The sequence below is a fragment of the Carex rostrata genome, chromosome 30, assembly GCF_964058835.1.
Source record: "Carex rostrata chromosome 30, lpCarRost1.2, whole genome shotgun sequence".
Classification (NCBI taxonomy): Eukaryota; Viridiplantae; Streptophyta; class Magnoliopsida; order Poales; family Cyperaceae; genus Carex; species Carex rostrata.
In genome coordinates, this window is record NC_135947.1 from 697074 (window position 1) to 749608 (window position 52535).

The 52535-nt window shown below is 33.7% G+C and overlaps 3 protein-coding genes and 1 pseudogene across 4 annotated transcripts; 3 read left to right on the plus strand and 1 right to left on the minus strand.

Annotated features, from left to right (window-relative positions):
* Positions 1 to 8507: 8507 nt before the first annotated feature.
* On the plus strand, positions 8508 to 12340 carry LOC144546741 (tubby-like F-box protein 1). Of its 2 annotated transcripts, none has more exons than XM_078295286.1 (5): positions 8508 to 8970; positions 9603 to 9690; positions 10116 to 10245; positions 11078 to 11385; positions 11913 to 12340. In XM_078295286.1, exons 1-5 carry the CDS (start codon positions 8617 to 8619, stop codon positions 12173 to 12175), a joined length of 1143 nt encoding a protein of 380 aa, XP_078151412.1. In that variant the 5' UTR covers positions 8508 to 8616; the 3' UTR covers positions 12176 to 12340. The 2 variants fall into 2 exon arrangements, with proteins under 2 accessions (XP_078151412.1, XP_078151413.1); XM_078295287.1 differs by having other exon boundaries at positions 11919 to 12340.
* Positions 12341 to 18873: 6533 nt separating this feature from the next.
* LOC144546742 (putative cinnamyl alcohol dehydrogenase 5) lies at positions 18874 to 30384 on the plus strand. Its single transcript, XM_078295288.1, has 5 exons — positions 18874 to 19084; positions 28731 to 28844; positions 28949 to 29465; positions 29621 to 29774; positions 29956 to 30384. Exons 1-5 carry the CDS (start codon positions 18972 to 18974, stop codon positions 30159 to 30161), a joined length of 1104 nt encoding a protein of 367 aa, XP_078151414.1. The 5' UTR covers positions 18874 to 18971; the 3' UTR covers positions 30162 to 30384.
* A 3839-nt stretch (positions 30385 to 34223) lies between these two features.
* LOC144546600 (putative ATP-dependent helicase C29A10.10c) lies at positions 34224 to 42013 on the plus strand. Its single transcript, XM_078295143.1, has 10 exons — positions 34224 to 34381; positions 36508 to 37053; positions 37323 to 38453; positions 38911 to 39238; positions 39414 to 39666; positions 40176 to 40392; positions 40668 to 40835; positions 40955 to 41046; positions 41549 to 41599; positions 41758 to 42013. The coding sequence occupies exons 1-10, from the start codon at positions 34265 to 34267 to the stop codon at positions 41870 to 41872; spliced, it is 3018 nt and encodes a 1005-aa protein (XP_078151269.1). The 5' UTR covers positions 34224 to 34264; the 3' UTR covers positions 41873 to 42013.
* Positions 42014 to 44265: 2252 nt separating this feature from the next.
* LOC144546900 (flavonol 4'-sulfotransferase-like) lies at positions 44266 to 45712 on the minus strand (annotated as a pseudogene).
* Between the last annotated feature and the right edge of the window lie 6823 nt (positions 45713 to 52535).

Consider the following 52535-nt stretch of genomic DNA (forward strand, 5'->3'; position numbering starts at 1 on the left):
ATATGGATCGAAGTTCGGACCCGAACACTTTTAGGATTCGGGTCCAAATATAAGAGTACCCGGATCCGATCCGACCCGATAGCACCTCTAGCCATGCTAATCATGCGCAGGGACACAACATAATATATGGAAAAGGGTGCTAAGCACCCCTCCCCACCCCCCATAAATCAAATTTTTGTATATTTATCCTTTGAAGTATGTAATTTTTGCAAAAATTTATTACAAATAACCACTCTCATAAATTGAAATTACATGACACTGATTCATCCGGTCCTCCATCTCAATTTTCTAATTTTATTCCTGATCATGCGTTATTGTTAATTTGTTATTAGGTAATCAATATATTTATTGATTTGTAAGTTCTAATCTCCATCTTATAGTAAAGCATTACAATTAATTATGTGGTAGTATATATTTTCTTACGCACACTTTAGACTTTTTTTTTATTTAACTACTAATCGCGTTATTATGTAATCAATATAATTCCGTTTTGATCAATGCAAAATTATAAATTCATGTCGAAATATTCCCTTTGTAAGGGGCGATTGGCCAGTATCTCACAATCGGAAGTGTGCTGCTTTGAGATTCGTGAGGATGTGAATTCCGATTTGACTAAGAGCGGAAACAAGGAGGAAAATCACAAAGATTCCTCTTTGACTGCGCAATAAATTTAAAAGAAATTTCAGGGGTCAAAAGCAAAACAGGAGGAAAAGGAAAGCACATCCTAAATTGCAAGTCAAATCTAAGATTCTAAGGCCAGGAATTGAGAAGCTCAAATAAATTTTAATTTCGCATTAAAAAATAATTAAAAAAAAAACTAAATCCATACTACAAGCTGTTCAATAACGAGTTGGAAAGCTTTTATGTTTTTTTAGGCCTTGGAAATTTTCCAAAAAAATCAACTTGATCTTTGGATTTTTTTTTTTTAAACCTTTATTTTAAGTCAAGTTGGTCCTTAAATTTTTAAACAACGTCAAATTAGTCCCTGAAATTTTATTTGCACTAGATCAGTCATGTTAGCGTTAAAAAATCAAATTGATATTTAAACTTCTTCTACAATAACCATGTTAGTCCTCCAAAAAGGATTAATAGAAGGACTAATTAGATAATTTTGAGCGAAGTTAGAGGACTAATTTGTATTTTTGAAAAGTTCCAAGGACCAAAACTTGAATTCTTCACTCTATATTTTTGTTGCATATATTAATCGCTCGAAGAAGAAAAAAAAAAGAGATCAATTGTTTGTCAAAGGTTTGAATTATTTTATATATTTGTACACTTGGGGATAATGAAAATAAAGGAGGATCAAATATTGATATTTTTTTTCATCCCGTCATATCACCTATTATATCATTATTTCGGTAAGCAATTAACAGTTTTTAAGGGAAAGAAACTAAAATATCCTCAGAACAGCTTCCCCCAAGATAGCATCAAATCATATTTGAGAATAACCTTAATCTTTTCTTAAAAAAATAAAAGAAACGAGAACCAGTAATTTAGAAAGAATATAGCTGGGCAAAATTAATACCCTGCTTGTTCTATTCTATTACAATTTACAAAACAGTCCGAAATTTTTATTTTTACCATTTCTAAATAAATAAATAAACCAAATAACTCTAAATTTTTTAAAATTCAATTTTTATCAATTTTGGGTGTCTGCAGTTTGAAACCGCGGACCAATTCTTTTATTTTATTTTTCTTACAGCAGTCAACACTTTGATAGAAACAAGAATTGGTTTGCAGTTTGAAACTGCAGAAAGATACAAGTAGAATTTTCAGAAAAAATCATTATTTGGTTTATTTTTTGTTTAAGATGGTAAAAATAAAAATTTCAGTTAGACAGTACTATCCATTTTTTAAGGACTGGTTCTTATATTTTGAATTCTTTTTTAAAAGTTATAAAATTAATTATTTATGATGTAATTGAAAAGCTTACATGAAGTGTTAGTTTAGTGTTAAGGGATTGATCTAAGCAAGACGTGAATCTTGCGCCTTGAAATAAATGTAAAAAATTTCTAACTTATCAGTTGGGAATTAATTGTCTGGTTTTGTAGATTGTTTTGAATCGGTTCCGGAAAGGGATGAAGGTATGTTTAATGAATGAGATCAATTCATTTTTATTTATTTTACAAAATATATATTTATATACGATGTTCTTTTTTTAAGTAAAATGTTACTAGATTTTTTTTATAGATGATCACGTAACAAATTAATAAATTTTGTGGAATGAATTAGTATACACTACAAAGTACAAACAGAAAAACATTCATTATTAAAACAATATTAATTTTAGCCATAAAATTAAATTTGATTTTTATTACAGTAGTCAATGTATTCGAGGTTGGCCGCGGCGAGTAGTGGTAGTTTCTTTCCGACGTAATTAAAGTGGAAAAAAGCTTTTGCTCTTTTACCCCTTTTATTTTTTTTTTATTTTTTTTGAAAAATTGGTAGTGATTACTAGTGAATTGATTTTACCCCAGTCGGGTATACCCGCCCGTACCCGCCGCCCGGGGTACCCGTGCCCGAGCTCGGGTATGGGTCGGGTACTCGGGTACGCGGGTACGGGCAAAAACCGGACCGGACCCGTTATTTTGAACCAATACCCGACCATACCCTACCCGAGTTTACCCGTACCCAACTAAACACGTACCCGACTACCCGAATACCCGTACCCGTATACCCGACCACTGTTCATCCCATTTCAAAATTCAAAAAATCTGATTTTTTTTTCCCCCCAAACCAACAAAAAAAACCAGAAAAAAATAGAAAAAAACCAAAAAAAAACCAACAAAAAAACAAAAACAAAAAAACCAGAAAAAAAAAACCAACAAAAAAAAAACAACAAAAAAAAAAAAAAAAAACAGCAAAAAAAAAAAAAATACCCGTACCCGCCTTACCCGTCAAGGGTACACGGGTAAGGGTATAGGACGGGTAGGGTATGGGTTTTGAAAATTATACCCGCCATACCCGTACCCGAATACCCTTGTACCCGAGTATACCCGTACCCGAGACGGATATACGTACCCGTACCCGCCCGAGTTGCAAACCACTAGTGACTACCAATGAAGGTACAAAGAAGGAGATTTGGTCTACTGGTCTAAGCGGATTTGAAGATAATAATCAATGATTGATTTAATAATTGAAAATGCTTAGTGATTTAGCATGCTGTAAAGGTCTTGAAACACAATCATCTTTACAGAGTATCAATGTATTTGCATCTCCAAAAAAATTATGAAAGAGTCTCAATCACTTTAAGATGCTTCTTTTAACAATTTTGATAATTTAAAAAAAAAATAACAAAGTTATAATTTTACAATCTAACATTATATCCATGATATGTATTATCTACATATTATATTTATAATATATCATGAGATTATTGTATGTTTTACTATATATCAAGCGACTTAAAATTTCAGCAATCCGAAATTAACAATACTTTGTATGAAATTTAATTGTCATATTGTTTATATGTCTAATAACAAACATATATATATATATATATATATATATAGGATTTGGCTAATATGCTATGGGTAGCTAAGAGGCCTCTCATGCTACGGCTCAATATTTGACTTTTCAAAATCCTAACGGTCGATCCGAACCATTCATCTTGTTCTCCATATTAATATGTGCTTGGAGACCAAATTTTACATTTTTTGGAAATTTTTTACTATTTTTTTAGATTTATTGAATATCGTTGTTTTTTATGGTCCAGATTTGTCTGAAAAACAGCGATTTTCAATAAATCTAAAAAAATAGTAAAAAAATTTCAAAAAATGTAAAATTTGGTCTCCAAGCACATATTAATATGGAGAACAAAATGAATGGTTCGGATCGACCGTTAGGATTTTGAAAAGTCGAATATTGAACCGTAGCACAGGAGGCCTCTTAGCTACCCATAGCACCGTTGCCAAGTCCTATATATATATATATACATATATACACACACACTTTCCGATTATCAGTTTGATTTAATTTTTAAAAAACTCATTGTTATTATTATCAAAATAACCCTTTTTATGATTTCAAAATTTATATTTTTCATTTTAAACTCTATTTCACTTGAGTTTCCCGAATTGATGAAAGACATGAATTATTAATTGTTGTTTTAAGACAATTTCAAACTCTATTTCCCTTGTTGTTTTTCATCTCTAAACCTTAATCCAAAAAACAACTTAAGGAAAATGTTTTTTTGTTTGTTGTTTTTCACATGCTCTTCAATTCTTCTGAAATATTATCTTAATTAATTTACTAACAATTTTTGTTTGTAAACTCTCTGGACATAATATTGTTTCCTAATGATCAATTAATCATAGTCAAAACATATTGGTCGTAATTAAAAAAATGATTAAGAAGACAAATGAAACTGCTGTTCGTAATCAAACAGATCAATCACTGTTTATTATATTGTTGTCAAATATAAATCACAAAATTATGAAGTTTTATACAAAGAAGATAAAACTCAAATTTGAAAGGATAGATCACATTTTATAAATAAAACTAGTTGAGCATAAGTTCGTAAACAAAAATATGATTTAAACTCAATTATTATTGGTTGATTTCAAATAACGTCCTCTAAATGTTGATCTACTTTACAATTTAAGTCATGAACAATCAAAATTTCATTTTCTCCAGTTAGTTTTGTATAAACGAAGATGTTGAAAACCAACTATATTTTAAGCGTTTATTTTTTCGACCTTATTTCTATTTTTACAAAACAAACTTCAATTTGTGGTTTAAAATCAAAATATTTTGTTTATCATCTAACAAATAAAAATTAAATATTTAAATCTGTCATTTAAAATAAATTCAATAATTCTTTTGTGCAATGCTCTTATGTATGAGGATTCACCCCGATCAAATGTAAAAAAAGTTTGTAATCTCTACAACCTGGCTAATAATCGAAAGGCAAATTCAACTGGCATTGCACAAAACCATCTTTGCTATATTCGATCACAGCTTAAAAGTAGTTCCATATATCTGAGATGAATAGAGCAAAGATGGTTTTGTGCAGTTTTAGTTTGACTTCATACAGTGTATGATTATTTGAGATTTTGTGCAGTGTTAGTTTAACTTCATACAGCGTATGATTATTTGAGACAAAAAAAATATATGATTGACTTGGGTAAGACTACGGTGCTACGGCTCAATATTTGAGTTTTTAAAATACTAACGGTCGATCCGAACCGTTCATCTTATTTTTTATATTAACATGTATTTGGAGACCAAATTTTACATTTTTTGGAAAAATTTTACTATTTTTTTGGATAGATAGAAAATCAAATATCTGAATGGTGCAGAATTTTTTAAATCAAGTGATTTTCTACCTATCTAAAAAAATATTAAACAATTTCCAAAAAATGTAAAATTTGGTCTCTAAACACATATTAATATGGAGAACAAGATGAGCGATTTAGATTGACCGTTAGAATTTTGAAAACTCGAATATTAAGCTGTAGCACCGTAACCCTCTATGCAACCCATAGCACCGTAGCCTTACCCTTTTATCTTTCATTGCTTTTGTTTAATATTTGTATTTAAATTAGTCTTTTATGACCTTTGTGTACTCAAGTTAGGGGTGAAAACCAAGTGGATAATATCTTATACATATTCTATCTGTATTTGAGAAATTAGATGTAAATATCACATATTTAAATATTTGTGTAGATATGGATACAAATAAGCTTTTACGTTTTAACTATTCAAATCTGAATGATATATAATATGAGAAGGGATCAAGTTACCACAACTATTTTCTACATTTTCAAAATCCAAATCGTTAGATGTGATCTCTACAATAAAATATGCTTGGAGAACAAATTTTATATTTTTTTGCAATTTTTTTACTATTTATTAAGATGGGTGCAAAAACTAGTCAAATTCAGACCATTGAATTTTGTACCCATCTTAATAAATAGTAAAAAAAATTCCAAAAAATGTAAAATTTGGTCTCCAAGCACATTTTATTGTAGAGATCACATCTAACGGTTTGGATCGACGATTTGGACTTTGAAAATGTAGAACATGGTTGTGGTAACTTGTTGTAACTCAAAAATTGTTGTAACTTGATCCCTCCTCATATAATATATATATATATAGAGTAAAGCTAGGGTGTGACGTGCTCACCAAGAGAGTTTGGTGAGCACAACTCCAAAAGTATATCGGATCGACTTCAAATGTCAAATCCAAACCGTTGAAATTCTTGTACTTCATGAGTGATGCATGTACATATAAAATTTTGTAAGTTTTGAGTTTATTTGCTATACGGTCAAGCGGTCAAAGAAATGAACTTTTTATAACTTAATTTATAAGTTGTTTTATATATTCAATTTTTATCATTTCTTTGACCGCTTGACCGTGCAGCAAATAAACTCAAAACTTTTAAAATTTTATATGTACATGCATCACTCATGAAGTACAAGGATTTCAACGGTTTGGATTTGACGTTTGAAATCGATCCGATATACTTTTGGAGTTGTGCTCACCAAACCCTCTTGGTGAGCACATCACACCCTAGCTTTACTCTATATATATTATGGAAAAAATTATGTTATTCATTATTATAATTTGATAAATATTATGAAGTTTGATATTTTTAATAATATTATATAGAGAAGGGTTCAAATGCCTCCATGTTTTTGTGCCTCCATCATTTTCAAAGTTCAAACAGTCGATCCGAACTGCTCAACCTAACCTCCATACTAAAATATGTTTGGAGACCAAATTTTATATTTTTAGGAATTTTTTTACTATTTTTTTAGATAGGTAAAAAAAAATACTGTTTTTAGATGGTTCAGATTTACTGATTTTGTACCTATCTAAGAAAATAGTAAAAAAATTCCTAAAAATATAAAATTTGGTCTCCAAACATATTTTAGTATGGAGGTTAGGTTGAGCGGTTCGGATCGATTGTTTGAACTTTGAAAATAATGGAGAGAGATGGAGGCATGATGGAGGCACAAAAACATGGAGGCATTTGAACTCTCCTCTATTATATATATCATTTTAATAAATATCTAATCTGGTCCGTATTCGTTTAATATCTAATCTGTATTGCTATTCGAAAAACAAAAATAGATATAGAAATATGAGATAGGCTACCATGTTTTGCAAATTAAAGTGAGTGTTTTAATTTACAAAGCATGGTGGCCTATCTCATAACTTGAGCTCCAACAAACCGTAGGTAGGTTGAGTGACAGACTTTGTAAATTAAGACAGCTCTGGATAATTTCTCACAGTTTTAAAATGAATTCTTACAGATAAAAATTGGTATTTGATCAATAAATTTCAGATGGAAATAATTTCTTTTCTTTTTTTGAGAAGCCTGATACTGATAGTAGCTATCAGCTTGTAAATCATTCCTTTTCAATTCATCTCTATTGAACTGAACCTACTCTCTTGAAGGTGGCAAGCAACTGCTGTAGGCGGGGACCACATGACAATAGAGTGGGGGCACATGTCCGTCTCAAATTATTTGTAAAATATGCTTTTCAATTACACATATAATAAAAAACTATTACAAAAAGAACTTTGTTTTTTTAAATAATTCAAAATTATATATTTCTTTCTCCATTCCATTTTTTACGCTGGCCTTCTATTTTTCGCCCACCTGAATCGCTGTATGAATCAGTATTTTAAAAAACGATCGTGTAAGTTGATTAATCGACCGAATAATTATTTGCCGTGATTAAATTATTATGGATTTTTCTAACCAATCAATTAATTATTTTTATTATAGTTGATTATTCTTCATTAATTGTTTGATGATACTATGACCATCGGACGAATGCATACAACGGATTACGAACACATACTGTTATTTACAATGGTATGAATGTTGTTCTGGTACCTCTGGAGTAGAAATAATAAGTGTATAATTCTTGAGGAGGGTTCAAATGCCTCCATGTTTTTGTGCCTCCATCATGTCTTCATCTCTCTCCATCATTTTTAAAGTTCAAACAGTCGATCTGAACCGCTCAATCTAACCTCCATACTAAAATATGTTTGGAGACCAAATTTTATATTTTTAGGAATTTTTTTACTATTTTTTTAGATAGGTACAAAATCAGTAAATCTGAACCATCTAAAAACAGTATTTTTGTACCTATCTAAAAAAATAGTAAAAAAATTCCTAAAAATATAAAATTTGGTCTCCAAACATATTTTAGTATGGAGGTTAGGTTGAGCGGTTCGGATCGACTGTTTGAACTTTAAAAATGATAGAGAAAAATGAAGACATAATGGAGGCACAAAAACATGGAGGCATTTGAACCCTCTCATAATTCTTTACGTTACATTCTTTTTAATCTTTTCAGACATTAATATCAAGTCCGGATTCTCTAAAGTAACTCAAATTTTCTGTTTAGATCCGGACTACTCCGAGGGGAATGTAAGAATACTTTAATATTCGTGCTAAAGCAGATCGGACAGTCCAGATCCAAAATCAAAATTTGAGTTAACTCAGGTGATATTAATTGCGGAAAGCTTAAACTAGAAACGAGAAACGGTAATAGAGAGAGAGAAAGAGAGAAACCCTCGCCTTTTCCTGGACGAGGCAGCAGCTAAAGCTGGAGCTAAAAAAAAGAAAAAAAAGAAAAAAAAAAAACCGAAGACCCTATGTCGTCGCGGCGTGCTCTCCTGTCCTCTTTCTCAGCCGAGATGTCTGGCGCCAGAGATAAACCAGGCACGATCTCCGGTGTCGACGACTCAATCGTCGAGGTGGATGACGTCAGAGGTAACGTTGTAAAGGAGGAGCTGGAGGAGCAAGAGGAAACGTGGTCGAGGTTATTGCCTGAGCTCGTGGCGGAGGTAGTGAGGCGGGTGGAGAGCGGTGGCGCCGAGAGGTGGCCAAGGCGGAGAGATGTGGTTGCTTGTGCTTGTGTTTGTAGGAGGTGGCGCGACGTCACTCAGTCCGTGGTTAGGTCGCCTCTGTCGTGTGGTCAAATCACCTTCCGTTCTTCCCTCAAACAGGTATTTTTTTTGTCGAATTGGGGGTTTTGACCTATAGATTTAGGGTCTTCTCTACAAACTCATGGAGAAGAGGAGGGGTGACAACTTGTTCCACAAATTCAAATTTTGGAAGAAGGGAGACAGAGGGGAAGAGAATAAGGGGAACAAAGGGACATGCATTTGTCCCTCCAATTTTGTAAAGTTTGATCTTCCATTGATGACGTGTGAGGTTTATCTTGGCTAGAAAAGGGGATTTATGGATGTGATTTTTTGGGAATTTGGAAATTCTGAGGGAATTTTTTGTAGTTTGAGCATTTTTATATACACTTTACCGCTAGCAGTACTTGCGGAAGCTACAGTTTTGTCATCTGAAATAATAGCTGCCCTATAGTAATAAAATTTGTTTTGTTCAGTAATTTATATATGCTTTAGCCCAACAGACTATTTATGACAATTATATGGCATTTGCTATAACCTTGTTTTTGCATAACACATCATGTATTGTTTGCTGGTCCATATGCATTAAGCTTGTTTTAAACAATTGCAATCACTATGACAATTAGGGGCCATAATTTTTGCTTTTTTGTCATTTTACAAAAGGATAGATAATTTTGTTCTTAGTCTTTCTTTTTTTATTTCTTTTGTTGCAACAGCCTGGGCCAAAAGATTCTCCTATGCAATGCTTTATAAAAAGGAACAAGAAGAACTCGACTTTCTTACTTTATCTTGGCCTGACGCAGTGTAAGAACAGTTTATGTTAACTTCTCTTTCTGCGTTTCTATGTTTCTGCTTAGGAATATGCTAAGGTCTGGTAGTTAATCTATGTAAGTACTCATGTACTGTATTGAATGCTAAGGTCTGATATCCTAGATGCTAAGGTCTGATATCCTAGTTTATAAAATTTCCTTGTGGGCGCGCCATTACCATATTTTCTATATAGAATGCCAGTACTTATGTTATTCCATTTTAGAATGTAGCATACAATCTTCTGTATCGAATAGTGGATACCTATTTAATTGTGTGATACCATATTTATTAGGCCCCCTAAAACTAAAATCATAATCTGAATTCTTCTGCAATAGTTTCAATTTTTTTAATTTGTTGTTTTCGGATGTTTTGGATATATTTAAAATCTTGCAACCAATAATCTTGGTTTGTTTTATCAGCATTTGCGGATAAAGGGAAGTTTCTATTGGCTGCCCGGAGATACAGAAATCGGGCCCACATAGAGTATGCCATATCTACTGATCCTGAGGATTTGTTTCAAGAAAGTAACTCTTATGTAGGAAAGCTGAGGTGAGATGCGGCACTTTTTTTTTTTTTTTTAACTTCTAGCTCCAGTGATCTCTGTACAGTTCTTAGCCTAGGGTCACTAAGTAGGAACAGTAATAATACTGTGCTTGGATGGTTGAATAAAAAAAAGTTAACGTGTGAAATGCATTTAGCTATTTAAAATAGTATTACAATTCCATTGGTTATTGTTATGGATTAATTTTTTTCTTGTTATCTCCTGTACTGAGATGGGCTAATACACCGCAAATTAAAGCCCCTATTTTAATCCGCGCCCATATTTTGTGATTTTAAGGTCCAAACAGCCGATCCAAACCGCTCGACATGATCTCCATATTATGTTGTGCTTGGAGACCACAGTTTACATTTTATTGGAAAAACAGCGATTTTGTAACTATCTAAAAAATTAGTAAAGAAGATCCCAAAAAAAAAGTAAAATTAGGTCACCAAGCACAACATAATAGAGATCATGTTAAGCGGTTCGGATTGGCTGTTTGGACCTTGAAATCGCAAAATATGGGCACGAATCAAAATAGGGGCTTTAATTTAGCCCATCTCCTCCTGTACTGGGGATGTTATATTGTTCATTAATTGAAGAAATAATGAACCATTAGAATTCTCTGTACATCTGGGAATTTTCCATGAGTGACTGCGGAGGATCAAGATGTATAATGAATGGGAGATATAGTCATTTAATAAACAATTGCTCTCTAACAAAAACATGTCATATATGGCATCATCGCATATAAACACACAAACATCATTTTTTTTTTAAAATAAAGGCTTCAAGCCCTGAATTTATAATAAAATGAAAAAATAATGCTATGTATTTCACCAGGTCTGATTTCTTGGGCACAAAGTATCAAATATATGATAGCCAGGCACCATATGAGGGTGCAAAGGCATCTAACAGCCGATCAACTCGCCGCTTTGGCAGCAAACGCATCAGTCCCCAGGTCCCATCAGCCAACTATGAAACTGGACATGTCCATTATAAGTTTAACCTGCTCAAGTCACGTGGGCCACGCCGCATGCACTGCACCCTTCAGTCACCCATATCTTCTAGTTCTACCGAGCAGGATCCACAGCCGTCAGATAGAAATGAGGATGATGCCACCAAGTCGGTGATGAATAAGCCCCAAATTGGTAAGACATCTGGTAATTCATGCACTTATTGTTAAAGGGTTTACCATATCCAATTAAACTGAAAACATACTCAATATTATTTTACAGCAAAATATAAGTTAGATCCATTAACAATATTTTTAACTTAACAATCTTGACAATCATCAAATATAAACTGAAAAAGATCCTACTTTCTAGGCATGATATTTATGATACCTGTATTGTGTCTATTGAAAATGGTAAGATTTGGTGCATATTTTATTCTTTCATCGAATGATTCAAGCTTTCCAATAATTTGGATTTAACAACTCTTGATGCATTCTAAAGAATACTTAAATTTCATGAAATTTGATAGGGAGGCAATCTATACATCTACCGAAATAGATACAAACCTTGTTTTTTGGTTTTGAAACATTTCTATTCCACTGTTAATAGAGATCCCATCCCCCCCCCCCCCCCCCCCCCCCCCACCCACCCACCCAAAAAAAAAATATAAAATAAAGGGTACTTTCGCAATATTCTGTCTTGTTAACACCACCTGCATGTAGGAACAGTGGTGCTAAAAAACAAAGCACCAAGATGGCATGAGCATCTCCAGTGTTGGTGCCTGAATTTTCATGGCAGGGTGACTGTTGCGTCAGTAAAGAACTTCCAACTGGTTTCGACCGAAGGAGATGAAGAGACTGTAATTCTGCAGTTCGGCAAGGTTGGAGACGATATGTTCACCATGGACTATAGACATCCCCTCTCCGCCTTTCAGGCCTTCGCCATCTGCCTCACCAGCTTCGGTACCAAGCTTGCTTGTGAATAAATATTAAAAAAAAGTTACAAAATGATGTTTTCTTATGGTATATCTGTCTCTTTTTTTATTTTTATCTATCTATCAAATTAACCAATACTTGGATCTCTGTACAAGGATTTGTTAGAGTGGTCAGTAGCTTATCTCATTGGTGAAAAGGCTTTCTATATTTGATTGTAGTTGCTTTTTTTTTTTTTGTGTGTGTTGTTGTTGTTGTTGTTGAAAGAGAGAGGGTGGTGTTTTGTACTGTAACTGGGCAAGGTTTAGTTTATCTTGTGATCTTTGTGCAATGACAGAATTGTAAACTTTCTTGGGTTGCATTTTGCATGTGTTGCAATGGCTTTTATAGTACTAATCAAGTTAACCGATCTTGTTGCTAAGTACTCTCTGTGTTGTGTTTTTGGAAATAGCAGGTATTTAGAGTAATGTGGAGATAATTGGGAGTTGTAGAGGAGATTTTAGGATAAAGATTTTATCACAATAGATTTGGCTTCATGCATCGCACAAGACTAGAGAATCAAAACAGATCACACCCCGTCCAAAAAGGATACAAGATGTGGGAAGTAATTTTATTTAACAATAATTATCTAATTAATTTAAATTAAATACAATTAAGTACTGTTTAACAGCAACCTAGCCTAGAAGGAAATTTCATGCTATAATGCATTTTATAATTGTCATTAAATCGTTGAGAAAATCAAATAGTTTGATGAACTTCAAATAGTATACCCCCTCCCCTTATATAGACAGACATGATAAGTACACCAAATGTCATTTGTCATTTGTCATTTGATCTCTCTTAGTATAAAACCAAAATGAACTTGAAGTTCAAAATCCATCCCTAATCGTCACCCAATCAGCTATTATTTTTCCAAAATTGTTTTTGAGTTCTCAATTATGGTAGTGCAGTATAGGCTTTGTGATACTACAGCAGTATTGGTATGACCAACGTTACTTTCCAGTATTACCAAAATCAGGAGGAAGTGTATAATACAGGAATTGCATACTTGTAGATAAACATATACTAGTTGGGTAAGCTAATTTAGAACTCAGTTCAGAATAAGTGCTAATCATGCCCATACGTTTGGAAATAAGCAAAAGTCAGCTTTCATCTGACCAAGAAAACTAGTTTGCATCTGCCCACAAATAAATAAAGCAACTCGTATACAAAAATTAAAAAGAAAAAAAATATCCTTTTCTACACCTTGAATTCGATCCATATATCTTGAATTCGGCCCATATTACATATCAGCCCATATTTTATTTTTTTAGCCCACGTACTGACACTTGAATTAATATTCTGTCCCTAACCTTCGTTTAGTCGTCTCTCTCTCTCGCGCGCGCGCGCGCGCTCGTTATTCAAAGTATAATGTATGTGTAATTATTTCCCTTACACTGGCAAAATGCAGTTAGATAATGATTTGATTATTTTTTTAAAATATAGTAAGTTTCAATTTGTTCAATTCTTTAGGCAAGTTGTTTATTCAAAATTCATACATTTTTCCATTTACCAAAAACATATATGGTTACATACCGGTAAACTAACGCGCCCAAGCAACGGGATGCTTCAAAACTAGTGGATGGCAAAGATGCACAGACATTCCAATGGAACCAGTAATTTACGCTAATGTGTGTTACAAAATTACTCTATATGACCTACTAAAAAACGTGCCAGCTGCGATGCGTCGGAATAGTAGTGTTACTTTTTTTGGGGGATAAAGCAATTTCATGTTAATTGATTGAATGAATGTTAAGAACTTTGTACTAAAGGAATAGTAATGAAGCAATTCCTAAAAAAAGTATTTCTCAATATGCATCAAATAATATGAGAGCAGCATATTTCAAAATTTATCTCACTTCTTTAACAACAATAATCAAGTTTATATTCAAATTCACCCAGGTGAATAATTCTGTAGTAGGGCCTGTTAATTTTTCACAATACCTAAATCTCCATATCTTCCAAATCGAGTTCAGCAAATTAGTCTTTGAATCAGATGCATCTCCTTTGTTAGAACCTATTGCAAAATAATGCAAAGTTTTACAATTTATAATATTGGAAAAAAGAAAAGAATAATTGCTTTATTAAACTACTAACATGATAATCCATAGTTTATCTACAAAGGTTAAATGTGTGGATCAGCTTTCAAAAAGTCTATCATGTTGTAAATATCTTCCCCTGAAGTTTGGTCAATGGCGAAAAAATCTATAAATAATTGTCAGCAAAATTGTTTGTTTCTTTATTCAGAATTGCTTGTTCTTTATTTTTTTGAATTAAAAAAGATTTCATTAAATAAATAAAAAAAACACAAATTGAAAATTCAAATTTCTCTTCTTCTTTTTTCAAAAATTTGACTTAACCAGAATGTGGCCATATTAATTACCTTTTAACTTTTTAATCCAGATTATTTCAAGAAGCACGACTTCATTTTAATCCTATTTGGCTTAGAAAAGGTGGCCTAATTAGAGGTAGGGACAAAGATGTGAAACACTTGTTCATAGATATATTTTCAAAATTTCTACAGCAGTTGGGCATTTTAAATACCCCAAAGGAAACATAGTATTATTGTTCACCTTGTAAAAGGGCACCACAATATATTGATAAAATAACACCAAACATTTAGAAATTCTCACTACTCGAACCTGATCGCCTCTAATCCAAAAATCTGAGTCATAGCTACTCCATAAACCCGGTGGTCCCGTCTTCGGTTTTATGTAACATATTAAATCTTCATAAATAAATTACGTTTAATGTCAACTTAATTACCTCCGCTGCAGCCAAGTTAACTTTTTTGCATAGTGTGGGCTGTCCAGAGTAAATAACTGAAGCGCTCGGTCCTGGGATCCGGAGGAAGAGGAGCCTGAGAACTTCCAGCCGAAGGAGCAGGTCGTCTAGATCTCGCCATACTAAATTAAAATGAAGAGCAATCTAACTATATTTTCTTGTGTATATTTGAATAAATTGAATTGTCTTACTGTGCTAATTTCAAAAAACTGGAACTAGAACAGATACAAAAGCTGGGACAAGTCAACAATCAAACTAAAAACAATATAACAAAATAGCCTCATCACAGCCAAAGCAACCACATGTACCAAATCACAGCACACCTATCAAATACCCAAAATAAAGGAAAACTAAACATGTGATGCAACACATCATAAAACTACCCAAAACAAACAGCCTACAAACTATTTAGAAGCTCTAATCCAAGAATATGAGTTATATCTTCCGTTGAATCTGCCACCATTGAATCCCCCTCGATTGTATCCACCTGTAATGAATCCACCTCTTCCTCTAATGAGATTATGACCTGACAGGGAATGTCATTAGTATGGAAAGGTAAAATTAAAGATAAAGGCAGTAAAGAACCGTTATACAATAATTTACATCAAAAGGTAGATAAGGATATTATCTTAGAATCCACCACCTACAAAGAAGGAATTGAAACATTTTGAAAACAAATTTGATTTCGCACAAGCCAAATACACCATACAACAGCCCCACGGACAAGCTTTACTAATGGCTTGTTCTTGAGAGGGATACAAGCATTAATAAACTAAATATCTTCCATTGTATAACCTTCAAAATAAAGTTATTATGTGTTGAAATCCATTGCCAAATTTGAATATTGAAAGAGCAATGGAGAAAGAGATGATCAGTGGATTTAAATGCATCACAAAAGACACATGAGGTATCACCAGTCCACCCTTTCGAAATCAGATTTTTCTTAGTTAAAACATTGTTTCGTTTGAGCAAATAAAGGAAAATCTTAATTTTAAGAGGGATTTTGGAAGACCAAATCGCAGTAAATTCATTATTGACCATTCCACCATACTCAAGCCAAAGATAATAAGAATATACAGAAAATGTCCCACTAGTGGACCATTGCCATAATAAAGAATCCGCTAAACTAGAGTTAGGATTGCAATCGTGCAATAAAAAAGATAATGCAGTTCAATCATTAAGTAACATACCATTTAGCTGTCTAGTAAAAGAAATATATCAAATGTCTTATTTTTTTGATATACACCCTAAACAAGAAAACTAAAACTTCACAAAATTATTTAAATAAAAATATTAAGATCTAAAAAACAATGGACCGCCCCTATGGAGAGTGGTCAAGTCCTCTGAGTGGACCGCCCCCTATAGGAACGGTTGGGGCAGTTTTAAAAAAAAAAATCGTAGTATTTTCATTAAAAACTTTTTTTAGGATAGTAATAAAAAATTGGGGCGATATAGTGGCTACAGCAGGTTTGACAAATCTGATTCCTTAGTGGCTCTATCAGCAGCATAGTGCTATAGCAGTATAGTCCAATCCCCGTTTTTTTTTTTTGGAGAAACTTGACAGTAGTGGCTGTCAATGTATAAGTCCAATCCACGTTAATTTTGCTTTTTTCTGATTCCATCAAGTCCAATGTCGTTGGACGGATAATGTTCGAAGTGAATTGGATAAGGGGAATTTATGCCAAATTAGACTGCTATCTTAATTATGAGCTTGGAGATAAATTACAAAAGTAACCAACAATTTTTTTTTTTTCTCCTGCAGTTTGTACAATCAATTTTGGTATCTTGAAAGCTGATTTGGAGGAGACAAAAGGTAAAAAAAAAAAATTTCCGATTCATTTGATGTGCTATAACAGTTGGAAATAATTTTTGAGAAATGTTTTGTTGAGGCTGTTTGGAAATAAGGAATTAAGATTTAATCTGCTTTATTTAGCTTTTTTTATTAAGATCACATCTTTTAGTCTCTTTTGTTTGAATCTTAATTCTTTGTCCGGACCTCAAGGCACCTCTATGTCTTCCTTGAGTTTCCTTAGCTTTCATTCACAAATTAAGACAACTGAATATTGATTTTTTAGCGCTCCTTAAGCTCTTAATTATTCACTCTTAATTCCTTGTTGTCAAACAGTACTCTTAGGTAGAGACACCATTAGTTTTCTTGACGTGACTTTAGATTCTGAGTAACAACAACAATGAGGTGAAGAAGAAACAAAATATTGGTTTTAAAGGTGGAGCAAAATATACATTTAAACTTCACAACAAAATTAAATTTTAAAATCAGCTTAAATTTTCAGGTTTAATCAAACATATGAGAAATAAGAAATAATTTCAACTTAGAATAGAGAAATAAAAAATTCCAATATTTTGATGAGAAAATTAACTATTTTGAAAAGTTTGAACGTTTATACTAGAATTGTTTTCCAAAAAAGACATCAAATTACAAATGTGATACATGCCTTTCACAATCTATAGTTTTTTTCCACTATTTTCCACTCAGATAGTAACCATTTATCATCACATCACGCTATTGCTTTTTCTGTCTTTTTAATAATTTCATCTTATGAAACAATCTTGTATAAAAACAAGATTTATTGTCCATAAAAATGACATATTAAGGTAAACTTTTTTTTAGTAATTTCATCTTATAACATGCAATTTTGTATAAAACAATCTTGTATAAAACAAACTTTTTTAGTAATTTCATAGATGTGTCTTTTTGTGATAAAGAGTTATATAAATGATTTTAATTCATTGTTGATTTTGAAGTTGAGATATTAATATAAGAAGAAATTGGGATAACTAGTTTCCCCTAAAATTACTACGCCAAATCCTCCTTATATTTATGGTGGCGCCTAAAATTATATTAACATGGTACGCGAATAATTCACGTATAATTTATTATTTTAACATTTTTGAATCGAATATTGAATGAAACGCAAATAAAACGCGACTCACGTATTATTCGCGAACAAAATACAAATTTTTTTGTGGTACCGAATCATTTTTAAATTATTCTCAAATCATGAATTTTTAATTCCGTCTAACCAAATCTAAACTATTCATTTATCACTATGCCTAAAACAACAGCAAAAATTAAAATTGGGAATTTCGGGAGGGGGGGAGCGTTATGGTAGATAAAATATATGAAAAATTATTCTACATTTTCTTTATATGCAATTCCAAAATATATATTTTTAAAATAAGTATTTATAGTTGATTAGAAGAATATATCTTATGTATAAATTGATAAGTTGAGATTGCATTGAAATTTTGATTGTATAGATCGATGCATACATGTTTAATTTTGTTTTATAAATTTTTTAAAAGATATAAATATTTTAACTATCGGATATAACTACTGTTAAAAAATTACAAATATCTGAATACAGGTAAATTAAAATTTACAGTTATCACTTATCACTCACTAATCACTAACATAGAAGAGTACGGCTACCATGCTTTGCAAATTAAAATGAGTGTTTTAATTTGTGCTCATATCTCTAGTTTTAAAATTCAAAATGTTGATTTGAACTGTTCAAGTTGATATCTATATTAAATTGTGTTTGGAGATCAAATTTTATATTTTTTGGAAATTTTTTTAGAATTTTTCAAAATTACCGTTTTTGATGGTCTAGAATTTTCTAAAAAACACTAATTTTGAAAAATTCTAAAAAAGTAGTAAAGTTTTTTTAAAACATATAAAGTTTGTTCTCTAAGTACAATTTAATATGAATATCAACTTGAACGGTTTAGATCAATGTTTTGAACTTTAAAATTAAAGATACGAATACAAATTAAAACACCTACTTTAATTTGCAAAGCACATTAACCTTCCTCAACATAAAATATACAAATGTCAGCGAGGATCGAATTGCCAGCGTTCCAGTACTTTCCTAGGCTAATCAAACAAAATCTTCTTCTTTCCATCTCTGCATTAACATTTTATCCATCCAGCTAATCAAACAAAATCTCTCTCTTAAACCTTCCCTTCTTCCTCCCCTGTTTCTCTTTAAACTTGAGCGATCTTTAATGGCAGCTCCAGCAAATGCGAATAAGGTAGCACCGGAGCTTCCACGCAAGGCCATTGGTCTCGCTGCTCATGATACCTCCGGTCTTCTCTCTCCTTTCCCCTTTTCCAGAAGGTTCATCTCTCTCTCTCTCACTAGATTGATACATAGATTTCTGTTAAATCATCGATCTAGCTAGTCCTTTTTTTCTTTAGTCTTTGTTGCAAGAGAGAAGGTGGTAGAGGTTTATAATTCATACAGAAAGGGATTTCAAATTTCTATTAACTTAAATCTCGTGTTTGGCTTGCCAATTCTACTTAAAATATACGTAAGCGTATAAACGTACGTAACAGATATGTGCTTTATTAATTTAGTCTCTGTGTTGATCGATGTTTGCTCTAAACTAAAATTAAATAATAAGCGAAAATATATCAAAGGTGGATATATAAAAACCTTCCTCGCCTTTCATTGAAATTTTCGGGGTTTTCCTTGGGTACAGCGCTTTCAAAAGTTATTATCGAAGATCCTACTAGATTGGTAAAAATGGTACGGCGGAGCCGGCCCCGTCACGGAATGTTACGGTACGTGTGATTATTCTGTGTCGTAACTCACGTGTCCCATACCGTAACTATTCGCGTGCCGCGACCAGTTTTTGAAAAATTTGGCACGGCACGTCACGCGAAAGATCCGGTCACAGCAAGGCACGTCACGTAATCATGCATGTCACGTGTAATTAAGACCGTTAGGTCTTAATTAAATGATGAATTTTGAATAAACTAACTTAAATTATGCAAAGAAAAAGTTAAACGTGAGAAATATAACCAGTTACGTTTGGACAAGCACGGCACGCGAGTCACGGTGTGACTCGCGTGCCGTGATCACCCCTCAACATTTTGGTCACAGCACGGCACAACACGTGTCACTGAACCGCGACTCGCGTGCCGTGACCACCCCTCAACATTTTGGTCACAGCACGTGTCATTGTTCACTTGGTCACGGCACGAGACCAAAGTCACAGCGTGTTAGTCACGACACGGCACGGCACGTTTTTTCCACTCTAGATCCTACCCATTTCTTTTGTTACATCTGCTAAGCAATGTTATTAGAATCGGATCGGACATCAATCCGATAAAGCTTCGAGTCAACTGTTCACTAGTCGAACTGGTGGTTCAACCGGTTCAATTGCTGGTTTTATTTAAATACTCACATATATGATATATGAGGATTGTTATATAATATAATTAAAATAATATAATTTAAGACTAAATTTATAGATATATTTCAAATTTAACATTAAATAAAATAAATTAGTAATTTTTATAAAATATGACTGAGTGTTTTTTAAGACAAAATAATTTAATAACCCACAATTTTTATTTAATATTATGACATTATTTTGTAACAGTAATAAATTATATTCCAATAAAAAAAAACTTCAACAAAAAAGAATGACTTACAAGTATTATTATAATAAAATAATAATTGTAAGTTTCTAAAGAAATATGTATACATAAAATTTTATAATAATACATAACTAATACTTTAGAATATATCAAGTGTAAGGTTTTATGTGTAAAATCCATAGACAAGGTTTTATGTGTAAATTTCATAATAATAAAATAAAATATGCTAAAAAAATAAAGTTTGAACTTATCAATAGATCACAGGCATGGACAGGACTAGTATACTGGTTAGTACTATTCCTCATTTGAGTACGTTTGGATTGAGCAAGAATAACACTAACTCAAGAATAATACTATTTTTTTGAGCTATTCGATATTTGGATAGAGCAAGAATAGTACTAACTCACAATTCTTTGTTTGTCTTATATGGGCTAGCTCACTATTCTACTAATCCTACTAAAAGTTGGATTAATTACTATTCTCAAACTTTAAATTAGCTCTATTCTTTGTTTCATCCAAGCTACCAAATATTAAATCGTTTAAAGCCTATATTTTTTAAAATCGAGCTATTGGTTTTTGAAAAACCAGACCATTAAACCGAATTTTATCGGTTCAACTGTACAATCAGTCTTCTAAACAAATCATACCGGAAAGACATCTAGATCTGTTTTTTTGGGTTAAATCGTTGGTGTGGCCCAGTTTTAATAACACTACTGCTAAGTGTGTAGATTGGGAAAATGGCACGGCGGAGCCGGCTCTGTCACGGAACGACACGACACGTGTGTCGGTTATGGGTCGTGACTCACGTGTCTCGTGCTGTGACCATCTTTTGAAAACTTGACACGGTACGGTACATCACGTCACATGAAAGATCTTGTCACGACACAGCACGGCACGAGGTCACACGAGTCATGTGTAATTAGGATATAATTATAATCGTTATATCTTGACTAAATGGTAAATCTTAAATAAATTAATATAAAGAGATGGGCTATGGTGCATTGCAATGCATGAACCCCCTTATGGTCCAAACGACCGATCCGAACCGTTAGATGTTTAATCCATATAGAAATGTACTTGGAGACCAAATTTTACATTTTTTGGAATTTTTTTACTATTTATTAAGCATTTTTGAAAATTGCTGTTTTGCTGTGAACAGTAAAAACAGTAAAATTTTCTGGACCATCAGATCAGCGACTTTCAAAATTGCTTAATAAATAGTAAAAAATTTCCAAAAAATGTAAAATTTGGTCCCCAAGCACATATTAATATGAAGAACAAGATGAACGGTTCGGATTGGTCGTTTGGACTATAAATCCATGATTTAGAGTGCAATGCATAAAATGGTTCATGCATTGCAATGCACCATAGCCCATCTCTTAATATAAATTATGATCAAATTGTCACGCGAGTCATGTGAGTCGCGTTTGGCCACGGCATGTTTAGACACGGTGTGATTCAGGTGGCGTGATCATTCAAGTGCCATGACCATTCCTTAACATTTTGGTCACGGCATGGTACGGCATGTGAAAATTAACTTGGTCACGGCACAGTAAGGTATGAGATCAAAATCACAGTGTGTTAGTCACGGCACGACACAACATTTTTTTTTTCACTCTGTGTGTCGGTGTAGAGATTTATTAATTAGTATGTTGTTTTATTTCTTTCATATGGATTTCGTACTTTTTGATACTTCAATTAGATTAAGAAAATAGTAACAAATTAACCGATCAATAAACGGAAATCTGTTCAATTATGTTTATCTTAATACTTTTATATATTTTATTTTCTTTGCAATGGATATCCCTGATGAAAGTCATACTCAGGTTAACTAATTTATCAGTACTAGTTTATTAGAGTATGTTTAGTTGTAAAATAAGAATAATTAGAATAGTAAAATTAAAAATAGCTATTGTTTGTCTTATTACAATAGTCATATCTTAAAATCCTTAGAAATAATCTATTTAATAAGATAAAAAGTTTGAATTTACTATTCGAGCTATTCTAACTCAACTAAACATCGAATAGTCTATTTCGAATAATCTACTTTCAAAAATAGTTTATTCTCCATCCAACCAAACATACCGTTAGTAATTATAATTAACAATGAACATTTTTCTCCTGGATTACCATTAAATTTAAAAAAAAATGTTGTAAAAGAAAACACAAAAATCATGAAAAAATAAGTACAAATTATAAATAAAAGATATTTTCTAAATCAATATGTTTGTTTAAAAGTTAGCAAATTATTATTGAATAGGAAGATAAAACCGATTTTTTTTAAAATACCCACTAAAAAAAATATTTTATTAAAAATAACCAGATTTCAGCAAAATTTTTAAAAATACCCAAATCGCGGATTTTTTCCGCGCTCCGGAATTTTTATTCCGGGCCGCGGAAAAAATTTGCGCCCCGAAAAAAAAAATTTTTTTTTTTCCGAGCGCGGATATTTTCCGCGGCCCGGATTTATTTATTTATTTATTTTTTTAAGAGTTTGGAGTTAGGAAAATAATGTTTTTTTGGGAATTTTTTGTCCAACTTTGCACCCCTGATTAACATATCAAAACATCTTCAAAAAGCATAAAAATTTACCGACATGCATTCTTGACTTCATAGAACAAGACTGTGAAGTTTCATAGAAAATATCAAAACAGATCGTGAGATATCGGCTCTCAACAATTGCCCGAACTGCTGAAGGAGTGCTTCTGAGCCCAACTTTGCACCTCTGGTTACACATATCAAAGCACCTTCAAAATATATGAAAATTTACCGACTTGCATTTTTGACTTCATAGAACAAGACTGTGAAGTTTCATATAAAATATCAAAATAGATCGTGAGATATCGGCTCTCAAAAATTGTCCGAACTGCTGAAGGAGTGTTTCATGATTGAAGGTGTTTTGATATGTTAATCAGAGATGCAAATTTGGGTTCAGAAGCACTCCTTCAGAGAGAGATCAGTTTTGTTATGTTTGAGTTTTGATTTGTTATGTTCAGTTTTATTATCTTCTTAGTATATGTTTTATTATGTTTCAGTTTTCAGTTTTGTTATGTTTCATTATCTCATGGTCTATTTTGAGATTTTGTATGAAACTTCACAGTCTTGTTCTATGAAATCAAGAATACATGTCGGTAAATTTTCATGATTTTTGAAGGTGCTTTGATATGTTAACCAGAGGTGCAAAGTTGAGCTAAGAAGCACTCCTTCAGCAGTTCGGACAACGGACAATTTTTGAGAGCCGATATCTCACGATCTATTTTGATATTTTATATGAAACTTTACAGTCTTGTTCTATGAAGTCAAAAATGCAAGTCGGTAAATTTTCATATATTTTGAAGGTGCTTTGATATGTTAACCAGAGGTGCAAAGTTGGGCTCAGAAGCACTCCTTCAGCAGTTCGGGCAATTTTTGAGAGCCGATATCTCACGATCTTTTTTGATATTTTCTATGAAACTTCACAGTTTTGTTCTATGAAGTCAAGAATGCATGTCGGTAAATTTTCATGCTTTTTGAAGGTGTTTTGATATGTTAATCAGGGGTACAAAGTTGGACAAAAAATTCCCAAAAAAACATTATTTTCCTAACTCCAAACTCTTAAAAAAAAAAAAAATCCGGGCCGCGGAAAATATCCGCGCTCGGAAAAAAAAATTAATTTTTTTTTCGAGGCGCGAATTTTTTCCGCGGTTTGGGTATTTTTAAAAATTTTGCTGAAATCTGGTTATTTTTAATAAAATTCTTTTTTTAGTGGGTATTTTTAAAAAAATCGGAAGATAAAATGTAGAATATTTTTAAAAATAGATAAACTATAGATGAATAAAATCACTTTATGCACCCTTTTTGCAAATTAAACAGATATTATTCATTTTTGTACTGGATTAAGCACAGTAATACCTTCAAAAACTATTCTTAAAAATCTTTTTCAGAAATGAGGAATAAAGAAAAAAAGGGGAATTTCACAAATACCCCTCAAAAACTTTAAAATTACATTTTCTCCCTCTAAATTTTAAAACTACGTATTTCCCCCTCTAAATTTCAAAAACTCATATATTTTTTTAAAATTTTCTTTTCTTTTATATTAAAATACATTTTAAATTCATAAAATACCAATTATACCCATTTAGGAAAAAGCATAAACGTCAATCTAACTCCAATTTGAATTTGAAATGTTCCTCTACCGTCCGAATTGCTTTAAGATCTGTGCGTGCTAGGTTAGCACAAGTTTTGAAGCAAACATACACGGATATTGAAGCAACATGTACATATCTTAATGCAATGCACACAGATCAAAATTGCTTTAAGATCCATGCATGCTAGATCAACACGAATCTTGAACCGAACACGCACATATTTTATTGCGATGCGGGTGGATCAGACGGCAGAGAAACTTCATATTCAAATTTGAGTTTGATTGGACGTTTTATACTTTTAATAAATGGTAAAATGAGTATTTTATAAATTTAGAATGAATTTTAATACAAAAGACAATAAAATTGATAAATATGTGAGTTTTCGAAGTTTAGAAGGAAAATACGTAATTTCAAAATTTAGAAGAGAAATACGAAATTTTGAAGTTTTTTACGGGTATACGTGAAATTACCCGAAGGAAAAAGACGAATTGGTATTGTGCCCAGCAAAACGATGGGGAGTCCCATCACCAAGGATCTCAGTTTTCCTGTGGCTTTTCCGGTGCTTTTGTCCATGTGGCTGGTAGTTTACTTGTAAACAAGGTCAAAATACTAACCACACACGTGGATCTAGGAAAAGATGCTACTTAAAATCAAGTTCGGGAGGCATAACTCATCTTTCGTGAGTTAACTTTTATATTATCTCAATTACAAGACTCTTGTAACAGTTCAATGAAATCAAATGGAAGCTAGACTTCTATTTTTTTCTCAAAAAAAAATCAAGTTCGGGAGAGTTCTGTTGCTCAACATCTCTTTTACGTGGTGGATTACTGATGGTTCTGCATCTGAGTGTGTGGGACGATGTCACGAACTCACGATGGACCCTACCTTTTTGCGGTACCAGTAAAACAGGCGGACAGGATTCAACGATACTGGGAATTGAAACTACCAGTCTACCAGAGCTTTTGCAAACGGTTGCAACAGTCGACGTCAATTGAAAAGGCAAATATAATCAATAAAGAAACAGGGTTACATTTTTTTAAAATGAAATTCAAATTTGGCTACATGTTGTATTGAGCGAGATTAATTGAGAAAGGTATTCAACTTTTAAATCCAAATAAAGAGAAAAAAAAAATGTTCGAATAGCATATTTTGAAACTATATGTATCGGATTTAAATGTCTCCATTTTTTGTGCCTCCATCGTACTTCTATTTTTAAAAACTTTAATACTTCAAATCTAAAACTTAAAAATCAAAATAATACCGTTGAATGTAATCTATGCACATGTAAAACATTATCACATTCGAACTTTATTTTGGTTGTCATCAAGAGCTTGTAAAAAATGTATTAATGTGGATAATTTAGAGACATTAATTTTTCAACTTATTGATTCACATAAAAATAAAATTGAAATGTGATATTTTTTTATGAGCACATAGAGAAAATAACATAGATCACATCCAACAGTTTTATTTTGACTTTTAAGTTTTATATTTTGAACTAGAGGAGGGATCCAATTACACCTTTTCTGGTGACACCAAATTACACTCTCCATTTACAAAGTTTTCAAAGTTCAAATAGTCGATCCAAATCGTTCAACGTAATGGATATTAAAATGTGCTTGCAGATCAAATTTTACATTTTTTCAAAATTTTTTACTATTTATTAAGTATTTAACAAAATCGCTATATTCAGAACATTGAATTTTTGTACTCATCTTAATAAATAGTAAAAAAATTCAAAAAAATATAAAATTTAATCTGCAAACACATTTTAATATATCCATTATGTTGAATGATTTGAATTGACTATTTAGACTTTGAAAATATAAAGTGTAATCCGGCATCACAAAAAAATGGTACAAGTGGATCTCTCCTCTTTGAACTATTAAAGTTAAAAAAAAAAATAGAAATACGATGGAGACAAAAAAGAAAAGAAAAAAAAAAGAAAAGAAAAAAAGAGACATTGGAATTCTTCTCATGTATTATTTACTTTCTGACAAAATCTATTAAAATATCTCCCAAATATACTATTTGATAAAATGTGACGCAACAATATAGAATTTGACCATTTGTTGGTTTTTACCTTTAAAGCGTTCCACATGAAATCGCAGATGCCATTGCCAATCTGTTTATTGTTCTGTCGGTGAGTAGTTATTGTCCAACTACTAACAAAAAGTAATGTAAATTCTCTTTCAAAAATGAAAAAAAAGTAATATAAATTCCATTAGAAAAATTAAGGCAATATAAATATAATTTTCGCCTCCCTTTTACTTCATTGAAAATATTATGTAGGAAGTTCATGCAAATGTACTGTAAATAAGTTTTTTAAGCTCATATTTCATTTTGACATAATCTATACAATAACTAATGGATGCAGATCGGTAAAACGATAAGAAGGCGCATCTTACTAGTTATTTTTATAAATAACATAAGTTATTTCATCCTACTTCCAATCAGTGGCAGATCACGTTAAGTAAGGGATGCACAAGTGCACTGTGAATTTTTGAAAATAGTTGTCCTACTTTGGATTGTCAGAACAAGATTTTGAACTCTTGCTTCAACTTGGAAAAATTAAATGTCCTACCTTGTTGACTGTTGAGAGCATGCATGGTTATGTAAATTGTTGAAATCATCTGAGTTTTGTCGATAGAAAGAAAGGAGATGAGACAGAGAAATTGACAATGTGGGACCAATATTTTAGATTCAATTGTTGGGCCAAAGTTTGGTTACTATGTTGGGTTGTTCCTAATTTAATTCTAGTCAGGAGCGGATCCACGTTAAGTCAGGGATGCACAAGTACCCTACTGTGAATTTTTGAAAATAGTTGCCCTATTTTGGATTGTCAGAACATAATTTTGAACTCTTGCTTCAAGCTGGAAAAATTAAATGCCCTACCTTATTGACTGTTGAGAGCATGGTTATGTAAATTGTTGAAATCATCTGAGTTTTGTCGATAGAAAGAAAGGAGACGGGACATAGAAATTGACAATGTGGGACCAATATTTTAGATTCAATTGTTGGGCCAAAGTTTGGTTACTATGTTGGGCCGTTCCTAATTTAATTCCAGTCAGGGGCGGATCCACGTTAAGTCAGGGATGCACAAGTGCCCTACTGTGAATTTTTGAAAATAGTTGCCTTACTTTGGATTGTCATAACATAATTTTGAACTCTTGCTTCAAGCTGAAAAATTAAATGCCCTACCTTATTGACTGTTGAGAGCATGGTTATGTAAATTGTTGAAATCATTTGAGTTTTGTCGATAGAAATAAATGAGACGGGACAGAGAAATTGACAATGTGGGACCAATATTTTAGATTCAATTGTTGGGCCAAAGTTTGGTTACTATGTTGGGCCGTTTCTAATTTAATTCCAATCAGGGGTAGATCACCGTTAAGTCAGAGATGCACAAGTACTCTACTGTGAATTTTTGAAAATAGTTGCCCTACTTTGGATTGTCAGAACAAAATTTTGAACTCTTGCTTCAACCTGGAAAAATTAAATGCCCTATCTTATTGATTGTTGAGAGCATGGTTATGTAAATTGTTGAAATCATCTGAGTTTTGTCGATAGAAAGAAAGGAGATGAGACAGAGAAATTGACAATGTGGGACCAATATTTTAGATTCAATTGTTGGGCCAAAGTTTGATTACAATGTTGGGCCGTTCCTAATTTAATATTTATTTCTAAGTTTTATGTTTCAATTTTAGCCCAGTCTGCTTATTTTCAATTCAAAAGTTTGGAATTACTTTTTCATTCCTTCAAATTTAGCAATATTTAATGTAATAGTTTAATTTTTAATGTTTGTATTTTATTTTTTACAAATTACTATTTTAAAAAAAAATTCCTATTTTTTTAATACAAAGCATTTTTTTTCAAGAAAAAAAAATAGTTTATGATCCGATTCACCTCCTCCACTTACCGCTATTTGATTTGAATCCGATTAGTTAATGAGTTTGAAACATATTAGCTGTTTTTTTGCCGTATCCTAACAAAAATTCTAAATCCACTCAAGTAAATAAATTACAATTAATGAATCAAACGAATACCCCATTCTGGAATTATGATATAAAAAACCTTGAAATGTCGACATCATCCTCTTTCGCCGTTCATGATTTATAGATTCTTTCAATATATAATTTGAAATTCAATAGACTAATTTTATGAATTATGATGCCAATTTAAACCTTTGGCATTATGTGGTGCCATCCTTGAACTCAATATGATTGCTAACAGAATTCTCTAATTTAACAGGAACAATGGAGACAATGACGTGACATTAAAGATATTGTATTGCGGTATCTGCCACTCTGATTTGCACATCTTAAAGAACGACTGGAAGTTCACCAAGTACCCCATCGTCCCAGGGTAAATCCGAATTGAAAGCCAACACTTTGTGTATATAAATCTCAACGAATAGTTCTTTCAGTTGCTTCTGTTTAACCTCATAAATTAAAGCTTTCTTTATACAGGCATGAGATTGTAGGTGAAGTAACTGAAGTCGGCTCCAAGGTCAACAAGTTCAAACTCGGAGACAAAGTGGGGATAGGTTGCTTCGTCAACTCATGTCGATCTTGCCATGGCTGTACAACAGGCTTTGAAAACTACTGCCCAGTACCAATTTACACCTACAACTCAGTGGACCCAGAAGACGGTACTGTAACCTATGGTGGCTATTCTGACATGATAGTTGTGAACCAGGACTTTGTGATTCGCATCCCTGAGAATCTTCCACTAGACAAGGCTTCCCCACTCCTCTGTGCTGGTATTACTGTTTATGCACCAATGAAGTATCACGGGCTTAATGCGTCAGGATTGCACTTAGGGGTTGTGGGTCTCGGTGGTTTGGGCCATGTGTCTGTCAAATTTGGGAAGGCATTTGGAATGAAGGTGACGGTTATCAGTTCCAGCCCGAGCAAAGAGAAGGAGGCGATTGAGAGGCTGGGTGCTGATTCATTCTTGGTTAGTAGCAATGCCGAACAAATGAAGGTAAGTAATTATTTCGTTTCTCTTTTCTATTTAAGATTTCAATACATCAGTATATAAATTATATAATCCTGTGATGTCAATTCTTGCTTAAAAAAGTAACATGTCATTAACCTGAGGTTGATATCATTTTCTTCACCCCTCTTGGTCTATTGGAGGCTGCAAACTTCAGCATGGATGGAATAATCAACACTGTCTCTGCTTCACATTCTGTTGTCCCTCTTCTAGCACTTCTCAAACCAAATGGAAAGATGATAATGGTTGGTTTACCAGAGAAGCCCTTGGAGGTCCCTGCTTTCTCTTTGATTACGGGTGTGTGGTTCTATTAGTATTTAATTACTTGTTTAATTGATTGCTAATTTCCTCTGGACTCACTTGATTGATTTTCGGAAGCAACAATTTATTTTTTCTTGCAATTTCATATGTAATTATTTTTCAAGTTTTCTATTTGAACTCAAACCAATTCAGGTGCTAATAAAACTTTGCTGTACAGGAGGGAAGATTCTAGCTGGAAGCTGTGCTGGAGGGATAATGGATACACAAGAGATGATTGATTTTGCAGGAAAGCATAATGTAACAGCTGACATAGAATTGATCGGTGCTGATTATGTGAACAAGGCAATGGAGCGGCTTGCCAAGGGAGATATCAGATACCGCTTTGTCATTGATATTGCCAACACTTTGAAGCCTAATATTTGATTTGGTCCGTATCTTGAGCTTAACAAAAAGAGTTGAAATGAGTTATTCGTTATTATATGATTTGAACAGTTCTGAGTTCATGCAATAAGATATTTGAGTTTCTGTTTAATTTGAGAATCTGGTACAGTTGGCATTGTTTTGCCTGTCTTGAATTGTTTTTTGAAATGCTTGTGAAATCTTCTTAGTTAAAGCGAAATGATGAAGGTTTTTTACCTCCTTTTGTTATTGCGTTTCTATTAGCAAATAGCGAATTGAAACTGCAATCCCATTCAGCAGTAGCAGCATCAAAATGGGGCCTCACATAATTAACCTCCATCTGGGTTATTCTGATATGGCGCAAATTGAAATGGAGAAAGAGAAGAGAGAAGTACAGTCTAAGCAAGGATTGAGGAAAGAAGTACAAGGGTACAATGGGAAAAAGATAAATTCTGACAATGGATGGTTAACACCGTGCATGGGTAAATAGAAAAGGGCAAATAGAGTTTAGAAATATATTGAATATAATAAAGACTTCAAGGTAAATAGAAAATTGAAGAAGTTTTCAGGGGATATAGAATATTAATCCTAAAATAATTTGCATGTATGTTCGGTGTTTGTTTAGTTATATATGGGTAAGTCTATGGTGCTATGGGTTGCATAGAGAGCTACTGTCCTACGGCTCAATATTTGAGTTTTCAAAATTTTAATGGTCGGTTCGAACCGTTCATCTTGTTCTTCATATTAATATGTGTTTGGAGACCAAATTTTACATTTTTTGAAAATTTTTTATTATTTTTTTAGATAGGTAAAAAATCACTTGATCTAAAAAATTATGCACCATTCAGATATTTAATTTTCTACCGATCTAAAAAAATAGTAAAAAATTTCAAAAAAATGTAAAATTTGGTCTCCAAACACATATTAATATGGAGAACAAGATGAACGGTTCGGATCGACCGTTAGAATTTTGAAAACTCGAATATTGAACCGTAGCACCGTAGCCTTACCCATATAGCACCGTAGCCTTACCCCTCCATTCAACGGCTCGGATTTCGAGTTTTTAAAATCCTAACGGTCGATCCGAACCGTTCATCTTGTTCTCCATATTAATATGTGTTTGGAAACCAATTTTTACATTTTTTGGAATTTTTTTACTATTTCTTTGGATTTATTGAAAATCGCTGTTTTTTTATGGTCCAGATTTGCTGAAAACAGGGATTTTCAATAAATCTAAAGAAATAGTAAAAAAATTCAAAAAATGTAAAATTTGGTCTCCAAACACATATTAATATGGAGAACAAGATGAACGGTTCGGATCGACCGTTAGGATTTTGAAAACTCGAAATCCGAGCCGTTGCATGGAGGGGCTCTATGCTATGCATAGCATGCTAACATATTCATATATATAGAGAGAGAGAGAGAGTGGCTAATATGCATTCGGTTGCATATGGACCGAAGTGCTTACGGTCCAAATTTGATTTTTCAAAATCCAAACGGTCGATCTGAACCGTTCATCTTGTTCTCCATATTAATATGTGCTTGGAGACCAAATTTTATATTTTTCTAAATTTTTTTACTATTTATTAAGTATTTTACAAAATTGTTGATCCAACGGTAGCTTAACAAAACAGTAAAATTAGCAGCTACCGTTGGATCAACAATTTTGTAAAATACTTAATAAATAGTAAAAAAATTCAGAAAAATATAAAATTTGGTCTCCAAGCACATATTAATATGGAGAACAAGATGAACGGTTTAGATCGACCGTTTGGATTTTGAAAAATCAAATTTGGACCGTAAGCACTTCGGTCCATATGCAACCGAATGCATATTAGCCACTCTCTCTCTATATATATATATAGAGTAAGGCTTGGGTGCTATGTATAGCATAGAGGGCTACGGTGCTACGGCTCAATATTTGAGTTTTTAAAATCCTAACGGTCAATCCGAACCGTTTATCTTGTTCTCCATATTAATATGTGTTTGGGGACCAAATTTTACATTTTTTGAAATTTTTTTACTATTTTTTTAGATAGGTAGAAAATCAAATATCTGAATGGTACAGAATTTTTTAGATCAAGTGATTTTCTACCTAGCTAAAAAAATAGTAAAAAATTTCCAAAAAATGTAAAATTTGGTCTCCAAACACATATTAATATGGAGAACAAGATGAACGGTTCGGATCGACCGTTAGGATTTTAAAAAGTCAAATATTGAGCCGTAACAACGTAGCTCTCTATGCTATCCATAGCACCCAAGCCTTACTATATATATATATATATATATAATTTGGTCTCTCAATATGGATCAATATTTTGGACTTTGAAAATAAATATAAAAATGCGAGGCATGATTGAAATACAAAATAACGAAATATTTTAACCCTAATTCTTAATTTAGAATAATAAATTATTGAGCTGTGTTTTGTAATTGCATCGATGGTTTTAAGGCTATTTTGTGAAAACCAAAATGGATGGCTTTTTTGTTTGAAGATTTTTGGACCTATTCTTATTTAAAACCGGATTTAAACGTTCAATTATATTAAAATTTGCGTAAAAATTTAAATGTATATATAATTTAAATTCGGACGTTTCGGAATCCATCTATAAAAGTTTCAATAAAATTGATAAAATCTTTCTATAAAATAGAGTGAGTCTATTCCATATGCATATTACGGATCAATCCACGTTATGAAATCATATTTAAAAAAAAGTTTAACTAGTCAATCCAACCCATTCAATTTAATAATCATATGAAAATGTATTTATATACCAAATTTTACATCTTTAGAATTTATTTGCTATTTTTTAGATAGGTAGAAAATCACTCCATTTAAAAATTTTGGCCTATTAAAAAACAATGACTTTCTACCTATATAAAAAAGTAAAAAGTTCTCAAAAAACATAAAATTTGATGTGCAAGTACATATTCATATTGAGATCATATTTAGCGGTTCGGATAGACACTTAAAACTTTGCAAATAGAGATATGGATCCGTAATATTTACCATAGCCTCACTCCTAAAAAATATATCTATATTAAATTTTGAATGAGAGCATTATTCATACAACAAAACCCACCCCAGAAAAAAGTTAATATATAACTGAAGAGACAGACGCCCATGTGTACCAATGAGGCGCTCCCTTTACCGTCTCTTGATATTCCCCAAACAGCTTACTTTCCTTGAAAATATACCTATACTAATTAGGAAACATAGTATCTTTGTTCCTTTTCAAATGGCCTTACAAGTGGCTTTTTTGTTATTTTACCTTCTGCATAGCGTCTTGTTTCCTCTGAGGATAGCAAATAAATTCTAAAGATACTATGTTTAGAATACACAAAGCAAATAAATTCTAAAGATACTATGTCTCCTTTGAGGATCTCCATATTAAGATGTGCCTGAATATCATTTTTTTTATATTATTCTAGATATGTACAAAAATCATTGTCTTTGATTGGTCCAGAATCTTGTGAAAAACATTGATTTTGTATCTATCTAAGAAATAGTAAAAAATTCTAAAAATATATATAAAATTTGGTCTTCCAATATGAATCAACATTTGAACTTTGAAAATAAATATAAAGATGTGAAGCATGATTGAAAGACAAAAACAATGAATTTTTTTAACCCTAATCCTTAATTTATAATAAATAAATTATTGAGCTGTGTTTTGTAATTGCATCGGTCTTTTTAAGGCTGTTTTCTAAAAACAAAATGGATGGCTTTTTTGTCTGATGGTTTTTGGACCAAGTCTTATTTAAAACCGGATTTAAACGTTCAATTACATAACATTTGCTCAAAAAATTAAATGTATACATAATTTTAATGTTCCTAATCCTCTCTAAGTTTCCATAAAATATATATATTAGATTATGAATTAGAGCATTCATACAAAACCCATCCCAAAAAATAATAATATAGAACTGAAGAGACGCTCTCTTTACCGTCTCTTGATATTCCCTAAAGAGCTTCCTTTCCTTGAAAATATACCTGTACTAATTACTTAATTAGGAAGGAACATCTTTGCTCCTTTTCAAGTAAAGGAATAAAGTACCTTTTTTCAGTTTTACCTTTTGCATAGCGTCTTGCTCCTCTGAGGATAGCATACTCAAAGCAAGCAAAAATGAAAGGGAAGAACAGCAAAATAGTTACCGAAGGTGAGAAGAGAATTGATCTAGGGAAGCTCGTCGTCTCATGGTCTCTGGAAGACATCTTGAATGAGAATTTGTTCATAGATAAGGTTCATTTTTGTGAAAGTATTTTTTCTTTGTTTGTTCGTAATCTCTTTGAGCTTTCCATTTTTGTGAAAGCCAGATTATCCATTTTTGAATTTAAGTTTTATGTAGCTCAAATATATTTCAGAATAAAAGTGAAAAAAAAAAATGTAGCATTGCATTTTGTAAAGGGAAGTTCTACATGTAATGTAGGAAAATATTCTGTATCAATGAACTAAATAAAAGAATGAATAAAAAGGTATGATTCATTTTATATTAGTGTTATTATTTAACAGGGGGCGGAGGCATAACAAGGGACGGGTAGGCAAAATTTTGAGATGAAGCAAATTATATAATTATTATATAAATTAAGTATATTTGTATGATTTTTTATGAAGGAGGGTTCAAATGTCTCATGTGCATTACATGCCTCATCGTGCCTTATCATATATCTCCGTTTTCAAAATTCAAAATGTCAATCTGAACCATGCAACATGATATCCATTTTAAAATATTTTTGGAGTCCAAATTTCATATTTTTTGAAATTTTTTTTAGATAGGTACAAAATCACTGTTTTTGTATGGTCGAGAGATAACAATTTTCTACCTTAACTTAAAAAATAGTAAAAAAATAAAACATTTCCAAAAAAAATATAAAATTTGGTCTTCAAGCATAGTTTAATATGGAGAATATGTTGAGTGATTTGGATTGACTGTTTGAATTTTGAAAACAAAGATATAGAATGTGAGACACAATGAGGCACGAAAAGCACGAGGCATTTGAACCCTCCTCTTTTTTATGAATATTAGTGTGGTTCTAGAGGAATATTTTACATAATATTTTGTACAGTGAAGTATAACTTTATAGTTACTTTTAAAATCAAACATCATTTTATAAATTTTTATATGTGAAAATATAGTTTTTTTTTATTAAAGGGCCCCGGTATACCCGGCATCTTTTAGATGAGCAAGTGCCTCTTCTGTCTAGTTGCATTGGTTTACTAGGCCAAGAACAACAATTGAGTTCATTTGCTTGTGCGCCTTCTTCCATTATCATCTTTGTAGTAACTTTTATGTACCGATTTCCATAAGAATCCTGTTCCTCAGTTATGATCGAGTTTCCGGTACAACCTTTGTTACAAGTTGTTACAGTGAGGAACTCGTCTAAAGGTTAATAACAGTCGTTAGTGAGCTCATCAGTCAGTAAATTGTAATAAAAATGTGACTGAGAATTTAAAGTAAGGCCATATAAAGACCATACATTGAGATCTCTGTCTTGATTGTGCCTTGTATCATATTAGTTTTGTTTGTATTCTCTTCAGTCGAAGTTCTGCTCTTTCTACTCAAAACTGCAATGTATCCCGAGTTCATCTCAATTAAAAAAAAAGGAAAAAAAAAATTGAAACAATGAAATCAATTACCTTGGTGTTTCTCTCCTAACCCCTTTTTGTTGTAACTTGAAAAATATGTACTACCCAGATAAGGAAATTCAAGTTGTCATCTGCAAGATTATATCAGAATTTTTTTGCATCGATCCAGCAAAATAAAGTTTGCTATTTTGTATATATATGAAGATTGGAAAACTCAAGTTTTGCCATTATGCTAGCAAATTTACATCCCCTCATACCAAATTTAAGGGTATATTAATTGTCAGGACTCTGATCATGTACAATACAACTAAGCTCAGTGGTTGTTTTGGAATTAGAAGTTTATTTTGGACCGGATCTTCTTTGGCTAGAGTTATTGCAGATGTTTTCATCCACAATATATACCTAATTACACAATTATTGAGTTGAGTAAGAGAAATATTGGACCTCTCTTAATGAACTTCAGTTAATTTAAAAATAGTAAAAAAAGAAGAAGCTTTGCACAATTATAGGAGTTGTTGGTGTTAGTTGGGAAAAACACTAAGAGGGAAATTCAAGAAGCTAAATAAATAAAGTAATTTATAGCTTGATCAATTTCATCCTTATATTACTTACAATTCATCAGACTTTTGCTCTGGCTAGCTATAAATTACAGTATTCTACATTATGCTATTTTTATTTGTTTGAGCATGAAAATGAAAGAGCACAATGTCAAGCAAATCGACATATTTTTGTTATTTGCCTATAGCTATGAAATCTAATACCCTTCATTAATTGCATCACAGGTTGGGGAGATTAGTAGCACATTCAGTTGTTTTGAGAGCTATTTAAAATCCTTTGAGGTCCCATTAATGGAGGAAGTGAGAGCAGATATGTCAGCAGGCTTGAATTCTCTCTCCTCTCTGCCATTTATAACAATAACCTCAATTAAACAATTAACAAATTCAAATGTCTACAAATACAAAATTGAGATGCCTGTTAGCAGGGACAAAGGCTACATGCCAAGTTATGGTGATGTAATCGTCATATCTGATATCAGAGCCAAGCGCATTTCAGATTTGACCAACAACAGGAGATCATTTAACATTGCACTTGTTATTGAGGTTGAGGATAGTCGAACTCCATGGCAATGGTGTTATTTATATGCTTCAAAACAAGTGGAAATTGTTGGATATAACAGGGGAACCTTGAACACAAAGCCGTTTTATGGGCTTTATTTGGTGAATATGACGACCTACAGCAGAGTTTGGTCTTGCCTTGATTATAGGTCAAGACAAACAGATCAGAAGCTCATTAAAAAAATAGTATGTGGATCACTGGTATGTATATATGCACCCATATTTTTTTGGATACATTAATGTTTTAAAATTTATTTATCTGGAAAACTTAAATGTCGAACAAGAAATCTTCCATCTAGTTCTACTTAAGCTTTTTTCTCTCTTTATTAAAACATTTTGAGAACATACCCTACAAAAATTTTAATTTTGTAATTGTAGTTGGTATATCCACATATTTTTATGATTCACCAAGTCAGCTAACAATATGTGTAGAAAAATTGTTTACGGTTCGTGTATGACTGACTTGAATAATCTTTTAATAGGTTGCAAGAACAAATGCTCCTTCAAGTGAGGTAGGTGAGATTGCTAGAGTAGATATCAAGAGTTACACGGCTTCATCAAATCTCAATGAGTCTCAAACCACAGCTGTTTTGAGTTGCATATCAGAGATGCACCACCAGAACGGGAATCCAGTAAGCCTTATATGGGGCCCACCGGGCACCGGAAAGACTAAAACAACAACATCGCTTCTGTGTTTAATGCTAGAATCAAGGCATAGAACTCTTACATGTGCGCCCACAAACACAGCTGTCAAGCAAGTTGCCTCACGCCTACTGAAATTGGTTAAACAAAATTCTTCTGATCGAAACTTAGCCTTAGGTGACATTCTAATTTTTGGCAACAAAAACCGTCTGTGTTTGGATCATGATATGGAGGAGATATTTCTTGACTACCGTGTCAGAGAGCTCCTCCAAGGTGTCTCTCCTAGATCCGGGTGGAAGCACCACCTCTATTCAATGGGTGAATTTCTACAATCGTGCCACTCACTCTATGCTACAAGTTTAAAATCTGCAAAGGATCGACCTAGAAAAATGTCATTTATTGATTTCATAAGAACAAGATTTGATATTCTTTACAAAGAATTTGCTACATGCTTTAGGAAATTACTTCTCCATATTCCTAGATCTTGCCTTTCGGAGGCTGACTCTTCAACCATCAACCGTCTCCTTTCTCTTCTCAATGAATTTAAAAATATTATTCAGAGGAAAGAAGTTGATGGAAGAATAAGGGATATTTTTTTACCTGGCCAGATTGATTTTGGATCTAGTAATAGTGAAAATGGTACAAATTACAAAAGAGAGGCATTTAGATGTAAATCTGAGAGCCTTGCTCTCATAAATTCTCTAAAACATTCGCTGAAGCTTCCTATAGGCTTTAACATGCAAGCACTAAAAAATTTCTGTTTGAACAACTCTTGCCTCATATTTTGTACTGCTTCCAGTTCATTTAAAATGTATCAAGTGAAAAATGGCAAGCCATTGGAGTTGTTAGTGATTGATGAGGCAGCACAGCTGAAAGAGTGCGAATCACTGATACCCTTGCAACTTAAAGGCTTGAAGCATGCTGTCCTTATTGGTGACGAGTGTCAACTGCCAGCATTGGTGAAAAGCAAGGTTATTTTTCTTTGCCTTGGTCTTGAATTAGCAAACAGTGGTGTCCAATGAAATTGTCTTTTTTTCCTTCTTTTTTTCCTTCAATTTCCTTCATTCTTCCATTTGTTTTTTCTTTCTTTAATCTTGAAGTGTATAATTGTATATAGTAGACAAAATGCCCACTTTGGTATGTTATCTTAAGGAAGAGGTATAAGGTTCGAGTAAGAGGAAGGAGAGAAAAAACAAAAGAAGAAAATAAATTAAAGAGAACTACAATAACCATAACCTAGGTAGTAATGGTAAACAATAGAATCCTGCTCATGGCCCTTTTTAGTTTGGAATTAAAAATCTTTTGCCTCAATTTCTGTACTGACTATCTACCATTTCAAGTTTCGCAGATTACTTTGCTACGATGGAGAATAATATTATAGAAATTAGGAAAAACCCCTTGATTTTCATTTCCTTTGTTTTCTTTTAGGTATCAGCTGATGCGTTATTTGGGAGGAGTCTGTTTGAGAGGCTGAGTTCACTGGGACACAAGAAGAACATGCTAAATGTGCAGTATAGGATGCATCCATGCATTAGTATGTTTCCAAATATTAGTTTCTATGAGAAGAAGCTTCTAGATGGTCCGAATGTCATCCAAAAAGAGCATGAAAGAGAGTACCTCCCTGGCAAGCTGTTTGGTCCTTATTCATTTATTGATATCGGGGCCGGAATAGAGGATTTTGACGATGCTGGCCATAGTAGAAAAAATATGGTTGAAGTGGCTGTTGTTGTTCAGATATTAGAGTCCCTTAAAAAAGGTGATTACTACATTTGATTTGATCTTAGGACCCACAATTTTAATATTAAAATTTCTTTAAAAATTACTATGTACATTTTCTTTTATCTATGAATGCAACTTCAATATCATTTAATAGGTTGTAGGAATGAATTTTGCAGATTTTGTGCTAATAAAATATACTTTTTACCATATAGAATGTCTAACACAGAAGAAAGAAGTAAGCGTTGGCGTCATTTGCCCATATAGCGCACAAGTTTTGGTAATTCAAGACAAGGTGCTGAGAATGTTTGATAAGGGCCCAGTTGCTGTCAGAATTAGCTCTGTTGATGGGTTTCAAGGGAGTGAGGAAGATATTATCATTCTAAGCACTGTAAGGTCAAACCGCAGTGGATCAGTTGGTTTCATTGCTGATTCTCAGAGAACCAATGTTGCTTTGACCCGTGCAAGGTGGTACTAATTTCAATTCATTTCTACAATTATTTTGGTTCATTGCTAATTTGTCAATATTTTTTTAAATGAAGTGGCAAAATCCTCCCATTTCTATTTATCATAGAAACTAAAACAAGATCTGATTACATCAAAAGAAAGCTAATAAGCTACTTAATCCTAATCCTCCTAGTCCAGGATATTCTAATAAGCTACTTAATCCTAATCCTCCTAGTCCAGGATATTTTTATCAACTTAATCCTTGATCCTGGTACCCTACAAGGTATCATTAAACAAATAATTCACCTACCAAAGTTGCCCCCACAAGTTCAACAATATACAATTGGTACAATATGAGAACAGCCAAAACACATTTGAAAACTAAACAGTTGTTCATCAATATGGGTCCATTGTAAGTTTGTAACCTCCATGCTGTATCCACTTATGTTGTAACAACTTAGTATTAATCCTAAAATTTTGCGTGAAGTTTTAGCATTTACAGAAGTTTGTTGTTGAACTTTGAATTCCAGATATTGTCTTTGGATTGTTGGAGATGGCGAAACATTGTCTAAAAGTGGTTCCATTTGGGGGGAATTGGTTGAAGATGCAAAGACTCGTCACTGCTTCTTTAGTGCCAGTGAAGATAAAGTTCTTTCCAAGGCAATCACTAATTGCTTGCGTAAAATTGGGAAGCTTAATTCTGTGGATAAGAATGATTCAGTTCACCACCCAATGAAAAAGAAAAGTGTACGTGTTGAAGTACTGCTAATTTTTTTAGAACCGCGGGCTTAGTTCAGTGGCATGAACCCCATCTCTTCGTAGAGAGACGCAGGTTCAATTCTCGAGAATAGTTTCAAAAGGATGTCAGGGTGTACCTGGGCCCTTTAATAAAAATAGTACTGCTATGTTTTTGTTGTTCAGTTATTGAACACAAACTCCAGTAAAATTTTGTGTTAGAGTTTACTTATGGAAAATAAACCTTTATCGATGTTTACAGTGCAACTTTCCTTTTCTATTACCAGAAATCAAAGCCTTCCCAAGCAATGGATCTTTGTAGGAGGTTTGGTCAGCTTAATCTTGAAGTGGACCTCAATGATTCTAGTTGCCTGGATAAAATTGGGAAGCTTAATTCTGTGGCTAACAATGATTCTGTTCACCACCCAAAGAAAAAGAAAAGTGTACGCATTGAAGTACTGCTATTTTTGTTTTTCTGTTATTGAACATAGGCTCCAGTAATTTGTGTTAGAGTTTACTTGTACATAAAAACTTTTATGTAACTTTGTACTGCAACTTCCCTTTTCTTTACCAGAAATCAAAGCATTCCCAAGCTACGGATCTATGTAGGAGGTTTGGTCAGCTTAATTTTGAAGTGAACGTCGGTGATTCTGGATCAAAATTAAGGTGGGTCTTCTATAATGGAATATGCCATTTTTTACAAGCAACTATTGAACTCAATGGTGCTCATATAATGCTACATCCATGACAACCTTTCGAAGGTGTTAGCTCTTTTGACCAAGTTTTTCTGGAATCTAGGGTGTTCAATTAGTTTTGAATGGTGTACATATATTAGACCTTGCATATGTTTTTTGTTTTTTTCATTTCTTCTCTAGGCTGTTAAACACCAGGCCTAATTAATAATTATGAGCATGTCAGTTTGTTCTCTCCAAATTACCATGTCTGTATTGTGTAGTGGCAATGAATATCGCATCACATATTATAGTGTTGAGATGGGAGAGCATTGTGTAGTGGCAATGAATATCATATCACATATTTCAGTGTTGAGATGGGAGAGCAGATAATTTATTTCTTGTAGAGAAATCCAAGCTAATGGTTAGTGGCCTAGTTTCTTTTGCGTGCTTTTCAGTTTGTTAAAGTCTTATTATATCATTTTGAAACCTTTCAGGGATGGTGAAAATACAAGCAAAGGCCTTGGGAAGAAAAAGAACCGCACATTGTAAGTTTTTTATAATTTCCGAATCAATCATAATATTACTGTACAAATATTAAATATTCTGTCCTGCTTTTCATCATTCTTTCATTTACTTCATGGAGCTGGTTATAATGGGAGAAAAAGAAAATTGTTCTTTTAATGACTTTAGAAAAAAAAAATAGTTTTTACAGAAAGGTGGATCCGAAACTACGCATAAGTGAAGAGGTTGATAACTCTGCTATTGACACTCCTTCTACAAGTCTTGCTGAGAGCACAGACGCCTCTGACTTTATGTAAGATGCATTTTAATTAAATACCTAAACCTATATTATAAATCCCCTTGAATATTGACGATCAACTTATATTTGTTCAATTCCTTTGTAGAATGGAATTTAAGTCACTGAAAGTTGATGCTGGTTCTGATTCATCTGCTTCAAGTGCTCCAAAGGAGTCTTAACTATTGTTGATTTCTGTGGCCCCGTTCAGCAACATGGATTAAGGAGTGAAAGATTAAGAGCTTAAAGAGCACTAAGGAATCCGTGTTCGGCAAATAAAAAAGATTAAGGTTGTAGTATGTACTTGAATAGAAAAAAATATATAATGAGTGAAAGACTATATTACCCCTCATGTTGTTATTGTCATATAATATGATTGATGAATCAAATTGTATTATGATTTTAATTAAATATAATTAAATATATTTCATTAAAATAAATGTCCTAATTTTATCAAAATTATCATTACAAATTAATTAAAATATAAATAGTAAAGATAGAAAAGAATAAATACATTAAAGAAAGTATTGAATGCTTGAAACAACCAGGTCTGCCAGCCTGCCAACCATAATAAATGGAGAGGTGTTATTTAGACAAAAATTGGTGTTTATGTATGCAATTAAACTATACCAGGAAATATATATTCCACCGTAATACAAATAACCCAAATAATTTGTTATGTGCCTTCATACAAACCTGAACCTAATTCAGGTGTGAAAAAAACGAACTATGTCGATTGTTGGTTCAGAAGTCCATTCTCAACTACACCCCCGTCGCATTAGTGAAATTAAAAGTTAGTATACATCCTCATGAATAATCAAATGATTCTCAAAACAATTGCAAAATCCGAACAACGGAAGTGTCCCCAGCACATCAACAAGAATGTCAATGTCCATCCCAAATTACAAATTATGGAAAGTTAACTTCACTAACAAGAGATACTAACAGAAGAAACAGATAACCATCAAGAGGGGTGTCAATGGAGAGAGCACATCAACAAGAATGTTCGTGTGGTGTCTGATTTGAAAGTTATTCATCAGAGAGCCGTCAATTGGCGCCGGAGAAAACAAGCCTTTTCCTTTAGGGTGTGCTCTAGAAGAGGAGAGGAGGGGAGGGGAGACAAGGGGTGACCGGATTGCCCGAAGGGTGTTTACTTGCACCACAAACTAAAATTTTGAAGGAGAACCAAGGGAAGGAAACATAAGAGAAGAGGTGCCAAGACACAAAACTAAAGAGAGTTCCCTTCAATCTCTACCCCACAATTTGGAGGGTAGCTTCCTCTCTTACTCTTTTCATCCTCTCCCTTCCCCTTCCCTTTTATTTGAATTTTGTGGAGACATTCTTAACGTACCTAGGGATGTGTTGCTTCTCATTAAAGAAGGAGGTAATAAAAAATGAAAAAAGAAATAAGAAGATCTTAAGGAGGTCACTGCTGGAGGGGTACAATTGTAAAAAAAAACCACACTTTTTGACCTTAATTAAGGAGGTCTCCGCTCTCCAAGGAAACTCAAACCTTAATGAAGCCCCACCCAGGATTAAGATTTTGAGATAAGGAGGGTGTCTTAATCTTACTAAAGGAGCTATTGTTCGGGAAGATTAACTGGGATTAAAAGTTTAAGGAGATGTAAGGAAGCTTAATCCAATGCAGCTGAACAGCACCTGTGAGATTTTACGCACTTTAATTGAACTCAAAATACAACTGGCTTAGTTGATTCTTGTTAGCTGTCAAATTTCTAGAGTTTCGAATGTGCTCAAATTTACTGGCAAAATGACTCTGCCCATTGTTCAAGCTCATAGAGCTTTAATATTTGTGGATTTACTTCTATCTAAATGTTAAGTTTACAATAACTTTAAACTTGTCACATGCGCTGTTCAACGGTTCCTGAGTGCTGAAACCTTTTGACTATGTTAACTGAAATACTTTAAATTGTGTAACCTTTGTTGGATAATAATAACTAACACTCTGACCTCTAGTATCTTTGATTTACCTTTAACAATACATTAATTATTCTATTAATAGATACTCTAAACTTGTGCAGGCCATACTAAGAATTACCTTAGTTCTCATCATTTTGTGCAGCCTTATATGTAGCTTTCTTTTGTTGAGATATTATAGTGTTATTAGCCTCTGCTGTAACATATTTTGCCTTTTTCTCTGAAGCGCACTATCCACTATTCCAAAAAAAATTGCTTATAATTAATTAGCAAAACAAATGATATGTATGGCACCTTCTTTTCTGCAGTTGTTTTCTTATTGTGATAAACTCTGTCAAAAACTCAAAATAGTATGTCATGTCTATATGTATGCTGCAATCAGGCCTATTCATAAATCTCGTGAAGAATTACATATACACTGGCAAGCATAATCAAATATATAATAACTTCTAGCTTTTGTAGACAACAATGAACAACAGATTTTCCACAATTTAAATTGCAGTAGTACATGTAGGCACTACATTTATTGAAACAAGAACACAACTACAACAATGTACCGAAACATTGCCATGTACCAGTAAGAAATGCATATAGAAGATGAAGATGGAACCACAGCAATTGGATCAATGGAAAATATACCCAAAACAGAACATGGAAAAAGTAAAACAATTCGCTGTATGAATTAATAAATGCAACTATACGCAATGCCGATGAAACCTAATGCCGATGCTCCTTTCACTGATAAAATAGCTCCGCCATCACTCCTTTAAGATACTGCCATTTTAAAAGAAACTTTATTAGATTAATGATAATAATAATATCCGTATTAATTCACGTAAAATATAGAGGATTATAACCTTGTATGATCATTGCATCGATAGTCTTAAAACGTTAAGCCGGAGCCATGCAGCTTCTGCTCGATGATCATGTCAATCCGTTCAGCCATGTCAGGAGTGATATGCTCTTTCCAATCCCCTATCTTCCCCTTCCTAAAAAACGCCGAATTCTTGAAACTTACAAATACGCCATGCTCTCCTTCTTTATTTATCTTGACATTTTTCATTGTTTCAATGTTACACAGCTTAACAATCACCTCAATCACCCCTCTCTTCACCTAATCGACTGAAAATGGGCAACCGAGAAATTCTCCAAGCCTTTCTATATTTCCTACTAGATCTTCCTTTAGATCTTCGTACTTCAAAAACAACACCTTTTGCGGAGATTTGATGCTTTCCTTCCAGTACTCAAGCATATGGTCCCAGAATGGTCCAAATGGAAAAACCCCTTCACAAAACAAATCAAAGGCCTCGTCGAATGGGGTCATCTCACATCCGATAGGCATCATCTTGTCAAGGTAATGTCTAAGTGAAACGAATGCATCTTTCGGATTGCGGCAAAGGTATACAATTTTACATCCTGAATTGATTATTGATGTTGGCAAGTGTGAGAAAGGAAGGTGCTCTGCCAGAAGGCGTGGCGATGGCATGGATTCAAGATTGTTTTGGGTGTTTTTCTCATAAATAGAGTGCAAGAAAGGGAAGCAGTCGTGTGGGCTTGAGTTGAGTAACGGATGATTGTTTAGAGCAGCGGCGTAGTGGTATCGGTTGACAATTGAGAAGACAATGGCCTTCAACCAAGTTGTACCAGATTTCACCATGGTGGCAAGAATCACATCAGAAGGCCGTGATTCGAACGTGTCTTGTATGGCCAAGCTGACAGGGAGGAGGTGTTCAGGGTACCAGAAATTCTGGTATTTGCAGTAAGGGGTAAAGCCTAGTCCTTTGTGTCTTGGGATAGTACAAGCCATGAGTTCATACTTTGCTAGGAAGTTTGTTTTTTCTTGGCAATTGTATGACTGATCTTGTGCATTTTCAGAGATATTCGCCATGGTAGCAGCTAGCAGTGTAGAGGAGGAGGAGAAGGCAATAATTAGCTAGTTCTTTTATTTGTTAATGGTGTATCATTTAATAATTTAACCACATTATACTAAAGATTTGCCTATATAACCACATTGACAAATAATTTAACCACATTATTTGGTAGGGGTGTCAATGTGTAAGGTACGTACAGGTAGGCGTTTTCAACACATACCTATATAAATTTGGTCTTACCCATTAAATTATTAAAATGCATAATATGCATGTTGTCATTAAAATTTGAACTATGTCTTCACAACCACAAAGTAAAATTCTAACCACTAAATTGTAAACAAACATTTAACAAATTATAAATAAGAGCGCCAAACTATATAAAACTTTTTTTTAAGAAAAGAAAATTTAATTCAATTTCAGTGACAGAGATAAAAAATTTAAGATTATGGAGGTCAGTGATTAAGCATTCTGGCTTGACTGTCCGGATCATACCAAATATTTAAAATATAATTTTAGATGGAGTTTGGTAGATTTAAAATATAATTAAGCATTCTGGATTCAAATTGGCTTGACTGTCTTGAATAATGATTTTATATTAGAAATGTGGAAAGCGCTAATAATTAAAAACTTAAGTAGCGTGACTAACAGATAATCATGTCAGTGTAAGTGGTGAATTTACAAATTTTATTTAACTGTATATACCACCACATACCAATTGGAATCCATAACTACCTCCACATGATTTCATATATATTTTTTTAATTTCAAATTAACATTAGATATATACTTTTATGTATTTAAATGTACACTATTAGAAATTGTGCCTAAATTATATAATGCGAAATACAATTTAGAAAGATCAAACAATGATTTGAAGATGTCATTGGCATCTTGTTGCTCAATTCATAAAGTTAATGCTTCAAATATGTGGTCAAATTTAAACGTATCTAATTAATGCTCTTTATAGAAGTATTTGATCATGGTAAAATCCTCAATTGTGATTAACAATTATATCGGTGGCTAGCCCATAATTTCACCAATAAAAAATAACAAAAAATGATATATTTGTTAAGTAAATATTTCAACTGCAAAAATCTTAAAGTAAATCAAATCAATGTAATTTAAAAACCATTTGGTCATCGATAATATTTAATTTGATCTATTTTTTTTTATTTTTTTGCAAACCGCTTAAGGGACGACCAACCAATCATCCAACTAGCCCTAGTTGCATGGGACTTAATACATAACCTATCTGATTTAATTTTTTATTTGAAGCCCGTAGGCATATAAATAACCTATCTAAATTACAGAGAAGAAAGATGTGATTTTTTTTTTAGTAAGACTTGGGTGCTATGGATAGCATAGAGGGCTACGGTGCTACGGCTCAATATTCAAGTTTTCAAAATTCTAATGGTCGATCTGAACCGTTCATCTTGTTCTCCATATTAATATGTGTTTGGAAACTAAATTTTACATTTTTTTGGAAGTTTTTTACTATTTTTTTAGCTAGGTAGAAAATCAAATATCTGAATGGTGCAGAATTTTTTAGATCAAGTGATTTTCTACCTAGCTAAAAAATAGTAAAATATTTTCAAAAGATGTAAAATTTGGTCTCTAAACACATATTAATATGGAGAACAAGATGAACGGTTTGAATCGACCGTTAGGATTTTGAAAACTCGAATATTGAACCGTAGTACCGTAGCCCTCTATGCTATTCATAGCACCCAAGCCTTACTCTCTTTTTTTTTCATAACTATTTGATCAGTTGTCCAAAATAAAACCCATTTCGATATCATCAGTTAATTAATGTCTTTACATTTAAATATTGATAGAATAAGATGGACATCACCGCAATCCAAAGTTTGGTACCATAGTAGTTTATCTTGGCAAATGGTTTTACTTTTATGCTAAATCGTTAGATTTATGCTTGACGATTTAGCTAAAGCGTGTCGTGCACGTGTTCGTGTCAGATACGGACACATCATATATATATTTAGTTGTATAATTTGCAAGTCTTTTCACTAAAAAAATTACATGTCTTTTGTAAAGGTCCAGTACTTCTATATTGCAAAATTAATTAGTCATTACTTTGAATTGTATTCTTGCATAAAACTATTGCACTACAACAAAACATATATTTTGCGGCCAACAAGTTTGATATTAATTGCAATTAAAGCACATATTTAGTACTGGCATCTGATGAATTGTTGCATTTGGTTCAAATGTCTTTGAATATTCTTTTGGTTCAATCAAGCCTCTGAAGTCTGAACTATGGTCTTTCGTTCAAGTGGGCCACTATTTTTTTTTTTCTAATTATGCTCTTAAATTATTGTCTTGGATTTATTTGAGTTCCTGAATTTTTATTTATTCAACCAAGCTTCTAAATTTTGTCTTTAGTTCATTTGAGCCTTTAAATTTTATTTTGGTTCAGTCAAGTCCCTAAATTATTTTCAATAGAAACAAAAGAGATCAAGCAATCTGTTTGAGGTCCGGCCTGGCCCGGCCCGTTCGGCCTTTTTATACAATGTTGGAGAGGCAAAGAAATGTTTTCCCTTTGCTCACACTAAAAAAAAATACAGCGAGGCTTCAACGAATTCGTATCCTCTGAGATATCTCATATGTTGTGCGACTTTTTTGAAATTCTCAACCGTTCAAATACTTTCTGCACGAATCTCAAAGCTCAAATAATATTGGTCCCTGCACTATCCCTAAATAGGCATCGGACACATCGGTCACACAAAATATGAGATATCTGAGAGAATACGCACTCGGCTTTTAACCCATATAGAGATGGAATTAGAAAATCGAAATTAAGAAGACTAAACAAGTTATTGTAATGTAATTTTATTTTATAGGAAGAATTAAAAAATATAAGTTGAAACGACTAATGTTACCAAGAGAGAATCAAGAGATTTGAGAGAAAGAAGAATGAATCTTGTATTCTGTATTGAGAAAAGGGCACCTGTTACAGAGAGGTCTATGTGATATATATATAGCCAAACATACAGAGGCTAAACTAACTAAACCAAGTCACTAACTAACGTAGGTCAATACAGCTACATAATAGAACACTATCTAAGTCATCTAACTATAGTTATCTTATCAGCCCCCCTCAAGCTGAGGGTCGGTTTGAGAGCATCAGCTTGGATCGAAGTGACAGGAAGCGAGGAGTAGGAAGCCCTTTAGTCATGATGTCAGCGAGCTGATCTTGAGAAGAAACAAACCGAATAAGAAGTGACTTGTTAACCACACGTTCACGGATGAAGTGGAAATCAATCTCCACGTGTTTGGTTCTCGCATGAAACATAGGATTAGACGCAAGAAAAGTGGCACCGATATTGTCGCACCACAAAATAGGAGGAGAGGAGAGAGGAACGTGCAATTCGGCAAGGATGTATTGAAGCCACACAAGTTCCGCACTTGCCAAAGCTAGGCTCCTATATTCCGATTCGGTGCTCGATCGGGAGATAGTAGGCTGCTTCTTGGAACTCCAAGACACTAAGTTCGACCCAAGGTAGATACAATAACCCGAGGTAGATTTGCGGTCGTCCGGGCATCCCGCCCAATCCGCATCACTATAGGCATGTAAAGCAAGAGAAGAGGCTGGTGTGAGTGTAAGGCCAAGGGAGATGGAACCAGCAAGATATCGCAAGATCCTTTTAACCGCGGTCCAATGTGAGGAGGTAGGCATGTGCATGAATTGCGAAACCTTATTAACCGCAAACGCAATATCGGGACGAGTAATGGTGGCGTATTGTAAGGCACCGACAATCGTCCGATAAAGACGAGGGTCTTCAAGAGGATCACCATCAAACTTGGAGAGAGGAGAATTGGGAACCATTGGAGAGGGGCACGGATTTGTGGTAAGCATGTTAGCACGAGTGAGCACATCACGAATGTATTGAGCTTGTGAGAGGTGGAGACCATTAGAGGTAGAGGAGACTTCTATGCCAAGAAAGAAGCTGAGAGGACCCAAATCTTTGATTGCAAATTTGGCTTGGAGAGTGGCAAGGAGAGAGGTAATAGACTCCGAATGAGACCCGGCAACAATGATGTCATCGACATACACTAGAACTACCAAGGTTCGACCATTTGTGCAAAGAATAAACAAGGACGGGTCATAGTGAGAGGCATGAAAACCGTGGGCAAGTAAAGCCGTGCTAAGTGTGTAAAACCAAGCCCTAGGAGATTGTTTTAAACCATATAGCGCCTTGGATAAACGACACACATGAAACAGACGAGAAGAATCGACAAACCCGGGTGGTTGTTGCATATAGACGATCTCATGAAGGTCACCATGAAGAAAGGCGTTACTCACGTCTAATTGGCGAATCGACCATCCAAGTGTAATTGCAAGGGAGAGCACAAGTCGAATGGTTGTTGGTCGTACCACCGGGCTAAACGTCTCAAAGTAATCGATGCCCTCTTCTTGATGGTAGCCCTTCGCCACTAAGCGCGCTTTGTAACGTTCGATGGAGCCATCCGCCTTGCGCTTGATTTTGTAGACCCATTTACATCCGATTATGTTGAAGTCGGGAGAAGAGGGAACAAGCGTCCACGTGTTGTTTTGTTGTAACGCATCAAATTCTTTTGACATAGCATCAATCCAGTGATGATGTTTTTGGGCTTGGAAAAAGGTTGTCGGTTCAGATTCAATAGAATTCGTGGAGAGAAATGCAACATGATCCGAGAATTTGCGAAGGCGTCTAGTGTTGTCACGGTTTCGAGTGACCATGGAGTGAGTAGAAGTGGTGAAAGATGAGTCTGGAGGAGCAAGGGTAGTAGGTAGAAGACTAGAAGAAGTGTCAGGTGCAGTAGAGGGAAGAGGCTCGGGCAAAACATAAATTTGGGGCTGAGCTAAAGAAAGAGGCGGCACAGGAGATGGACATGGCTTGTTAGCTACTGGAAGAACTGAACCAGGCTCGGCCTGCTGCATAGAGATGGGCTCGGCCTGCTGCACAGAGATGGGCTCGGCCTGCTGCATGGAAGAAGGCTGCTGGCTTGGAGGGGAAGGTGAGCTCGGCCTGTTAAGTTGCTGGGAACTGGGCTGAGAAGAAATAGGCCTGCTGGGCCGAGTAGAAATCAGTGGAGACTGAGAGATAGGAGGCAGAGAAGAAGTGGAAGGAGAAGTTGGCGGTGGGCACATGGGCAGAGGCAACCAGAGAGCAGAATGAAGCTCCAAGTCAGGAGAAGCTGCAGAAGAAAGATTCTTGAAAGGAAAATTAGTTTCATCAAATATAACATGTCGTGATATAAATACCCGATTAGTTTCCAAATGTAAACACCTATACCCTTTGTGGGACATTGCATAACCAATAAACACACATGGGAGAGATCGATTTTGAAATTTGTGGTCGTTATAAGGACGGGTAAACGGAAAACATAAACATCCAAGAACTCGTAAAAAAGTGTAATCGGGATCACGTTTAAATAGCAAGGTGTAAGGAGAAGGCTCAAGAGAAGAAGATGGTAAACGATTAATTAAATAGACTACACTAGTGAAAATATCATCCCAATAAGAAGTCGGGATCGAAGCATGTGTCATGATTGCAAGTGAAAGTTCAATGATGTGCCTATGCTTCCTTTCGGAGATGCCATTTTGTTGAGGCGTGTAGGGACAAGAAATGGTGTGAATGAGAGAGGGAAATAGACGAGAGATAGGTTTAAACTCGGTACCACCATCGGTGCGAATTGTTTTAATCAAAGTGCTAAGCAAGTTTTCTACTTGAGACTTAAAAAGAGAAAAAACCTTAATAAGCTCATCTTTAGAATGTAAGAAATAGATCCAAGAAAATCGAGTGAAGTCATCCACAAATACAACATAATATCGAAATCCATTATTTGACAAAATTGGGGAAGGACCCCAAACATCGGAGTGTACAAGTTCTAATGGAGAAGAAGTAGAAGAAAGACTAGGAGAAAATGGTCATCTATGCGCCTTAGCCACACAACAATCATGGCATAAGGAAATTTTATTCGAGATACAAGGAAGACTAAAAGATTTCAACACATGAGAAGTAGTAGAAGGAGATGGATGACCAAGTCTAGCATGCCAACAATCGGCCGAAGTGCGAACTCCAAGAAATGCTTGTGGGGAAGGAGATAGAGGTATTGTGTAGAGGCCTTGAACAAGCTTAGCACGAAGAAGAAGGATCGATGTGTGGCGCTCCTTAATCAAGCAAGAAGAAGAGGAAAACTCAATAAGAAGTGAGTTATCAAGTAATAATTTGGAAAGACTTAATAAATTTTTAGTAAATGAGGGAACATGAAGCACATCATTTAATAACAAATTGCAATTAGACAAGAGAAAAGAAGAAGAGCCGATGTGTTTAATCGGCATACCCGTACCATCACCTATATGAAGCATGTCAACACCATCATAAGGTAAATAGCTAGAAAGGTTATTCAAATCATTGGTGACGTGGTGAGTCGCGCCGGAGTCGAGACACCACTCGGTTTGAGAAGAGGAGGGAGCTGTCACAGGTACAGAGGTATGAGGTAAGGCAGAGAAGGCTTGAAACGCCACAGGTGCAGTATTGTCAGGAATTGGATCACACCTATGCCAACAGGCTCGAGCAGAGTGGCCTTTCTTGAAGCAAATTTGACAAATGATGTCTTTATCTGGATTAGGTGGTCTGTTGTGTGGGTAGTGAACAGAGGCAGAATTGGGCTGCTGAGCTTGAGGCCGAACACCAGGTGGATTGGGCAACAGGGGAGGATTATTGGAAGAACGAGGTTTGAATTGATTGTTGGGCCTGTACTGTGAACTGTTGGGCCTGTATTGTGAATTGGATGGTCTGCTAGAATATCCTGAATGCTGTGACTGGGAAGTGGATCGGGTATAGAGTGCTTGTGGATCTTGAACCGAGGGAAGAG

Coding starts and splice junctions, on each gene's coding strand:
- LOC144546742 (XM_078295288.1), top strand. CDS start 18,972: ATGGCAGCTCCAGCAAATGCGAATAAGGTAGCACCGGAGCTTCCACGC. Junction 19,085..28,730: donor CCTTTCCCCTTTTCCAGAAG/GTTCATCTCTCT, acceptor CTAATTTAACAG/GAACAATGGAGACAATGACG. Junction 28,845..28,948: donor AAGTACCCCATCGTCCCAGG/GTAAATCCGAAT, acceptor TTCTTTATACAG/GCATGAGATTGTAGGTGAAG.
- LOC144546600 (XM_078295143.1), top strand. CDS start 34,265: ATGAAAGGGAAGAACAGCAAAATAGTTACCGAAGGTGAGAAGAGAATT. Junction 37,054..37,322: donor GATCACTGGTATGTATATAT/GCACCCATATTT, acceptor ATCTTTTAATAG/GTTGCAAGAACAAATGCTCC. Junction 38,454..38,910: donor CAGCATTGGTGAAAAGCAAG/GTTATTTTTCTT, acceptor GTTTTCTTTTAG/GTATCAGCTGATGCGTTATT.
- LOC144546741 (XM_078295286.1), top strand. CDS start 8,617: ATGTCGTCGCGGCGTGCTCTCCTGTCCTCTTTCTCAGCCGAGATGTCT. Junction 10,246..11,077: donor TCTTATGTAGGAAAGCTGAG/GTGAGATGCGGC, acceptor GTATTTCACCAG/GTCTGATTTCTTGGGCACAA. Junction 11,386..11,912: donor GATGAATAAGCCCCAAATTG/GTAAGACATCTG, acceptor ACCTGCATGTAG/GAACAGTGGTGCTAAAAAAC.